The sequence below is a fragment of the Poromitra crassiceps genome (assembly GCF_964638095.1).
Source record: "Poromitra crassiceps genome assembly, chromosome: 22".
Lineage (NCBI taxonomy): Eukaryota > Metazoa > Chordata > Actinopteri > Beryciformes > Melamphaidae > Poromitra > Poromitra crassiceps.
Window position 1 is genome coordinate 20,326,521 of NC_139647.1, and position 71,499 is coordinate 20,398,019.

Sequence of the window (71,499 nt, forward strand, 5' to 3'; positions counted from 1 at the left end):
GGAAGGGGGTGGGCTTGCCCACTGGTTGCAAATAAATAAAGAATGAGGTGCGGTGAGGTCCCTCCTATGGACATGTATCCTGATACGTTTTTTATCCAGTATATTATAATTTGCTTACTGTCAGAGAATAACCAGAAATATTCACATTTAAAGAGCGTGGTGCAGGTTAAAAAAATATGAATTTACATTTAGAGCTCAAGATTTCTATGAGGGGGAAAAACATGGCCCCAGGGCAGAAATATGGACAGGGTATATGCAGCAATCCTGAAGTTAAATTCAAGACTTTTTCAAGACTTTTTCCAAGACCCTTCCAATAAATTTCAAGACCCCATCGCCACCTCGAGCTGTGACCGATTACATCAACGACACACCTTCAACTAACACAATTACTATACATTTTGAGTTTGAGATTGCAAACTAAACGGTCTTAGTTTGCCATAACTTCTATTCACTGTATCAATACAACAGAATTCAGATAGGCTGGGAAGGAATAAAGCTCAAGAGAATAAATTGTGTGACTAACCCAAAGGCAAGGTTTATTTAAACTAAAAAAAAAGTATATTTATAACAATAACATGGCTCGCTCACTCACTCACTCACTCACACATGCACACAACAGTGTTTCCCTGAGGATGTGGAGAGATCATGGTGGCATCATAGTTTCAATGTTTATGCACACACACAGCCTCATAGCACAAAGATACGTGGTGCTAATTAGCGTTAGCCATATTAGCCTATGAAAGTGTTTAGCTGACATTAATCCTGCTGTGGGTGGGAAATGGTCTGTGTCCGATACGACGTATGATGACGCAAGACAACGTTTTAACCATTGATAGTATAGTTTTAACGTACCTTGAATTTGGCAAATAAGGATGGCGGCCCCGCATGTTTAATCCTCCCTGGATTAAACATGGAGGACTAATTGATTAATCGACTAACCATTGCAGCTCTACTTTGTGTGTATTAAAGCTGCAATATCACTTTTTTTTTATTAAAATACTAGGGATGTCACAATATATCGTCCCGCAATATATCGCGATATCAAAACGTGACAATATGTATCGTTGAGATGAAATCTCATATCGCGAGAAAAAGAAGCTGAACATGGTGGCACTGATCTGCATCTGATTGCATGCTCGCTCTCCTTCTCATTGCTTTGTTTGAACAGACGAGGGACGTTACGGACACGGAGGATGAAAATGGTGAAATGACTCAAATTAGCGTGGAGGATGCCCCCTCAACTTACAAATCGATCGCAAAAAATATATATATATATCGTATCGTATCGTTATCGTGAACCCGATATCGTGTATCGTATCGTATCGTGAACTGAGTGTATCGTGACACCCCTATAAAATACCAATAAACACGATACATTACATACTGTCTGTGTGTCCCTGTGTATTCACGCCGGATCCCCTTTGATGTGATTTTTGCATGCCATTTGCTGTGGGTGTGTGTCATAAGGATGTGGCCAGCATTGAGCCAGCTTGTGGCTACCAAGATAGCAGCCTCAGAGAAAAAAGGAAGGTACGTACAACAGACAAGACTGTAGCATTTCATTATGTAATAAATCAAAACCAAATATCCCTTTAAATGGGTTGAAAATGGAATAAAACCTGTTTGTGTGATTCCCAGATAATGTCATATAAGAGCACATCATTATATGAACTTGCCATTATGACTTCATACAGTAAGTAACACATTTTTAACTGATGGTGAAATAATGTGATAGCAAGTAAAATAAGAAGACTGTAATAACTTTAAGTTATTAAACAATATTATTTTTACAACTAACATCAGTTAAAAAATATGCTGCCTACTACACCCCTATCGTGGAATGTAATAATGTGATGTTATTACATTATCTGGCAGCTTTTACACCAACAGGTTTGATGAATTATTACATTTCCAAAGTGTAATTTCATTACATTTTAATGAGTTATTATTACATAATATCCGGCAGTTTGTACTGCATCAGCTGGTGCTACACTTCTAGGTCGTAGACAGAGAGGTCACAGGTCATCCAAAGCTCTTCACCTCAGCATAGCCTGTACCTAGCTAAGATCAAGAGCTGCTAAGTGGACATGGCTCATTGATCAGAGAGGCGTTCACACATCAGTGTCCAACAGGTGACGTCTGATCTGATCAACATCGTTGGGACTCAATATTGTCACTTAACGATGATGAGGTTTCCTGGGAGTTCATTGTTCTCACTCAGTAAAGTATACACAGTATAATACATGTGACTTGACTTAATGGATCAGGTTTTTAATCTTTAGGAGTTTATCATGGGATTACCATTAGCATATATATAGCCTACACTCACAGCATCTGATGATCTGATCTGACCCCCTCACCCCATACATACACTAATAAGGATGATACTTATGCTGCAGTAGCCTATATCATGTGTTTTGGGAGTCATCAAAGTTGTCCGCCCGACAATACAACAACAAATAGCCAATAGGTCAATCAAATTCAGACCAAAAAAGCAACGCTGGCACCCCAATGCATTATGGGATAAATATCAGCCCTGTGGGTTACAGTGTGGGTGACAGACCTTGTGACATGTGGGTTACAGTGTGGGTGACAGACCTTGTTGTGACAGACCTCATACAGACTGGTGTGTGTGTGTGTGTGTGTGTGTGTGTGTGTGTGTGTGTGTGTGTGTGTGTGTGTGTGTGTGTGTGTGTGTGTGTGTGTGTGTGTGTGTGTGTGTGTGTGTGTGTGTGTGTGTGTGTGTGTGTGTGGGGCAACATGTTGGCAAGCATTACATCCTTCACTTCCTTTGAGCCTCTAGTCACTAGAAGTCTAGTGTCATGTGCCCTAACAAGAGAACACTGCTCCCTCTCTCTCTCTCTCTCTCTCTCACACACACACACACACACACACACACACACTCTCTCTCTCACACCCACAAATATCCATCTTTTACCAACAGAAAGCCTCCAATGTGGCACCCATGGGGGTGGATAGAGACCTTTATCTTTGTGTGTGTGTGTGTGTGTGTGTGTGTGTGAGAGAGAGAGAGAGAGAGAGAGAGAGAGAGAGAGAGAGAGAGAGAGAGAGAGAGAGAGAGAGAGAGAGAGAGAGAGAGAGAGAGAGAATCTACCCTTCCCTTTTCCACCTGCCACCAGCAGGCAAGAGTCCGATGATCTGATTTGTCTGTGGCCTTACAGATCAGTCATGTGACTATGAGTGTTGGAATCTGCATTTTGCCATTTCATATTTGAAGACCATGTCATCATGTCATGTAATATAATGGAATGCAATGTGAAACCATTAAAGCAACTGTGTAATGGATGAAACTAAGTGGAGTGGCGAGTTTTGAAAAGCCAAAACTGAAACGTGCATATTTCAACCATTTTTCTCCATGCAGAGAGATGATAATACAGCATGGTAGAGAGTCTAGAGGCAGATCTATGGTCAGCTTTCTGAGAGTGAGGCAGAAAGTGGGCTCGTCCAGGGACTACCAGTGGGGACCCTGGGACTACCAGTGGAGACCCTGGGACTACCAGTGGGGACCCTGGGACTACCAGTGGAGACCCTGGGACTACCAGTGGGGACCCTGGGACAAGATCTTATCAATTGGGGGCCCATGGTCTAATAATTTGTGTCAGTTTAGGGGTCCTTGACAACCAGTGAACTACACTAACTAACATTATAAGAATGATTACTTTCCCTACTTGTTAGGCTACCTACAGAATAATTAGGTTATTCTTTTATATTGTAGTTCCTAGTTAAAGTTATACCCTAAAAGAACAGTAGGGGAAACAGTTTTAAGATTATGCATCATGGGAAGTGAATGCTGCCACCACGCTGCTACATTTTGGCGGTTGATGCGAAGTAGCCTAGTGTCCCCCAACGTGCCCCTCGCACCCCAAACTGCATTAAAAATCTGTCCGTTTCGGTTTCCTCGCTTATGGCCAAACGCAATCTTGGTAGAACATAACTTAATACCTCTAAAGAATCGGGAGGAGCCCCACTTCAATTCGGCTGACACCGCATGAACTTTAAATGTTGCTTTCCCCCCGTTATTCCCACAATCTTCTTCCAGCAGAATAACATTGGGCGGCGAGCAGTGTGAAGCAACTCTGAAACATTGCGATGTTAAACGATAAGAGCTGCATGGTTCATTAGCCCATTTATGCCGAATTTACCAGAAAAGCATAGTGATGAGAAAATGGTCTTAAACGTGTATGTACGAAGTATGCACATTTGCCGATAAGCAGGCAAACATTAAATTGACCGATTTTTTCAGAGGAATTTGGAGTGTCGCTGTCGCAGTACAAGAGAGAGAGCGACGTTGTACCGGGCACGCTGTCACTAGAGAAATGCTGGTAAACTTGTTGCTGTTGATGTGAAGTTGGATCACAGTTTCCCCGGCAACAGTCACTTTGGCAGTTAACCAACCATTGTTCAATGGTAAACGTCACTTAAAATCGTGGTAGCATTAGCGAGTCTTGCTTGTGAATATCTATGCGTTGTGTGTCAGAAAGAGTTGTTTTGCTAGCAGCTGGTTAAAAGTTTCTTGTGAAGAACGTACCTGCTAACAGCACGGAGGGCAGCAGAAAGCAGTAGAGCAGCCAGACAACCACCTGAAGATCCATCGCTGATGATCAACACTGTCTAAAATCCCAGCTGGCTCCAATAGATCAATAAACTCTCATAAATCCGCACGGAAAACACATTTACTACCGTTAACGTTACATGGTTCCATCAGAAACTGTCGATAAAATGTTCTAAAGAGGTGAAAAGTCCATTGACGTTATTCCGATATGCGGCCATAATCACCCTTCATTAAAAAAAAAACTTGGGGTGGAAAGTGACAAAGTGTTCAAAACTAGTACAAGTGAAAGGTTCCGTTCCGATCGGATCGATTGTATTGATCCTCCAGTCGGCGTGTGTCACGCTCAGCTCACCATGTTAAAACCCAAACACAGACTTTCAGAAGCAACGTGTATCGATCCGTTTCGGTAGCTGCTTCGAGCTGCGGGTGAGAGAGAGAGAATTCCGGTTGCATGTGTCCCTCGCTTTAGACAGAGAGGCCCAGGCTGAAGTAACAGTGTTTATGGAAAATGTGATTCACTCACTCACACAGGCAACAAGTCAGTCTGAACGGCGCTCAGTCATAGTGGAGCTATTCTCCACCACTCTGCTGCTGCTGGTCACCTCCCTGCTGCTGCTGTGCACAGGCTATATGCTGCTGCACAATTACTGCAGTGCACACAACAACACTACTCACTCACTAGTGCTGGAAAGTACTAAGTGTAACTAAGTACTTTTTTTTCTCCATATTTTATTTTAGATTTTTCACAACAATAACAAGACAAAGACACATGCTCAGACACACACATATACACACAAAAACAAACCAACAAAACAAAAAACATAAGGTACATATAGCTACCAGCCGCATAATGTGCTTATGTGCTCATGAGAAATGTGCCTGAGATCCCAGGCAAGGGGTCCATGAGAGAGCAGTCAGGCAAGTCACCTCTAACCTCATCAAGGTAGGCTAGGAACGGGTCCCAAATGGTGGAAAACTTATGAAGTGAATTGGTCCTCAGGAACCTAAGTCTCTATTAAGGACCACAATGGAAACAAGCCCTTGGGCTTTATTGTGTTTTATTCCTTTTGATCAATATTGTTGTGTTGTACTGTATTGCACAATTCTGCTTTTATTGAATCAATAAAGATATCAATCAAAACTCTCCATCCTTATAACAGAGGTCATGTCCGCCAACCACAATTGGAAAGAAGGTGAAGAGGAGGACTTCCATTCCTTCAAAATAAGTTTTTTTTTGCAACAATTGTCCCCTGTGACAGAGACTGCTGCACAGCTGTAGGGAAGTTCAGAGAGGACTCCGAGCAGCCGAAGATGGCGAGTTCTGCCTCCGGCTGAAGGGTTATTTTGTAGGCCTTGGAGTACCAGTCAAATATTTTGGCCCAAAATTCTGTTAGTGAAGGGCAGAACCAGAAGGCATGGGACGTAATTAAGTACATTTTACTCTAATACTGTACCAACAAAGCCTTGTTGATATAATAACAGGCTTTACTCTGTTTATTGATTATATTTTGAATTGTTAATCTGACTGCAATGTAAGTAACTAGTAACTAATGATGTCAGATAAATGTAGTGGAGTAGGCCTAGAAAGTTACAATATTTGCCTCTGAGATGTAGTGAAGTAGAAGTATCTTAGGAAGTAGAAGTCACTACTTTATTTGAATATTTCTATTTTCTGCTATAATTAATACCAGGCAACATATATATAATAGTATAATTAATACCAGGCACATAGACTGTATAAGACCAGGCAATAAAATAGCAGAACATAGAAATACTCAAATAAAGTACACGTATCTCAAATTTGTATTATTTATTCTACTTCCTATTAGCTACTTCTACCTCACTGCATCTCAGAGGCAAATATTGTAACTTTCTATTTCACTACATTTATGTGACAGCTTTACTAGTTACATTGCAGATTCAGATTAACAATACAAAATACAGTATAATCAATAAACAGATTGGTCCCCTAGGAGAAATTCACAAACTACCCAGCAGTATGTAAAGTAATAGCCTATGTAAAATACATGTGAATACATTTAAATTAGCTCCACATTTACAAGTTGCAACATTAAAGTGATGAACACAACACATCAATAATTATAATCCAATAATATATTAGGCTATATTATTCTGAAATGGGCCATTCTGCACAAGTAGGCTACTTTTACTTTTGGTACTGTGTATTTTGATGCTAATACTGTTGTAATTTTTAACTAACATTTTCAATGCAGCACTGACTTGTAACAAAGTATTTCTACAATGTGGTATTACTTCTGTACTTCTAAAATATCTGAGTACTTGCAACTTCAAAATGATTAGGCTACTGCAGTTTCAGAAATGGTGCCAGAGCCTATTATAGGCTACTGCTTAAAAACATGAATTACATTGCATCCGTATGTTTGTCAATGGCGCCCTCTAGGGGCCAAATTAAGTGATGCCATCAACTGAATTTCTACATTCAATACTTTATACAATACAATACTTTTTGGTCTTATTGTTTGCTTTTATATTATTGTTCAAGCAATTTTCGGATAAATAAAGTTGTCACGAGTTGTTTGTTTAATTGTAATTGTTTACGTGATGACGTAAGGTTAATAAAGACCGCCCCCTTTGCCTTCTGACCAATCACAGCCCGCAATGACCATCTGGAGCGTGGTATGGAGGCGGGGTTTACCGGATTCCGCGGGAACTTGTACTACTTTTTATTGTGTTGATGAAGAATGTGTTGATCAATCAGATTAGATACTATTTATGTCTTTACCGTCTTTCTGGTGGTAGAAGTTTGGGGACTCTTCACGCTGTTCCTGCAGTCTAGTTCGGCCACCAGGATCATGTCTCAGGCTCGAGTTACCGATTTCTTTTCGCAGAGGAAGAAAGGCGACGTCGGTCAGAAACTAGCAAAGCAACCTAGCGGTGTTGTGAGCAACAAACATGGCTGCACCGAGGCGAGGACAAGATCCACCCGGTCTAAAAACAAAGAAGCGAGCTCGAAAACAACCGCTGTGTCCCTTTGTTCAAGCTCCGTGCACGAAGAGTTCCTCCGAGTTATCGACGAGGCAGCAGCCGGGTTCAGTGGAGAGGAGTCGGCTACCAGCCAGGCAGAGCCGACGGTCCCCTCCGGCCCCGCCAGTCCCCGGACACCGAAGCGGACCTCCGCCGACGCAGAGTTCGACCTCGGAGCTGCATTGTTTTCAGCCACTGCCGAGCACAGCACGGCCAAGAAGAGACGGCAGCTGGAGCTGGCCCGGACCGGCCACACCAAGACCAAAGTCCCGGAGAAAGCTGCGAGGAAGTCGGCCAGGAAGAAGCTGGTCCTCACCAAAGACACACAACAGGTAACTTGCTATTTAGAACCCCGATTCTCTCACATGAACGTAGCGCATAATCCCCCAAATGTTACCTTGTCGTGTAACAATCTATTTGAGATTCAATGAAGTCCTCTAATTTTTATTTTACCAGGACCACTTGTAAGTTCCGCGTTCAAGTGATTGAATGACCAAACATTCCTTTTCAATACGATAAGGGAACAAATATGTGTTATTGATTTTATGCCGAATCGAAGATTGTATAATGATTTAGAAGATGTCATGTTATAATAACTTATGATGTAACGTTACTGTTTGTTGTTGGCAAGAAAGGCAGCAGACAGATTTTTGAATGTGATTTGGTGTGATAATTTTCTTTGCACTGTCAAGAGGCTTATTGTTTAAAATGTTGCGTGTGTGAGATATTGGCAATTAAAATAGACATTATTCATGATAATGACATTGCATTTTTTTCCATGCATTTCTAACAATCAGGTTAATTTTCAACCTTCATAAAGGGAAGACAAAACGAATACTGATCAGGGTTATGTGACCGTTTAACTTTGGAGTGAGCCATTCACATAGCCTACTAATCATGGTCATGTGACCGTTTTAACCATTAACATAGTCCCATTGGTGGCCGTTGTTTAGTTTATCCTGTTTTGAGACATTAGATTTGATCACTATCATGTCTTTTATTTATATGCCTTTGTTTTTATTCTCTTGCTTTGTCTGTGCAGACTGCAGACCAGCCAGTGGTCAGTGATGTGGCCAGGCCTCCAACCCCGCCGCCTGCTGTAGCTGAGAATGAGACGAAGAAGCCAGTCAACCATGGCAAAGTCACCAGCAAACAGATTGGAGAACAGGCCAGCAAGGGCAAGGTAGTGGGAAATCAGCATTTTGATACTGATACAGTGCAGTTTTTTTTAAAGAGCCCCAAATTTAACACAGCACACCTTGTCCCCCTCTTTCTCTCTCAGACACTCTCTAAAGAGGATGTTGCGGCCCTCAAGTCACGCCTGCAGAAGATCAAGAGACAGGCAGAGAAACTGTCCGGTGCTGCCTCTCCTTCCCCACTCCCCCCATCCTCTTCCTCCTCCTCTTCAGCTGTCCCAGCACCAGAGAGCACCCCTGCCCCCACGCCCATCTTCAAAACCCCCACCTCCATCTCCAAGACCACCACAACCATCTGCAAGACCCCCACCTCCATCTCCAATACCACCACATCCATCTCCAAGACCCCCACCTCCGATGCCACAGCCCCGAAGGCCACTGTCGCACGAGCCAAAGAGCTAGCGGCTAAAGCCCAGAGGAGGAAGGAGGACAGAGAGGCAGAGGAGAGCGGTCAGACTGACACACAAGCCCAAGACAGGTGAACACACAACCACAATCAGAAAAGAAGTGAACACGTTTTGCTCAATGTTAATAAATGCAAGCCGATGAATGTGGAAAACGGATCTGTTTTGCCAAGTATCAAAGTACCGGCAATCACCTTTATTATACAAACAGGTCTCAAAGGGCTTTACATACCATCATATGCATACATGTACATCACTAAAGTATATACCATACTACATGATATACGTAATTTACATCATGCTATATCAGTTGTTCTATTTGGGGGTTCAACCAAAGAATGATCTTCCCTTTTCGGGTCGTTTTGTTCGAGTCAAAATACAATTCATTGTCCTCTATTCACCTTATGTAGCCACGCCCATTTGACCCGGTTGTGTGGCCGTATCAAAACTTCCGGCTAAAAATAAAATGACTGGCTGCTCCAATATCATCTAACTCTGAATTAACTAATAATTTAGCCAATTGTATGTAACATACCAAATAAAAGCAAACGGCAAATGTCTAAGAATGCAACGCCATGTAACTGGCTCGTTAAGTCTCGCATTCCAGGGAATTACGCTAACGTCTGCGGGTCTTATAGACGTAAGTGGCTCGAGCGCAACTCGGAGGAGAGAAAACTATCTGAAGCTTTCTTTGTTGGAGTCCAGGTATGTTTTACAAGAAAGTGCTCGTCATTGTCGATGATAACGTTATCTGACCTGGCTAACAGTGGAGACTCGCTTGCTTGCTGTGTACCGAGCTCAAAGTAGTAGGCTACGTTCTTTATTTTACAAACACAACTTTTCAAAAACAACTCTTATTTTGCGCCGTGACCGCCGGAAGTGTTAAAAGGACCCGGAAGAATTTGGCCCACTGTAAGGTGTGAACATAAGGTGAATAGAGAAATTTGTCTGACCATAAACAGAGTTGCTGTTGTTCCATTCCATTGCACACAGTCACTACATAAAGCAACATATTAGACTCACAAAAGGCAAACCGTTGAGGGAACGAAACAAAACATTTTCCAGGAGCTGTGATGCTAACAGTTCCCACCCCTTGTCTCAGTGCTACCCTGCCAGCCTACCAGCGCTACCATACCCTCGCCCAGCCGGGACTCCCGGGCCTGTCCCTGCCCTACCCGTACAAGCTGCTGGCAGAGATGTTCAGGAGCATGGACACCATCGTCGGCATACTGTACAACCGATCAGAGACGGCCACCTTTGTCAAGATCAAGCAGGGCGTCCAGGACATGATGCACAAGTAGGTGGAAGGAGTTTTGTCTCCATCGACGGGGTGTATTTACTGTGCCTTCGGACCTAAAACATTTTATTTTCAATTAATAATTTGTCAAACTTTGCACATTAAAATTCCACTTTGGCATTGTGGGCTATTTTGTGGTAGATCAATGATAAAGAAAAGAAAAGCCGGATCCATTTTGAATTCAGGTTGTAACAATGTGGACAAAGACGAGAGGTTTGAATACTTTCTGAAGGCATTGTATGTTTATATGGTTTGTCCTTTGGTGTGTCTGCATCTCCAGTTATTTAAATATAATTTATTGCAGCCTTTACGTCCTTTACGTTAGTTACAGTTGCAGAGGTCTCATGTATTGTCTTTTCTTGGTGTAGGCTAAATGATCCTGCTTATGCAGACTCCAATTTTGACGAGGGTTCAGACTTTTCTCTTTTACTTAATTTGAATGTGAAATTGGTCTTAGATTTGATTCTGGTCTTTAAAGGCCGGCTTTACCGTGGGGAATATGAATATATATTAATTCTTAAAAAATCTTAAATTTCGAATCCGTTGAAATTTTTGAAATTGCTTGTTCACAGCCAGAGAAAAAAAAAAAAAAAAAAAAAATTGGGCCAGGTGACGCGTTTCGCGTCGAAACGCGTCACCTGGCCCATTTTTTTTTTTTTTTTTTTTTTTCATTTTTTTTTTTCTCTGGCTGTGAACAAGCAATTTCAAAAATTTCAACGGATTCGAAATTTAAGATTTTTTAAGAATTAATATATATTCATATTCCCCACGGTAAAGCCGGCCTTTAAGTGTTAGCCTAAATCTGAATAAACCCTGCAGATACCTTGCTAGGAGGTTCCACAGCCTCTCTAAACCCATCAAACGAATGAGAAAAGCTGTCTTGTCATTTCTGTCAGTAACTGATGTTTGTCTCTTGTCGTTTTCTCTCCGCAGGCGTTTTGAGGAGAGCCACGTCGGCCAGATAAAGATGGTGTTTCCCGACGCCTACACCTTCAGGCAAGAGAAGAACATCCCCACCTTCAGCAACAACATCAAGAAGGGCAGCTACCAGCTCACTGTGGAGCCTGTCATTCATTCTGGTCAGAACACACACACACACACACACACACACACACACACACACACACACACCACCAGTGTCACAGTGGGAACCCTGCTATAACTTCCAGTCGAAGAAGAAAAAACGATTCATATATTCAGATTAACGTCTTGCTCGCTGCAGTTTTGCCGACTGCTCCTAGTGAAGTTTTTTTTTATTGCAGACCAGAATGAAGCTCGCCCCGTCCTGTCGGCCTCGTGTCTCGTGGAGAGGAGACAGATCTTCCACCTCAATCTGGTTTCTATTGTCAAGCAGCATCACAAGGTCAGTGGCCTCCTGAGTCCTGTGGCCTGTTCACTTTGCTTTCTTAACACTAATAGAATGTCTGTTGCTAAAGTGTTGTGACAACACTGAAGAAGGCCTGCGCGCCAAAAACTGTTTGTTGCTGTGCTGCTGCCCTACCCAGACTAAGGTATTAAACCTCTAAAATGACTGTTTTGTGCGCTGGCCTTTCTGCTGTCACTTGATATTGTATGTGCCCTGCACCGAAGTTGTATATCTTTTTTGGAGTGTGCTCGCTGTTCACTTTTTCCCCTGGTTGGAATTGAATAGAAGACCAATGAACGTGAAAAAGAAAAACAGCAAAAGTCATATCACAATATGGTTTTGCTTGCATGACTTCTATACTTGATGATGATAATAATAATAATCTGTCCGTCTCCAGGCCTTCCTGTCCTCATTGGTTAATAATCTGTCCGTCTCCAGGCCTTCCTGTCTCATTGGTTAATAATCTGTCCGTCTCCAGGCCTTCCTGTCCTCATTGGTTCCTCCGCTGTCGGTGCCAGAAGACAAAGTGACCCGCTGGCACCCTCGTTTCAACGTGGACACGGTGCCCACGGTGTCTCTCAGCCCGCTGCCTCAGCCGCCCCACACAGAGAAGCTCACCACCGCCCAGCAGGTTCTGGACAAGGCCCGTGCGCTCATGACACCCAAGGTACAATATCACTAAGCAACAGTGTTGGGGGGGTAACTCATTACAAAAGTAACATATTACATGTAATATATTACTTTTAGCAGTAACTCAGTAATATAACTTATTACTTAGGAAATAGCATTTCAGTAATATTATACCAGTTACTTTGTCAAGTAACTCATGTTAAAAATTGGGTTAATTTTTTTTTTTTTAAATCAAAGCACATATTTAAAAAAGATACAATCATTTCCTAATCAAACTGTGTGTTTTTATGTAAATAACCACTATAGATGACGATAACAAAGGAAAAGGATAACATTTAGAATTTTGGATTGTTTACACTGACTTCGAGGCGGTTGAAATTATTTTTCGGGGATGGTTTCCGGGGCGGCGATGTCATTCTGCTGCTGCTGTTGTTTTGGTAAAAGTAATACAAAAGTAGTGTAATAAGTAACGAGTTACTCTACACAGACCGTAATATTGTAAAGTAACTTATTACTTTCAAATGGAAGTAACTAGTAATATGTAGTATATTACATTTTGAAAGTAACTTGCCCAACACTGCTAAGCAATACAATACAATATCCATCTTTGTCTTTTCTCTGTTTGACTATCAAGGTGATTCCAGCAAATCTAACAGCTTTCATGAACTGGGTATAGGTTGAATTAATGTTGTTATATTAATTGGAAATGAGAGTAGCAAAACAAATGTAATGATGTGGAAGCGTTGCAAATTACTTGTAAAAAATAACGTGTTTTTCTTTCTTTCCTGTGTTTTTAGATGGAGAAGGCTCTGGCTTCCATGGCTCTGAAGACGGCAGATCAAGCAGTGGAGGGTAAAGAGGCGGCATCTCCCCGGGTCCCTGCAACCGCTGCCCCGACCTTTAACCCCTCACCCGCTCCTGCAGCCCAAACCCCCGGTGCCCTCAAAGGAGTGTCCCAGTCCCTGCTGGATAGGGTAGGTAGTACACTCGAGATAAGGACAGGTCTGCCAGGGTTCAGTCCCTGCTGGATAGGGTAGGTAGTACACTCAAGATAAGGACAGGTCTGCCAGGGTTCAGTCCCTGCTGGATAGGGTAGGTAGTACACTCAAGATAAGGACAGGTCTTCCAGGGTTCTTTGGTTACGGTAGTTCAAAATGGTAAATCAGAATAAAGAATCCTGTCTGATTCTTAAAGAAACGTTTCATACTTTCTCGAGCACCCTAAATGTTTTTCATAAGACTACTTCATAAACAGTGAATGGAGTGAAAATGTTATTTTACAGCATTTGGTGAGTTTCAGGACTTTGTAGTCAAACTCCAAAACGCCTGGCCTAGAGTTTGCGGAAGGCCCGCCCATTCGCACGTCAAGTTTATTATTATACATCCTGTATTGTCCGTGAAAACCAGTGCACGCGACCTTTTTGTGCGTGCGCGCAACATTTATACATGAGGTCCAGCGGCTCCTTTCCTCCTCGTGACATGGACATTATCGGCGTGTTTGGAGTGACGTTGACCAATCGGAGGTAATCCTGCTCGTCATGTGGCCTAAGTGCCGTAGTGTTACGAGTTGATTTGCTGACCGCTTTTGTGGCGTTTGATGTGATCAGATTCGGGCGAAGGAGGCCCAGAAGCTCCAGGCGGCGATGACCCGAAACCCCGCCCAGGAGGAACGCCTGCTGATGATGTCACGGCTCGCCGAGCTCGCCAGGATCCTGCGAAACGTCTTTGTGGCCGAGAAGAAACCGGCGCTGGTTCTGGAGCTGGCCTGCAACAGGATGGTGGCTAGCTACAGATCTGCTCTCAGCACAGGTTGGCATCGTCTTATTATAACACTGTAGATTCCCGGGTATTTTTCCCCTCGTACTCCATCCCAGCAACTGACTGGTTCTTTCCTCTCCAACGAGCAGGTGCCATGGAGAAGCACCTCCGGCTGCTGGCGGAGCTGGCCCCCGATTGGCTGACGATCCATCCAATCAGGAAAGACTTCTACCTGAAGCTGAGCAAGAGCACGGAGTTGAACATTGTTCTGGACAAACTCAGCGCCGAGCTCCGAGAGGAGGAGAAACGCTGAGAAACGTCTTCGATTCAACCTCAAGAAAGACGAGTATTCATCAGTTGATCGTTCTGGTCTGGTCGTATTTCTGGGGACCCTTTTTTCCCCCGTCCGTGTTTTACAAACTTCAGGCGTGAGTTTTGGTTTCGTCCTCCGGGGTTGACAGACACACGCGTCTGTCACCAAACGGACCAATCTGATTTCCTCATCCGCGCAGACACAACTGGTCAGAGAGGAGTAATGATCAGAGGAAAAGGCTAAATGAAGAAGCTCTGGGTGTTTTTTAAGGCGATGTCGTTCATCTGTGCCAAGTCTCTCTGTGGAGATGTGAAGTTGCCATTGCTTCAACTGGGATTCTAGAGCACGTCACTGAATATGACTTGAATTACAAGCCTTGGGGGCAAGTAGCTGTGTCTCCGACGACGCTCAGTCAGCTGAGCTTTGTGGTTTGAGCAGGCGAAAATAGACCCCCCGTTTCATCCAAGTGTAAAAGAGAAAGACAGGGTTTCCACGGGTCCTTGAGATCCAGTAATTAACCTTGGTCCATGCCTCAAACGATGCTGTTGGCTCCTTGAATTTGGGGGAATTGGGCCTTGAAAGTCATTGAAAAGTCTTGAAATTTGATGTTGAAGGTGTGGGAACCCTGGAAAGAGAAAAAGATCACACAGGAGATCGGTCGACCAAAGAGACAAATTGTATCACGCAGGACTAATTTGCGCCCAAACATCCTCAAAATGGTCCGACCCGTTTCCTCTACTGGGTCAAGAGAGACTAGCCAGATGCTTTAGTCCTAACTTATTTTAATGTTCCTGTGTTCTAAACGGAGTTGATTAGCTGTGGCTAATGTGGATTTTTTTCTTCCTTTTTTTGAGACTACATTTGGTGTGTGTGTGTTTACTGGCTTCCAGTCTTTTTAGGGGTGGACATTCTACAATGTAGAAGTTATGTTTACTGTTTTTACTGTTCAGATATGTTGAAATCAGTGGACTGATCAACCTGTGTGTGGATGTTAATGCAGAAATAGTGCGTGTTCAAGCCCTAATGTGTTCTCCTGGATTCTGCTACTGGAGGATTGTTCAGAGGGTGATGTTGATGTGTTTGTTTGTATGGCTATTTTATTTCCATCATGGACAAGAATTCATTTTATTCACCAGGTTAACAGTCAATTCACTTTGTCAGACTGGAAGAAGAAAGATATGTGCCTTATGTGATATCTAATTCCATCTGTCATTACAAATAATGCTAGTAAATGTGTTTAATGTGTTTCTTTCAAGATGTCAAAAACAAGTTTATTATGGAGTTTAGTGGCCAAAATAAAAGTGGCATTGGCATAAGACAACTTATTTGAAAGAAACCATATTTGTGGACCAGAGAGAAATGGATTCCCAGCTTGCATCTCTGACCTCACAACACACTCACTTCTACTGATCCCTGGGGCCAAATGTATGAACCATGTGTGCACGAAAAGAGCGCCGCACCACTTTCCACACCGCTTTCTGACTAAACAAATCCACGGGCTGTGAGAAGTGCCTACATCGTAAACTATGGCTTGGTAAAAAAAATAGATTCTCCGATTTTTTTTATTTTATTTTAATCCTTTGATATCGATTCATATGTCGAGATCGATTTTTTTTATTAAAAAAAACATAGGCTATATTATAGGCTGTGTGGTAGTTGAAACATAGTTTCAAGTTGACGTTTATTTATGTTTGTAGTTGAAACAAAAACAAATACTGTAGGCTACATAAATGGAAATGTTTGATCATTAATATCTACTTTTAGAAATTATATAGGCTGAAATCAAATCACTGTGGATAATTGTGAAAGTGTCTTTATTGACAGATGAAAAGGCTGTTATTTACCTTTTGTCACCACCTGGTGAGTACCGTCCTTGGCACAAAAAAGGTTGGGAACCCCTGTGTTACATAACTGGACAACCATGTCATTCAGGTTACAGCTCAAAAAACATGTTTTAGTATCACTAACCAAATCCATATTGAAATTAATCCAATCGGGATTCATCGATTCGGAACCTTGTGAGTCGGAATCTAATCGATTCTTGACATTTGAACCAATACCCAGCCCTATCAAACACCACGCATACTGTCTTCTCAGACCCACTAGTGTGATATGGCAAAAGGATAATGTACACATGTGAATTTGGGTGAGCTTTTTTTGGGGCATACAGATTTCTACAGTTTTAAAAAATACAGGTATACATTTAATCACTTGGAGTTATATATAGCGTTTGCTCTTTGTGTTCCTTCTCACTAAATGTAGAAGAAAACAAAAGCAGCAGCAGTTAGAAAAACAAGCTACCGTACCAGCCTGCTGTTGGTTATTTTTACCCCAAGAACAAGTACACATTTTTGAAAGCATCATCTTAGGCCACGTTCAGATTTGTTAACTTTAGTGACCTATTAATGATTCTATCCAGATTGGTTTTATGAGTCTGGATGCTCCAAGTCTGATTTGTGTCACTTGTCCCAAACCACATATGGAGGTAGTTTCCAATCTGCTTTCGACTGATGTGACTTCACTGTGGACGCGCTGATGATCACAAAATCAGATTTGAGCGTGTCTTTTGCAGGGGGCGGGGACTTGAAGAGCAGAGAGCAGACATGCAAACACTGCCAGAAACATTGTATATTGGCTCATTGTATCTGATCTGGACACACAGATCCGACTTGAACACTTGCCCAAATCAGATTTGTGGCAGTGCGGACACACTCCCAAATCAGATTTGGGAAACCAATCAAGATGATTGTTGGTATAGATTATTAGTCATAAGACAGGCTCATATAGACAGACGTGGACTGCACTATGCAGAGACACATAACTAGCTAATCAAGCAGGAGATTTCTCCCCTTTGCTCTGGCCTTCAGAAACTCAGCATGACAATGACCATGAGACAGGAACGCTGTAACAATGATGATTAATGACTTTAGCAGCAAATCGGATTTGCCTGTAATCAGCCATCCAGTTCTATGTGTCGGCAGGGCTTCCTCCCGACACTGCAGCAGCTCAGTACCAACTGATGCAGTACTAAATTGTAATGGTGAAATAAAATCTCCCTCTAAATAGATCAAATGTAAATAAACTTGATGTGATGTTTTTCCCTAAGCAGTATAAAAGCTTCCATCCGTGAAAATCTGCTGTCTGAAAAAAAAAGCATAATTTCCGATTGGTGGTCCGATTATGGTCCCTGATGTAAATGATAAATCTGGGTGAACCTCAGTCAGCACCTAACGCACAATGTTCAACTGAAGGACAGAGGTTTGGCCGGTGTGTGACGGTGGCGATCCAGTCTTCAGTAGTGGACCAGGGAGAAGACTGCATGTGGTTTGATCCAGTCTTCAGTAGTGGACCAGGGAGAAGACTGCATGTGGTTTGATCTTGGCAGCGCCGTTCAGCTCTTTCAGTTCGATGACGACCAGGCAGCCGAGGATCTCGGCCTGCAGCTTCTTCATCAGCTCACAACCTGCGAACAGGGTCCCTGAAACACGCACGCACGCGCACACGCGCGCGCACACACACACACACACACACACACACACACACACACACACACACACACACACACACACACACACACACACACACACACACACACACACACACACACACACCTGATTACATCCAAAAGCAACTCAGCAAATTTAAATTTTTAGAATCAGCATGATTATTTACACAGGTGTGCCTTGGGCTGGTTGCAATAAAAGTCTGCTCTAAAATGTGCAGTTTGTGCAGAAATCCGTAGTTTTTTTTGCAAAGCAACTGTTGCATCAGCTGTCTGGGTGACTGGTCTCAGACGATCTCGCATGTGGAGGTCCTGGGCTGCCGTGGTTACTCGTAGTCTGCGGTCGTGAGGCCGTCTGGAGGTACTGCCATTATTAAATGATCTAAAATCTGTCTAATGTATTGCTGCTGTGTTACAATGTTGTCTGTCTGATGTATCTGTGATTGAAGCATATTGCACCTTAGCGCCGCCATGCTGTGAGCTTAACACATTGCACTTTAGTGACTCTACTCTACTTTTAACATCAGGTATGATGTAATGCAATCAGGCCCTTTTGGCCACCTGTCTATATGTTTTATTATATTGTAAGTTATGTTAAGTCCGGCTCTGCGTGCATTGGTGCATCGTTCAAAATGTACCACCCACGAGTTGCCTCACACAAATAAGGAGGTCTGTGGTTGGTCAATTCATGTCTGTCACTCATTTTTGGTTTAGTCTTAGGGGGCGGTCCTTAACCACCTTTCAACAGTTGTGCGCCAGACGTAGATATCTATCTACAGCTGGCTAACTGTGAGACTAGCGCTGAGGCAGCTATGGATTTAGGTGTGTGCGTGTGATGACAGCAAGAAGCGAGACAAACACGTATTTTATGAAAGCGTTAAATAGGCTAGGTTCACAGTTCAGCCCTTTTCTTAACAGTTTCCAAATACCTTGTCCCGGTTGGTTGTGTGTAACAAACCACCTGGCCCGTCAGGTTACAGGAGAGGACCCTTTGGGAGAGACAACAACCAATACGACCAAAGGGTGCTGTGTCGGGGCAAAGGGGTAGGTCCGATCTCAGCAGGTTATTTCTCACCTCCAGTGGCCAAAAGGTCGTCGATGAGCAGGACCGTCTGTCCAGGAGTCACCGAGTCTTCCTGGACCTCCGCCTCTGCCTGGAACAACAGCAATAACACTGCTAGACAAACACATCCTCTGCTCTGAAGGCCTGGAATATGATGCTGCTAGACCAGGGGTGGGCAACTATTTTTCATGGGGGGCCACATGAGAAACCCAGACTGTTGCCGGGGGCCGAACAAATATTGTCATGCCGTAACCCATGGATGGGCAACTTTGATGGTAGAGAGGGCCACAAAAAAATTTCCTCGCTACCAGATTTTGCTGAGGGCTGAATGGCGCCAGCGTGAAAAATTTGGGGCATTTGAAGCCAGGTTTAGAGGAATAACTCATTTTAAATGAACAATTGTGATGTCATTATTCAGTCTTAACCACCAATATTTGATCCTTTTCCTCACTCACTCCTATGTCACCACCTGCTCTCCCTGCAGGGTTTGAAATTAACTTTTTTCACCACCTGCCAATATGGCTGCTAGATTTTAAAGTTACCAGCCAATTAGAATTTCCACTAGCCGAAATGTTTTTCTTGAAATAAACCAGAATATGAGTGGGTTAATTTAAGCATAAGTATCAGTAAGTGGCCCGGGATTCTCAAAGCCTGTGTTGAGGGTCACACAAGAACAAAAATGCACTCTTGAAGCTGAAAAAATCCAAAACCAACAAGTTAATTATTTAAATTTCTACTTCAAATTGAGAGATTACTTTGAGCCTTTTAGTCATAAATATTATTGAAAGATATTCCATATTCCAGACTGAAATGCTATAACAGAAGAGTATTGCCCAGAATGACATGAACATTTGGACACTTATTCAGCGGGTATATTGCATGTTGCGTTCAAGTTCACTGTAAAAAAAAAAAAAAAAAATTGCAATTCCATTGCCCGCGGGCCGTATGTTGCCCATGTATGTGCTAGACAAACATATCTTCTGCTCTGAAGGCCTGGAATATGATGCGATCACTGGGAGGCTAGAGCTTTGTATTACATGTCATACAAAATGTGTGTTTGCGCGCGTGTGTCACCTCACCATGCCATATTCCAGATCATATGCCACAGACACAGTAGGTCCAGGCAGTTTGCCTTTCTTCCTGATCAGGATGAAGCCCACTCCCAATCTCTGGGCTAGCAGAGGACCAAACAAGAAGCCACGAGCATCCATACCTATACACACACGCACACGCACGCACGCGCACACGCGCACACACACACACACACACACACACACACACACACACACACACACACACACACACACATTTATATATATATATATATATAACTACCAAATGCGATTCATAGGGGCTGGATACCAGCCTAATATTTATCAGCCGATACCTCATGACAGCTTTTACTGTAAATAAGTACAAGTAATACAAGTACTGCAAATCAAAATGAAGTGTATTAAAAATGTGGATTGTTTCATTTTGACACATGTAATCCAAATAATTTACCATTATACGTGTGACCAAGTCAACTGTGCTCGAGTCCCATGTCAGACAGTCTCAAGTTTAAATGTACAACAGCAAGTCAAGTCAAGAAGAGTCCAGTATCAATTCAATATATTAAAGAAAACTAAATTGACTTTTCCATGCGATATGGTTTTAATTGGATACAAAACTTGGTAAGAGCATTATGAGTTTGATTTCTATAATCATTTTCAACTTCAATCATTCCATACAAATTCAGAAAACAATTTAAATTCAGTCGTCTGCTGGAACAAATCTCATCACTTTCAATCGAAGTAATTTACACAAACACAAGATCTCAAACCTTTTCAAGTTGTCAAAGTCCAAGTCCCAAATAGACCCAAGTCAAGTCTCAAGTCTTTGGGTGAACTATACCTTTAAAGCTCTGCACACCATCAGGTATGTGGTAAACTAGTTTACACTACCAGTATGCTTGCTTTCCATTCTTCTTACCAACTATGAGATCAACCTGCGGGTGATTCTTCCTCACGTGTTCTTCAAAAAGGTCGATCACTGCTGTCAGCGCCGCTGGATCTTTCAAGATGGGACAGATGTCTCTGTACGGGCACAAACACATTGCATTATACATACATTATACATACATTATACATGACATTTATACACAGAAGTTTTCAGTACATCACACAAACTTCAATAACACGCTTAGAAACAATAAATAGATTGCACTATGAAGAGGATATCAAACTCCAGTAGGTGGCGGTAATGCACATACATATGTTTGCCAACCGCCATAAAACTCGAAGAAGAAGAAGAAGAAGAAGAAGAAGAAGAAGAAGAAGAAGAAGAAGAAGAAGAAGAAGAAGAAGAAGAAGAAGAAGAAGAAGAAGAAGAAGAAGAAGAAGAAGAAGAAGAAGAAGAAGAAGAAGAAGAAGAAGAAGAAGAAGAAGAAACCATTCCTGCATACTCCGGTACAGTAGGTGGCGGTATGCACCTTCAAAGTCAAAGATTGCAATCCGCCATTAGAACAAAAAGAAGGAGAAGCCAGAGCCTCCCATGTGAGCATGTAGCCTACAGATATTGCTTTCCTAGTTTTGATTTTCAATTCAAATCCTCAACATTTTGATCTTCAAAATACAGTTTCGGCTTTAATCTTGCGACCACGAAATGTATACCCCATTCTACAATCAATAAAATCGCACATGATATAGTCCACACACCTAGGGTGCATGTCGGCTGCTAGCCGTGACACGAGATGAAATTACCTAAACGTTACCTGAACAGAATGCCCTTCTTTGGGAAGTCTGGAAAAGGTTTAATGTGCCTGGAAACCAGCTGGAGCTTCTCCTCTGATGTCCCTGCCATAGTGCCAGGCCAGTGCCACAGTTAGCTGGACTGGACTCTTCCTCTACTTTCTCCTTCTTGGGTTTTGGGTTGACAGTTCGCAGCTAGATAACGTTCGAGGTGTAATTCTGCCACCTACTGTACCAGAGTGTAGTTTCTTTCTGCAGATCCATTTATTCTCTTATCTTCTCATAAAAAGTCATCGTCAGCCCAAACTTTGAGATGTTTGACCTGTTCAATCGGTTTCTCTTCTCTAACTAAACTTCATAAAAAAAGCCAATTTTAGGGGAATATGGGACTTTAGGCATGTAAAGTTACACACATGTGGTCACAGACACACACAGACTGATCATGTAGAGTATATCCTATGTATTTCCAAGTTTATGTCGAAAAAAATATATAATGTGTAGACTAGTTGTGCAAAAAAACAAAAAAAAACATGTTTTCTAATGAATGGTTGTAGCCAACAGGGGGCGCTCGTTTTGTTTACAGGGAAGAAAGGGGTGGAGTCTTGTAAGCTGCAGAGTGCAGAGAGACCACCAGCTGCCAAGTAGCCCTGACTGCAGTATGCAGATCGGGGAGTGGCTCAACGTGGGCACAACGTTTGACTCCGCCCACCTCCCCCCACATGAACCGCTAGAAGAAGAATGCACACACACACACACACACACACAGACAGACAGACATATTTGTGGTTGGTCCCGGGGCGGCGTGAGCGGTATTCCCAAGTTTGTTTTGGAATATTTACTCGAGGTTCAACGATGTTTGAGAGGTTCAAGAACTTCAATATCCATTTCAATGCCTTGAACGAGAGGAATACTTTCTCCAGCGGCGACGTGATGACAGGCCAGATCTCCTTCGACCTGGCGAAGCCAACGAATATCAGTTCAATAACGCTGGTTCTCAAAGGCAAGGCGCACGTCGAGTGGTCCGACTCCACTGGAGGAAGACGAAAACACACACGACGATACTCTGAAAAGCTAGAGTTCTTCAAAATCAAAAGCGACATCGTGCCAGAAAACCGTGGTATGCAACGTGTTATGCAGAATTCTGCACCCCCGCCGAGAATATGTTTAAAAACGATTATAATCTTCTTTGTGGGTGTTCAATGATGAGAAATTATCTCACGTTTTAATTGATCTGATATTCACACTGGCCTTATATGTTTGAACCAAAGTGGCACAACAAATATGCTGATAAAACCATTTAGAATAAGAGAGAAATAGATTTGCACTGTTATTCGGCAGATGCCATTTAGTTGCCGAGATTTGTACCCCCCTGGCCCCCTATACTTTCACAGACCTGAGTAGATGCAGGCTATGGAAATCTAACCTGACGCTGCCAGATGGATGTAGGTTGGTTCACATTAATTTTGTTTAGGGATTGTGAATTTGTGAACAATACCGCCCCCATCTGGCGCAGTCAGGTTAATGGAAATCTCGATGTCATGTCAAAATTAGCCCATAACATGAAACCATGTTTGACCCCTAAGTGTCTGAAAACAAACTTAAGATGGAGATGCATTTCGGCATAACAGCGCAAAGGTGTGGATGCAGAATTTGGCACAACAGTCTCTGCCCCCAGTACGCCACACGATATCGGGTGCATGATGATAACATTGCAAGCAATCAAATCGTCTCCATTCAGTGTTACAGTCACTCACTCTCTCCCAGCAGCACGTGGAGCCATCAAACTTCCGCCTGGGACGCATGTGTATCCATTTACACATCAAATCCCCCAAGGGTGCGTATCAAGTGTTTCCATGGTGGGCGGGCTTGATCGATTGATCTTTTGTTTTCTATCAGCACTCATATCTTCCACCTTCACTTATTTTCTGTCTGTGTGTATCACTGTAACCATGCAGAAACTTCCCATCATCCTTCCGAGGGGTTCATGGTCAAATCGTGTACTTATTGACTGTGGCTATCAACAGGCCGTGGCATCTGTCCAAGGACTTTGTGACCCAACTGAACTTCGCAACCCGCTTGGATGCCAACCGGCCAGAGCTGCTGGTAAGTGACAGTCTCCTTCCACTGTGTTGTGACTCATTTTGCCTTTGGATCTCATCGCAAGGCAGCTTTTATTTGTATAGCACATTATATAGATTGTTGTTATATAGATTATTTGTATAGCACATTATATAGATGGAGGCCATGCGGTGCGGTGACACTTTATTTGGATAGTCCGCCTGCAGAGTCTACAGTATCTGTAACAACAGCTTATTAGTTATAATGACTATGTACTATGTACATACATATATGTGTATAATAAGCTTATTATACACATATATGTATGTACTATGTACATACGTATGTACTATGTACTATGTACATACATATATGTGTATAATAAGCTATGGTAAATGGTAAATGGACTGTATTTATAGAGCGCATTTTATATAGTCTATTGACTACCCAAAGCGCTTTTACATGAATACCTCACATTCACCCATTCACACACCGACGGCGTCTGCAGCCATGCAAGGAGCTAACTGCTCGTCGGGAGCAGTTAGGGGTTCAGTGTCTTGCTCAAGGACGCTTCGGCACGCTGCCGGGAGGAGCCAGCCTCGAACCGGGAACCTTCCGATTCCCAGGCGACAGCTCTACCTCCTGATCTAATGGCCACCCCATATATGTACATACATATATGTATAATAAGCCTATTATACAATTGAACTGTTGAACAGATGAGTATACAGTATGCATACCTACATATGACACTAGGTGCAGGTGTGTGGAAGCAAACAGAATCTGTTTGCTGAATCTCTTCTCAACTAATAAGCTGTTGAAATGTTACAAATACTCACCCAGCGGTCTTTACAGAGTAATACAAGAAATACTGTAAACGATTTACAATTAAAACGTGCAAAAGCACAGACAAGAGATACAAATGATAAAAGCCTTATAAAATGATCAAATTCATATAAAAGAAGAGGCAAAATGCATTGCATTTAAATAATCAAATCAAGTAAAATATCAAGCAGCATTACTTCTTGGTATTGAGTAGTCACACTCACACTGGTGACATGGTCAGTGATCCTCACAAGTCCATGTTGACGTACCCTGAGCAGCTGTAGGGATGAAGAAGATAAGGCAAAAATTGATTAACCCATTGATACCCGATGCAGCATTTGTGTGTGTATCCCTTTAAAGGAACACTCTGCCCATTTTCAACCAGCTTTGTATCATTAGAACATCAGTAGTATATCAGAAAACTGTAAACTGTTTTGAAGTCTGTCATTTAATTTGACAGTTATTGAGTGTTAAAGTGTGGACCAGTGACATCACTGGTCCACACTAACTCAAATGAATAACTCATTAACTCAAATCAACTCTCAATAACTGTCAAACTAGATGAATGACAGAATGTTTGACAGTTATTGAGAGTTGATTTGAGTTAATGAGTTATTCATTTGAGTTAGTGTGGACCAGTGACGTCACTGGTCCACACTTTAACACTCAATAACTGTCAAATTAAATGACAGACTTCAAAACAGTTTACAGTTTTCTGATATACTATTGATGTTCTAATGATACAAAGCTGGTTGAAAATGGGCGGAGTGTTCCTTTAAGACCACGAACCGCCTGAGGGATATACACGCAAATGCTGCATCAGGTATCAATGCGTTAAATTAAACACAGATTTCTCCCTGTTGCCCACTTGTTCCGCTGCAGATCTGTGTCACTTTCTCTTTGAGTGCCTCTCGGTGGTTTCTGTGCAGGCCCCTCTAGCAGGCTCCAACAGCATGGCACTGTGCAGTCTGTGGTGCACCTCAGATTCCATCTCCATGACCGTCCGCCTGGACAAGAAAGCCTTCACCCCCGGTACTGTAATGTGAATCCATTTATTTACTGTGTTTGTGAGTGTGTCTGCACTGCACATTTGTCATTTGTCTAGTGATATACACTAAAGCTGCGTTCACACCGACCTATTAAAGTTTTTCGCTGGCATCGAGTTTACATACAAAGTCAATGCAAACGAGCGATTGAGCGTATATTCGCCCGGGAGAAAAAACGCTGGGCGTCCGAGCGACAGAGACAGAGCGATAGGGAGAAAATTCGCTCGTCGCCCGAGATGAAATATCCCAACTCGAGCGAAATTACACTGGCATCAGTCGCTCGCTGTTCAACGCTGATTGGCTGCCGTGTGAGAGTGAGTCAAAGATCACACTGGCTTGGAACAAACCGCTGGTTTATTGTGTGGCAACAAACCGCATTGACAGCTGATTGACAGGCTGACAGCTGACATGAAGTGAAGTCTGTACTACCGGTATAGAGCTCGCGTTAGGAGCACGCTGATAGGCTTAGCTTGTAAACAACTACGGTGGCTCGTAGTGGACAAACATCATGACATTGCGTAACGTTATAGCCCCCACATGTCCGTCAATTATTGTGCCTGTTGATGAGCGATTTAAACAAAGCGACATACCGATTCCAAAGGGTTGAATCGAGCGCGGAGAGAAAAATAAATATCTCGGTGTGAACACAGCTTAAGAGTGAAACGTTTGGACACATCTGATTGAATGTAGTCTACTACTGGATGTTTTTCATCATCTTAACCCATTGATACCTGATGCAGCATTTGTGTGTGTATCCCTTTAAGGTCTTAAATGGATACACACACAAATGAGGGATATACACACAAATGCTGCATCAGGTATCAATGGGTTAAAGGGAAACGCCAACATTTTGGGAGATTCGCCTATTTGCCATATTGCCGACAGTAAATGGAGAATGTGGATGCCTTTATCGTCACTGTGCGTGCCCTACAAACAGCGGTACAGCCCTCGCTGCTACTTAGCTTAGCGCTACAATGCTAGTGAACGGTACAGCTGCCTACTGCCATTCAGTCGCCCAAAATACACAGTCCAACAGCGCCAGAAACACTCACATGTACATGTTGTGACTCGTGTACTCAACACGCGATGAAATCATAATCTAAAATGACTGGAAACGGCCATTTTCGAAGTAAATCCACACATCCAGAACTAACAAAGATTAACCAAACTAACCAAGAGTAACTGAAGTTACTTACTAGGATTGCTTCATGAGAGGACACGAGTCACAACATGTACATGTGAGTGGTTTTGGAGCTGTTGGAATGTGTGTTTTGGGGCGACAGAACGGGAGTAGACAATAACTGTCTGCAAATCTGTTGACCGTTTTTGGATATACTAATGATTTTGTAATGATACAAAAATCGAGGGAGTGTTCCTTTAACAATTCTTTTGTCACTCCATAATAATTCTATCTGTGTTATTTCATAGTTTTGATGTCTCACTAGTACTACTTATTTACTTATCTAAAATGTGGAGGGGGGGGGAAAGGAAAGAAAAAGAAAAGAAAAACTCTTGTGCAAACCTTTGACTGGTAGAGTAAGCATGGAGTTTAGGAGCGTTAAACTAAACGCAGCCAAACACGGTGTGCCCCCATCCCTTCCCCGGTAGGTGAAACGGCCAGAATAACGTGCGAGTTCAGCAACGCTTCGTCCCGAACAGCCACACCGAAGGCTCGCCTCGTCCAGAAGCAGGTGTTCTACGCCCTCGACAGGGCAGCCGTCACACAGAGTATCATGAAGTTTGCGTGGGAGACGGGCCTGCAGGTCAGCCCTCACACCTCCAACGTGTTCACAGAGATGACGCTCGCTGTCCCCGGTGATGTCCCGCTCACCATCTCTAACTTCACCCTCATCGAGGTCACTTACACTATCGAGGTAGGTGCCAATGACACAATGATGCCCTACTAGTGCAACATATATACCGCCGATAGTGCTGCTGTTCATGCTTTTAGTGATGTCAGCTGTTTCTCACCTTTAATATGAAGGGTTCTTGCAAATTGTATCCTATAGTGCCATCATGATACTTTAGGGATATATATATATATATATATGTATGTATGTATATACATATCGTCGCTGTCACGACAGGACCTCGAATCTCCAAAACAGCAACTTTTCAGGAAGTAAAAAAAACCCGTTTGCTCTTAAAATACTGAACCAAATGTTGTCAAAGTTGGCACATGTCTTAATTATAGTTAGTTTCCCGCTGAATGTGTCATTACCTTATTAATATCTTACCTGGATAAGCTCAAATGATGTTGTTTATATTATCAGTCCGACTTGGAAGCACTCTCTCCCGGCCAGTCAGGCGCTGATGGCCGCCTCCCCTCTGGTATGCACATGCACGAGCCGCAAGCTCCGGGCCGCGGGGCCGCGCGCAGCCATGCTCCTCAGCCTCTCATGGCCGAGGCGAAGGCTTTGCCATGGGGATGAGAACAGTCTGACATAACGTAACGTTAACGTTACTTTATTCTCGTCAGAAACCACTCCGATTTGCATGTTAAAACAAGTTTGCAGCCTAGGAATAACTGGAAAACATTTTATTGATCTATTCACGTCAGAGGAAGCCAGGATTAAAGAAAACGCTATCAGAAATACACAGCACGTCTGCCGTGTGTCTTTTCCGGGTTTAGTGTCCTGCGTGGGGGGGTACAGACGGAGGGCGAATGGCGTTACGAGATTTACTCACAAGCTCGTTTTAATGCTTTTCCATTGGTTGCATTTGGTAAAACCCACACAGAGACGTGAAGGGTGACCAATGGCATTGATTCATGACAAATATATATATATATATATATATATGACTGAGAGGCTGTTGCAGGGAGGCAGTCAAACTAAAATTAATTGGGATATTTCGTAACTTCCGGGGCTAGGAAAAAAACATCCGGGGCTGTAGCCCCGGAAGCCCAGGGCTGACGACGCCGATGGCTACGGGCCTGGTTCACACACAGGGGTCCTGTTTTGACACTGTTGCCTGTCTGTCTCTTTGATTCCTTCCCCCTCGTAGGTGCGCCTTTGTGCGAGAGCTTCCTGCGCTGACCTCATAGTGCTGTGTCCCATCGTCCTGTGTGATCTCCCTGCATACGCTGCTCCCCTGCCTTATCAGTGAATACCTCAAGCTGTCATTCCACATTTTGCTAACTTTGTATCCTTTTTGAGGTGTCCGTACAACACGTACGTACAACTTCATGTGAAACCTGTTTGGTGAAGCTTTTGGTCTATTGAAAGTATCGTTTGAGGAAATGTTCCTTTACATTGTCTGTATTATTTGACACACAAAACGTTTGATGCCATCTACCTCTAAATACATCTGGCAGCATGCTGCCCTCTTATTGATGGAGCTGTATCTAGAGTGCTGCAGGGATGATGTATTTTTGTAGGCTTACCCAGAAGTCCATAAACTTCCTTGGGGTTTTTATAATGGGAATTTCGATTCAATGCATGAAATAAGGTTTGTGGTTCACAAAAGTGATTCAAACAACAGCGAACTTTGTGTTCATCAACGTAATCTACACAAACGAGGATGAACCTTTATGACTTTTTATGCATTTTCTGAAAGTCGAAAATCATAAAAGTGCTCCTCATTTGTGAAGATGATCTTGCTGAACACAAAGTTCGCTGTTTCGTAAACTTTTGTGAACACCACAGACCTTATTTCATGCATTTAACCAAAATCCCCAAACAAAAATCCTACTTTTACACATAAAAGTTCTAACATCCAGGTCTTCCGGTCCGGACCCATTCCTCTGGTACTCTACTATTTCTCAGGGTCTACGTATCCGCCTTGCCCTTTTGTCACTTAGCAGAACCTCACGTTTGCTATCCGACGCACACTTTATGTCGACAAATCACTGTGACATTTTACGGCATGGCCTGAAGGCCGAGCAGTTTACAACAGGGTTTGTCTTGTCTGTCCCCCGCAAAAGTAGACCGATCAAAACTCAACGCCGTGACGTCATAAAACAGAAACTTTAGCAACAACACGCGCCTCAGAAAAAAGGCTGAAGTGTGAGCCAGTGTTACAGCTTCCAGCCTGGAGGCAGCCAGCCAGCCAGGCAGGTAGGCAGCAAGCGCTTCCCCACCAGGAAGTGCTTGCTGTCTGCCGGGCAAGGGGCACGCTGTCCCCCCGGTGAGAGACCATCCCCTGGCTACTGCGGCTATATTGACATTGTGAATAGTGTTCCCGCCGACATGCATAAACTACATCTTCATATGACTTGAGTGAACTACATATTGCCCACATCTACATTGCATCCAACAATGGCCATTATTAGTCAAGTCAAGTTTATTTGTATAGCACATTTCATACACAGATGCAGTTCAAAGTGCTTCACATAAAATGGATGACATAAGAAAATAAAAAAAGAGGCTAAAATAGATATTTCATAACAGCTTTGTCTTTATACTGTAGTTTGGATGCCAAGCATACCCTCTTATGGTACCTTGCGTCTTCTGTTGCCCGTACATGTCACAGCAATTCAAAGTGCTTCACATAAGATGGTCGACACAAGAAAATAAGAGAATAAAAGAAGAGGATAAAATAGACATTTAAAAGCATCACAACAGAGTAGTTGCAAAAATAGTTAAAAACTTACAGAGGAATAAAACAAATTTTCTATCTATCTGTCAGCAGTTAAAAGCGACAGTAAACATAAAAGACTTTAGTCTATTTTTAAAAGTAAGTAAAGTTGGGGCAAATCTGAGGTCTTCAGGCAGATTGTTCCAGCTAGCAGAAGCATAGTGGGTGAATGCGGCTTTCCCATGATTTGATTTGATCCTAGGGACAGTTAGTAAGCCAGACCCTGCTGACCTGAGAGGTCTAGACGGTTCATAGTGTGGGAGCAATTCAGCGATGTATTTTGGGCCTAGGCCGTTAAGTGATTTGTAGACTAGTAACAGTATTTTAAAATCTATTCTATGACACACTGGCAACCAGTGTAAGGACTTATTAGACTATTAGAATAAGGAGTATTAGACTCTATCTTGTTTGTATGTCATGCAAAACCAATTTATAGATGTGCCTTTAGTCCTTGGTTGATTTGACCCTCTTCAACTGCTACCACTAGTCTTCTGAAGGTCCAAGTCCATCTTACATAATGATTCTTTTCTAATATAAATGTGTATGGTACTACTTGATGTTTTGCCATTCTTTCTGTGGTTTAGTGCTCAATGCAACAGCAGGCAGCTCCCTCTCTGGCCGTGTTTTTGAGGGAGGCGTTTCAATTTGTATTGCATTAATTCATTACAACAACATTACAAATAATAGAACTGTAACTCAGGATAATAACGCCTCATCGTTTTACTGTCATTCTGCAACACCTTCCTCCATGTTTTCAAACGGTCAGCTTAGCCTTTTATGTTCTCAGGGCCCCGAATATATATGCAAAATGTGATGTTACCTTTTTATACTGACATGCAAAAAATAATTTATACCTGCTGATAGAAGTATAGAATAACAAACTGCATATATGCCACAATGCAATTGTATTTACACTATTTATTTATTTATTTATGGATGACATGCCAATTTTAACACTCATGTGGACACCAGAGTGCTTCGTTTATACAGCTGAACTTCAATGTATTGTTCAGCACATCAGCCTGTGGACTGTGGAAACTGCCTTATAGCAACATGCTGCCATTGTATTTTAACTGCCATTAACAGTATTTTCAGTGTGTCTGTTATTGTCACTGTACTGCACAGTTGATTAATCTCATGTCCTATGAAAACATGATTATGCCTTGTGCGCTGTAGAAGTGTGATTTTGAAATTTGAAATTCTATAGAGGAAATTAAACTTGCAGAGAACTCCTCCATCTCATTTCAGTTTTGTGTCTCCTCTTCTATAATATGTTTTACATGAGTGTTGTACCATGCCATAATGTTTGTAGAGAAGGGGAGGGGGGGCGGCTCGTCTGCGTCAAGCTCACGATCAAGTTATGTCAGTAATTTAAGACCGGAAAATGATGATTTCACCTTCAAAATAAGAGCACAATCCTGCACGCCTAAAAAAATATCGCGTGGGGGGAGGGCGGTACACGGACTACACGCTGTTGACGCGAGTCAAAATGACAAAATTACACATTGATTTAGTTTTAAGAATAATTGTTAGTTATACGGACAAACCTTTCGCCTGTGTATTTTACTAAAATATATGGTCGTTGATAATGGCTTTATTTTGAAGTTTGGATAATTTTTTTCGGACTTGACACCAATGTTAATCCCTGTCTGTTTCCGGTTTCTTTCCTGTTTCATTTGTTTGACACATTTGCTGCGAGATGTCAGTGGCCAGGGATAGCGGAACGCATCTGAACTTGGGGGGGCCGGGGGGCGTGTCGGGGGGGCGTGTCCCCCATCGGGGGGGCGTGTCCCCCCCGAATCTCGGCAGCGCCGAAGAAAATTTTGTTTTTTGGACTTTTATCCATATTTAGAAGAATATTTAATTTTAAATTAACATTAGGATTATACTGTTGTGATGTCATTATTCGGTATCTTCTCCTTTTCTATTATTAGTATTAGTATTAATATTAAATACTGAGTATCTCATGAAAAACTATTAATATTGCATCTTTTGTGTTTAGCTCCGTCTCACAGCAGGCCCGGCTCCAGAACCAAATTACAGAGGGGGCCTGCCCCTAGCTTGGGGGGGCCAAGGGGGGTCCGGGGGGATTCTCCCCCGGAAGAAGATTTTGTACATTTTAAAGTAAAATTCGTCAAACTGGTGCATTTGAGAGCAAAAGAAAGAGGCTAAATCTATGAGGAACTACACACATCTCTAATGTGTTGTGACTTTACAAATAGGCCTAAACAATTAATATTAAATGTATTTACACATTGTGCACAAATTGCATTCATTGTGACAAATTTACAATAGTTAATTAATATCCAGCCAGAATCATTGCAAATGGAGGTTCAAAGTAACAGTTAGCAATAGCATTCAGTTAATCAATGCCTAATGACAGCCAGATTCCGTTTTAAACTTTAAAACAGAAAAACGGAAAAACGTTTTTAGCACACACAAAAAAAAAAAAAAAAAAAATGAATGGGGGGGCCAGTTTAGGGAATGGGGGGGCCCGGCCCGGTCAGGCCCCCCTCCAACGCCGGGCCTGTCTCACAGCATTGTAACATTGTAGTGCAGCAAGAAAGGAAAACTACTGTAAACATTTGAACCACATTTCTTGTTTAGAACCTATAGCTAGCAACATCGCCATCTCCTGAAAAACATTAATATTGCACCTTTCTTGTGGCTACATCACAGCATCTACTGAAAAACATTTATAGTGGATCTGACTTGTTTAGTTCACTTTCGATTCACATCACATCTGAAAAACAACCAGTCGAGTGTAATAAGTAAATGAGGTTTAATTGTAAAAAAAAAAAAAAAAAAATCTAAAAAAAAAAAAAAAAAAAAAAAATTTTTTTTTTTTTTTTTGGGAACTGAAAAGTACCCGGGCCGCGGCCCGGGTGGCCCGGGCGGTTCCGCGATCCCTGTCAGTGGCTGCTAGTTGTTTGAGGATATTATTGTGTAGTTCTGTTCGACGCATATCTGCTCACTCTCCTGTGGGCACCGCTGGATGTGGTGTAACGTTACTGTTTAAATCATCGTGTCGGAGCGGAGGGCTGGTCCCAAGAAGAGCACACAGCAACACACACAGGCGGCTCAATCCAGGTCAGTGACGTGTTTCTATTGGTATATATCTATAGTATAGCAATGTGCCACTGTTCACTTTAGACCATGGTTGAGAGAGACCATTTATATGTCGATGGTTGAGAAATGTCCAGACAGAGCCTGTTTCGGATGTCGCTTCGCGTGCTGGTGAAACTTGAAGGGTTCAACATCCGGGACTAGCTCGCGTTCACGTGCTATTTTGTAATAGCTCAATCAAACCAGAAACAAACGGTGTCACCGGCGAAAAGGCTGACGTGAATTTTTAGGTAAGAAGCTCGTTTTAAGTAACCTTGGATTTGTCTTCGGTCCATTTACCAAGTGTCATCACACCACAACACTTGTCATTGTTTGTCAATCTAAATAGGAAATTCGCTGCCTTCAAGTGCTGTGGGAATCTGGGCAATATCAAGACAGACAAGTCTGTCAAGTTTGTGATATTTCGCATTCACATTGCCAATTGTATTTATCACATTCATGTCATCAACTCCCTTTCATGTCATCAACTCTCTCTCTCTCTCTCTCTCTCTCTCTCTCTCTCTCTCTCTCTCTCAATCTCTCTCTCTCTCTCTCTCTCTCTCTCTCTCTCTCTCTCTCTCTCTCTCTCTCTCTCTCTCCCTCCCTGCCCTTCCTGTCTTATCTACTGTCCTAAAGGCAACATGCAAAAAGAAAAAGACTCGAGTCCAAGTCATGTGACTCGAGTCTCCACCTCTGGAATGAAAGCATCCCACTTGTCTTGTCCTGTCATCAGTGTGTCCGTGATCATTTAGGACAGGTGTCATGCAGAGGTTTGCACCCCCGCCGAGAATTGCATCCCCCACCTTCCGGGAGCATATTATTGTAATGATTTATATGGAAACTTAACTGTTTAAAAATCATAATAATTGTCTGGGTAGACGTGATCTCCAAGCCAGGGGGTCTGTCCTGGCTCATGGAGACCGACTTTGATGCATTAGATCCGCGTGGAGGTGACTTCCATGCTTGGGGCTCTCTTCTGGCTCATGGAAGCCGACTTTGGGGCTTAAAATCCGGGTACAGAGGACTTCGAGACCTGGGGGTCTCTCCTGGCTTTATGGAGAGGGGTGCAAATCTCGGCAGTTTGTACCTGCCGAGATTTGCATCCCTGTTTTTAAGTTAAAACAGTCCCAAAAGTGGTGGGGGTGCAATTCTCTCGGCATGACACCGGCCCGGGACTGGGCTGTTGAATGGATTAGATGAGATGGACCTTGAATTGTGAATATTCCCACTGTTTCCTACCTCATCCCAGCTCTGTCCTCTCTACACCTGCAGTTGTTTTAATACTGTACCTACTAGGCCTGGGCCTATATTCCATAATATGGAATATATTCCATCATATGGAATATCGCAATATTTTTTCCGTGGTATGACAGCTGTGGATTGTAGGGATACACAATATTGGATTATTATGATTGCGGTTTGTATTAGTTTTCCGATATCTGCAACTTCTTTTGGCCGATTGCTGATACTGATATAGCGGTATGTGCAACAACAACAACAACAAAAACCACCCATTAAAAAAAAAAATCAAGTCTCTCCTGTAGTGGAATTAACACATTATGCCCACTCTTATCGGGATGGCCCACTGGAAGATGCAGACATAGACACCATGTGTTCCCAAATTGTACACATTCACTGGGCAAAATAAGAAATGTTAGTCAAACATTGAACAGTTGGGCATAATCATTTTACCAGCCTGTCATATCGGCAGACATGTTTGTTTCGGGCCAATATTTAATTTCAAAGCTTTTATCAGCTGATTCCAATGACATGCCGATATCATTGTGCGTCCTTAATTGATTGGATTGTAGATCACAATTGTGCAAATTTATAAACCTCATCCTATAATCTGATAGGTAGTAAAAAAAAAAAAAATAATAATAATAATAATAATAATCATAGTGGTGGTGCCATATATAATGAACCGCGATATCATATGATCGTGATATTTTGGTGGGACAGCATTGCAATATTAAATTCTGCATATCGCCCAACCCTAACTGTACCATAGCCTTCCCGAACCTGCTTCTGCACCTGTTAACCCCTTTTTCTGTCCCTCTGGCCTTGCTGCTGCAGCTTACTGACCCGAGTGAGGCCAGCGCTGGGAGTTGTGGGAAGTGAAGTCTTTTCTCACTATGTTGTCTTCCTTCCAAGGGAAGCTGGTGCGAAATGGAGAGGAGAAGAAAGCAGTGGTAAGTCTGCTCTCTGTTTTGAGGTTGGGATTTATTTCTTCTTCTTACACGAGAGAGAGAGAGAGAGAGAGAGAGAGAGAGAGAGAGAGAGAGAGAGAGAGAGAGAGAGAGAGAGAGAGAGAGAGAGAGAGAGAGAGAGAGAGAGAGAGAGAGAGAGAGAGAGAGAGAGAGAGAGAGAGAGAGAATTCATTTATGATGGCGATTTTCAGCGACAGTGCTGTTAATGTCTATTTTTCTGCTCCTGTTTTCAGATCTGTATAGAGGGGAACATCGCCAGTGGGAAGACGACATGTTTGGAGTACTTCAGTAAAACTAGTAATATAGAGGTAAGACGGGCAAATCCTTGTGACAAAAAGGTTGTGCTATTCATAGCTTTCAAGGGGCGTTACGTGCTGCCGGGAACGCCCACCTGGCGGTCAAAAAACAACCTGTTCATTCCGTTGCCTGCGAGTCGACTCACGCTGTTTGTTCAGCCAAAGTGCCGCATAGCCTACCTGTTGTGCTATCGGTTGCACTAAACCGACGAGGAGACACGCCTGGCTTGTGCTTTTACAGAATGCCGTCGGAGAAAGAAAACTCAGACAGGAGGAGGTTGTGGATTTGTGCGATTAGACGTGGTTCAGTCGCTGGGGAGGGCAAATGGCTACCATCAAAGTACACACGTCTTTGCGGCCAACATTTCATCAAAGGTAAGCTCAAGTAACGTTAACGTGGTATTTTAATCATTATTGTAACGTTACTTGAGCTTACCTTTGAGGAAATGTTGGCCGCAAAGACGTGTGTACAAACGGCTGAACAAACACTGCGTGAGAACCTAGTCGACTTGGCTGGCAGCGAATGAACAAGTTTGTTTTTTGACCGCCAGGTGGGCGTTCCCGGCAGCACGTAACGCCCCTTGAAAGCTATGAATAGGACGAATCAGTGCGACATCACAACAACAAAAAAGTACTTTCGGGGTGCCACTGTGGCAGAAACTGTATGAAATAAAGCTGAAAAACTGCCAAACACGTGTAATATCTCAAAAACTATACAACACATCACATATATATTGACATTCTGAGTGAGAGCAGAAGTAAGGTGGTACGTGGTAGAGTCCTAAAGATGGTGACTGGTTTAAAGTTTAAATGGAGTGTCGAGCTTAAGGGGGTCTGACCCCCCCAGATTTCTTGCAAAACGGTATTCTACTTGATTTGAAAAACTCTGCAGGCAAGATGGCCGCCTATACTCCCTTCTGTACCATGGCAGAATAAACATCATAACTTGGCCAATAAGTATGTAAGAGACAAAATAAAACAAATTGTAATGTCTTTATTTGCTGTAGAATGCAGAGGACATGTAACTGTTTAGTTAACTCGCATTCCAGGAATATTGTATTTACTGCGCTGCTCTAAAATAACGTTGTTGGCTCGAGACTGTTTCGTCCTGAAACCCACTCGCTTTGCGCCAGAACACAATCGATTTGGGGGTGGAACACGCCAGGATTGGCCAACGCCAACGCCAGTGCACAGAACTGTCAAATCAAATCATCGACCAGTATTTTCAATGTATCAGAGTTAGAGAACGATAACGATAAATGATCAATATAGCCACGTTATAAACAACAAACTAACGCTGGTGATCCGTATGGAAACAGTGTTACGTCACGATGTACCAAATCTCCCATTCATTTGACACAAAAAAAAAGCAGGTTTGAACCCATAGAGGGAACTTATGCTGCTGAAAATGATACAAATGGCACAATGGTAACAGTTTGGTCTCAAATGTGGAAATTGTGACCAGAATTCTTCACACACCACCCCCAAAGTCATATATATTGGTTAAAAGCTGAAAAAAAGTGTTTTGGGGGTAAGTTACACTTTAAAGTATGAAGGAGTCGTTAGAGTTCAAAGAGGGTGATGGTTTCACCATGAACTGCGGTTTAAAATGAATCACAATTGCATCCGGAAGTAGAGCCAATCTGTAATTGTTTACAGACATGCTGATTGGTCCTCTTGTGTGCAGCATTATGTATTCATGCACTGGGGGGGTTTATTGGATTATGACTTTCCCACCAAGAAGTGAGCACTTGAATGTCTCCCTAAGTCGAATACTGAAGTCAGTGAAATGTGGAGTGATAGAGACACTGCATGAAATACATTTCCCCCATCACGGGGGAAAAGCTCCGTTCATTTCCACACACCAGTGTCATTTTCCTTGAATTAAACATAGATAATGTTTAACAGTCTATTATGATTGACTCGACATGAGCATGACATGACTCGGCTTGAGAACCCATACCATGTATGGGTTCTTTGCATTAGAACCCATACCATGTATGGGTTCTTTGCATTATAACAAAGAACAAGTATGAGTGAGATGAAAACAAACGTTTGCAACATTCATTAATTTCTCCTTTGTGTTTGTGTGTTGGCAGGTCCTAACAGAACCGGTTTCTAAATGGAGGAACGTCCGTGGACACAACCCTCTGGTATGGCACATGGCCATATTGACAGCATTTTATCATCCCATCATAGATTGTGTTCACATTTGTTTGTTCACACAATCATCATAATTGTTGTGACTTTGTACCTACCTATGTCTTGTAATGGAGCCCCCCAGCACAATAATTTCACACGTGCATAATTGTACAACGGAGTGACAATATCTTGAATCTTGAAAGAGAGAGACCGCTAAAGCTCCGTTCATGACCAAATAATAAGAGTTCCGGTTTGGACGTTTAGCCTTCAAAACAAAAGCTGCCGCTATGCAACCACATACTATTTTTTTTGTAATTTCAGCTAAAATAAGCCCATACGGTACGAGTGAATTGACATTCACCTCGTTTTTGTAAAATATCGCCACTATGCAACCACACAACGTTACTATTTTTTTGCCATTTCGGATAAAATAAGCCCACACAGTTGAAATTCAGTTGGTGATGCAAATTAATGCAACCCATGGTCAGAACTTTTGGCTTTGGTGCAGTTCTGCAGGTCCTAGCCCACTCCGTTTTTTTACGTCAGGCAAGGTTCCCACTGGTCATTGAAATCCTGGAATATCATGGGATTTTGAGAGATGTATTCACCTGTCGGACAGGGAAAGTCAAGGAATTTGATCAATTCTCTGCAGAGTTGAAAGAATATCGGGGACTTTTACCAACTCGTTTCACACATTTCGGACATTCGATGGTTTTCAGCCCAACAGGAATGGAACCCGGAGAGAAAAACAATATTAAGCTCATGAAAATGCTCCAACTTATGTCAAGTCAAAGAGCCATGGTGGGTCAGTGTTACCTCCGCAGTCCATAACTCATCTTTTTTTATCTCCAAACTGAGTAGGTGTGTTGGTTTTCTATCTCAGTTATTTGCTATACAGTAGGTGTAACGTGGGAGGTGTGCTTGTTTTCTGTCTCTTTGTACTATTGCAGGCTCTGATGTACCAGGATCCTTTACGTTGGGGCATCACTCTGCAGACTTACATACAACTCACCATGCTGGATAGACATCTATCAACCGTAGTAAGTGTACTCAGAAACACAATCGACAATGCTGATATGGGTGTTTTAATGCCATTACTAGTGTTTTTGGTTTGAAGCTGTCGATGGACGATATTTTGAATGGATTGTTTTGAAATTTGACCATTTTCACCTGGCATGCAAAAGTAAATGGAATGTACTGTACAGTAGGTTCCCACTATATACTGTAAACTAGTTATCTTTGTAGTTATCATAGATGTGTCTGGGCCTTAATCCTACAAGAGTAATGATGATGCTAACAGTATTGCTGTGACTCTGCTCGGTTCCAGGCAGCTCCTGTCAGGATGATGGAGAGGTCTATCTTCAGCGCCAAGTACATCTTTGTGGAGAATCTCTTCAGAAGGTACTGTGATCAGCGGTTCTCAACGTGGGGTCCGGGGCCCACTGGGGCTCCTTGAGGGCATTCTAGGGGGCCCCCAGCAAACTGATGAAATGTTAAGCCCAATTTATGCTTTGTCTGCCGACACTTTTGAAACGGTCGCCGACAGAAATGAGGACTTGAGTCGACACTTTCACGTGTCGGCGAGCAGCAGTGTCTGCTACCTAGTGAAATGTCTAGTGTCGCTGACTACCTAATAGTATCGCACAAGTCTGATTGGCTATATAGACGGCACATGTGCTTGACTTCCTTGTTTTGGTTTTCGCTTGATTGAAATGAATGAACGTGTCCCCGCTATTTTTATCAGCCTGTCCTTGATGTATGACTTCGTGAAAATCACAAAGAACATCGTGACCAATTTCCCAGAGAGAGAGGAGGTGAGTTGTGTGGTTGTGTGTCGTTATATTATATGCGGCTGCAGCCAAGTATGTTATATCTTGCCTCCGAGGTGGTTTCACTGTGCATTCCATTCCCTCTCTTGCCTTGGCTGTCTGCTTATAGCGTTTCCGACATCCGACACCGCTGATTAGATTCTCATGCGACTTGAGGGGGAGTGATGCTTCTCACCGCTGTCTTGCAGCATGTTCTAAATTCCAATTTTGATTGGACTGGGGGAGAGTGCATAACCTGATGCTGCCAGATGGACGGTATAGCTCCACATACGTTTCACTAAACCAGTCGATCTGGGAATGCAGTAACCAGACCCGCTGACGGAGGCGGGCACTTTTTCCAAGCTACTTGGCAGGTGATTGGATGACCCATCTGTCTATCACCGCTGGTGGGTGTTAACTTCAACCAATCAGATCGCCGAAGGTGCCTGTGCCTGATCTCCGTGGTATTCATTGATTGAGTCCTCACCGTCGTAAAAGTCACCTTCGAAGCATGAAGTTAGATTATAACGAACTAGTTGTGTGGCTTAGCCTTCCCAAATGTTGCTGTTAATTTTTTAGAATTTAATACATAGAATTGGGAACGTTACATTCAATTTCATTCAGACTGCCTGTCACTTCCGCGGCGCAGCCATGTTGACGAGTGAAAAGAACTACAAAGACCATGTACCCACTACTTGCCCAGACGAGCCTGAGCCCGCCTAAGGCTGCCGCTGATTCGTCGGGCCATGGTTCGGCCAATCATCTTAACTGCCTGTGCATGACAAGATGGATTACGTCGAGATAATCTCTTTTGATCTCGCGAGGTTATCCATCTTGCAAGCAAGGTTAGAGAGTGCAGGCATTCATTACAAATGAGGGGGCTTAATTTGTATTTATTGGCTCAGAGTAGGGTTGCCAACTTCTTGAAATGGAAATAAGGAACGGGGGCGGTCCCGGTCTGGCGGGGGGCTAACTGTACTGGCATCGGCTTCAACCATTTACCCATTAGTACAAGCAAACACACAAACCTGGTTTTGATCCGTTTTTGCGGGGGTTTTTGCGCTATGGATAAATTTCAACATTTTAAGAAAAACAACAAACAGTAGTGCTAATGACATTTTGATATAATTCATCTTCACATTGGCATGTAGCCTACTCGTTAAAGAAATTTCTTTCAACAGTGCAAACAGCAATTTTACATAGCTATTCTTTTGAATAGAACAGACCTGCAAGAGTTTACATCATTAGTGCAAAAACATTTTAGATTTCAGATGAAATCTTCTGAATAAAAGGACAATTAGCCTATTTAAAAGTATGGATTTAGACTGAGGATATCTCTGATTACTGTAGCCTATAACAAGTCTTACACCTGCAACAATAGCCTACTGTTGTAAGCAGGGTTTGTACAGCTTTTAAGAGTCAAATTCAAGCACTTTCAAGGTACCTAAACCAGGCTGTCGAAGCCTTTATTATCACATCTAAATATATTGACAATGTGAAAAAACAAATGTATTTGTGATGCCTGGTGAGTGAGGAACTTTGAGTGCTCCCTGTGTCCTGCGCACTGTCCACAGACTCTCGCTCAGGCTGCTGTAAGATGACACCGGCTATTGGCCAGGGGAGGGGCAGCGCTACCGGTACCAGTACCAGCGGACTGAGTGGAGACTCGCTCACTCGGAGAGTTTACTCGCTCATACAAATAGTTTTGTACTGCAGTGTCTCTCGAATACGGGACAAAGTGCGTCCCGTATCAGTTCAATACGGAACACGTCTTTTTGTTTACAAATACGGGACGATTCCGTATTTTAAGGGACGGTTGGCAACTAGGGATGCACCGATATGAAAATTTTGGCCGATGCCGATAACCGATATTAACATTGCTGTTATGGCCAATAACCGATATTTACCGATGTCGATATGATCTGTATAAAACCACATTTTTATGATCATCACATTTTGTACATACTGAAAAACACATGTTAACACTGAATTTGAAAAAGTTATGCATTTCTTTATTTGCAAAGCCTTTGGAAAAGCCCATACATCATAGATTTACTGCATTATTTCATATCAATGTGAAGAATTTGGCTGATAATGATAACCGATATTAACATTGCAACATCTGACCGATACCGATATGACCGATATGTTAAAAAATGACTAACATCGGCCGATACCGATATGATTGCCGATATATTGGCAACCCTAGCTCAGAGGGGGACTGCATCATTGATGGAGAAGGAGGTGTTTACTCTTCTCTTGTTCATTGTTTTTCAGTGGGAAGATGCCAGAGGTGGACCATGCCGTTCTCACCGAGTGGTTTGATTGGATCACAGCGAACATATCCGTTCCTGTCGATCTGATTGGTGAGAAGCTGAATCACTTGATGATAATGATAAACTTGTTTTTTATTTTTATGGCACATTTTTGCAGATATCCATCCTGCATATACAGTATATAGTATATACCAGAGGTTCTCAAATGCTTTTCAGCCAAGGACCCCTTACAAGATAGAAAATATACTGGGGACCCCCTCATTCTGATTTGTGATTTTGAGCTAAGCTTAATTGTTTCCACGGTAATGTGCTTGACTTTTAAATTGATAGGTTTGTTAGATTAGAATGTAATCCATGAACCATTTTAGATTTAAAGCATAACATATTTTCTTGGACTAGCAACCACTGTTGTGGAAGCTAATGGGGATCTGAATAAAGAAAGGAATAAAGAAAGAACTATGAAGCTTTTGCAAAAGATTTTTTTAAATTTTCCTCAAAAGTCTGGGGGTTTTTTTCCGGGTCCGGTTTTTTTTTTTAAACCACTGGTATATACAGTATGTGCTGTAATTTTCCTCTCCTTTTTGATATATTGCATATGTTCTCTCTTTCTCTCTGGCTCCAGTCTACCTGCAGACATCTCCTCAGACCTGCTATGAGAGGCTGAAGCAGAGATGCAGAGAGGAGGAGAAGGTCATTCCTCTGGTAAGACTTGGAATCCACACATGTGCTGTTAGGTCAGAATGACGGCACGGTGGCTCAGTGGTTAGCACTGTTGCCTCACAGCAAGAAGGTCCCGGGTTCGAACCCCGGTCCGTCCCAGGTCCTTTCTGTGTGGAGTTTGCATGTTCTCCCCGTGTTCGTGTGGGTGCTCCGGTTTCCTCCTGTGAGTGAAATTTATTTGCAGTTTTCTGCCATTACACTCCCACCACCTAAAGACATGTATGTTAGGGTTAATACTCCTGTCAGTGCCCCTGACCAAGGTACTGGCAAAAGAAGTGGAGTTGGTCCCCGGGCGCTGCACAGTGGCTGCCCACTGCTCCTAGTTCTAGGAAGGCTCCTTGTAGAGGATGGGTCAAATGCAGAGGATGAATTTCCCCATGGGGATAAATAAAGGATAACTTAACATGGAATAGACATAAACTGTCAATGATTAAATTGCTGTTTTAAGAGAACAGCGATGAATGACATTTTCCCATATGCCAGATTGTCATAGATGGTAAAATGATATCATAGTATTTGTTTGCTCAATATCATTCAGTTGTCATTACATGGTGATCTGAACACATTGTTTTCCTCAGCACTATCATATTCATTCCATAGATACCAGTTAAATTGTGTTGCTCTGATGCAAATCTGACCAATTCGTTTACATTTGGTCCAGGCTATTAATCCATTTCAATCCTTTGCTCAATGATTCCTACCTGCGTCCTGTTTGTGTTCTGTCAGGAGTATCTGGAGTCCATACACCAACTATATGAGGATTGGCTGATCAAGCAGACCTCCTTCCCTCTTCCTGCTCCAGTCTTAGTAAGTCACCAATCAGATCCAGGGACAAACTTCCAACTAAATTAGCTGACTTTTCTTTGCTGCATGTACTAGGGAGGGTCACAGTCATTTATTTGAGGCGCCTTTCTCTGTCCAGGTGATCCCTGCCGACCACGACCTCCAGAAAATGCTTCACCAGTACGAGGAAAACCGAGACAAGATCCTCGCCGCCAGCCACCTCTGATGCCCAGAGACAAACACACGCTAATACACACAGGACTCCCCTTGCCTCTGTGGTGGTTATAAGGAGTTCAATGATCTCTCTAAACATGGTGAAAGTATGAAAACGCTTCCTGGTGTCCAACTAAATCTGCACAATCCACATTAGGAAAAGCCAGCCTCTTAAACGAGCCGTTTGGACTTCCGGAACTTTGTGGCATCACAAAGCTTCACTCATTATAGAGAGGCAAAGTGAACGTCACTTCCTGCTTCAGCACTGTACCAGAGATTTTCTTCCACAATTTATTTTCCCGTAGACATTTCGTAAAATGCTTATAATGAGTTTTACTTGTTCAAACCAAACGGTACAGATATATTTAGAAACAGGAGAAATCGCATAACATTTCACTCAGACCAAAACGGCCTAAAAGAAAATATTTTCTTTGTTTTAGTTTTAGTCTAGTTTTTAGTAGAGTGAAATGTTATGCGATTTCTCCTGTTTCTAAATATATCCGTACCGTTTGGTTTGAACAAGTAAAACTATTTTTATAATTTATTTTATTTCACGAAATGTCTATGGGAAAATAAATGGCGGATGAAAATCTCTGGTACAGTGCTGAAGCGGGAAGTGACGTTCCACTTTGCCTCTATAGTTTTTGTAAAAAATAACAGACTTAACAAAGTTTTTTCTTTTTTCAAGGCAGTTGAGCGGTTGTCATTGTTTAATGCCACAGAGATTTCCCTGCCTGTAGCAGCCAGGCTGTGGTGTCTCACATTTCACTCTTGAAACAGCTAGCCAATCAGAACAGAGGGGTCATTAATATTGATGAGCCTGCTCTTGGTAAGGCTCGGAGAGATGCTGGAAAACGAATGTGTCAAAATGGATTGAGAGTGTTTTTAGGTACATGACAACACACACGGCTTTGAATGGACCTCGACAAAACACTTGCAAGTGTCGAATATTATTAATTATTATTATTAAAATGATGAACATTATATAATAGGACCTTTAAACTACTGAAGTCAAAGTATACACACGCACATCTATTTTCCAGGTGCTGAGTCAAAATAGTTACCTCATGAGATTCAGGAAGACTCGCAACACTGTTGGTAGCTCCCAATATTTTTCGGATTCATTTTACATAAAAAATTTGGTTTCGAGCCCTCACAGGTTGTTCGTCAGGTCAGAACCTGTGAGAGCCTGTGTTGGGTGAAGAACCTGTGAGAGCCTGTGTTGGGTGAAGAACCTATGTGCTACATTACCTTATGCTACGTAACTGGTAGTGGTAGCTACGTCGTGCTACCAACAGAAGAACCTGTGAGAGCCTGTGTTGAGAGCTACCAACAGTGAGCGAGTCTTCCTGAATCACCTTTAAACTACTAGAAATCCTAGGCTAGAAATCCTAGACTTTGCTTGGGAGATGATTCACTTGAGCACTCGATGAGCACTTGATGAGGTATCTCGAAACAGAGGTCGTTGTCTAACATGGGTGCCTATTTCATGGCCAAACACATCTAGCCTGGGTTAGATGCTGGACTGCTGGCTTACAATTCTAGAAGCAGATTACTTGACACCTCCAGATAACTGTAGAAAAGCATTTTTCTTTGTTTTGAATAATTGTCAAATTCACCATGAACATTAGTTAAGCAGTCACGCTTAAAAATTGTTATACAGATGTCATTAGACAATTATGTTTAATATTGAATTTCATAATAGTATATCCTGTAGTATATTTCAGTTACAGTATCTGTTAGCTTTACTAATGATGTTCACATGTTACATAGAGTTAAAATGGTTTGATATGTTGTACCAATATACCAATGGTTTGATATGTTGTAACTTAATGTAAGGTATGTTTTAGAAAAAATCACGTTTATTCATGTCATTTTATATTGGTTGAATAAAGTCACTAAACTATTATTTGGTTGATCTCAGTTTTAAAATGATGTGACTCGACAAGATGTAGCACAATGTCTGATTTTACACAGAATTGCTTGGTTTCTCCCAATAGATCATGATATAGTGCATTCAGAAAGTATTCATAGCGCTTCACTTTCCCCACATTTTGTTATGTAGCCTTATGCCAAAATTGATTAAATTAATTTGCTACAAAAAGCTCAAAATATAAACAAGGCTATATGAGGAACCAAGATTGTCTCTATTTCAATTAATGCAAAATAAGAAACCTAGACTATTTTGGTCAGGAGATGATGCTAAGTTGGAATGGTTATTCAGAGATGAAGTCTTCAGTTTGGCCAGGTTTATTGGGAGTGCTTGGAAACTCAGAATGGAGAAGTTGTTCATCTGAATATACAACTCTGTCTTGTCTTGTCTTGTTTATGTTTTGAGCTTTTTGTAGCTTGTTTGTTGAACTTGAATGATTTGTGTCTTGTAAGCCCAGGTAGGTTGGGCACCATGAATATGGTGCATGACACAGAAATAACATTTATCTACTATTTGGGAGATAATGTGCCTCTCTCGTTCATCAGATTAAGCTTTATATTTGCTTTTTAAGTCCCTCAACAGTGCAGAATGGAATTTGAGGGTTTTCCGTACTTGTGACCATCCAGCAGGGGGTGCTCAGTTGATGCTTGACTTAAGAAGATGGGGATGCCTTTTTATTCTTTAGGCGGAAGAACCTGGTTTTGTACTTATTCTTTTTCCAGTCTTTGCTTCAATTTCTCCAGGTCATGGTGAAGCTTCTTTCTCTCCCTCTTTGACCTGGTTCACGTTGCCTTGAGGGCCCTGGATTGGGGCTTGGATCAGGCTCTTCATCATGCCCTGGATTTTGTTCTGGATCTGGACTTATAGGTGGCATCATGCACTGATCTATGGCTGCTGCACTTGCTGCTTTGGCTGTTCTGCATTTCACTTGTGCTGCTCCCCATTTCCGCCGCTTGGCTCTCCTTTCTCTGTCACTAGTTCACTAACGGACAGCCTTTTTCCCGTGTCTCTGTCCTTTCTCCATTTTGCCCTCTCTTTTCCTAAATAGTCTTCTCGTCTCTCGGGATCAGCATCTCTGCGTTCTCTGTATTGCCGCTGTTTGTCAGCTGCAGAAAGGGGCATCCTAATAAAATAATAAAACACAAATACATAAATCAATCTATCGTTAACAGTAACCTTCCTACAATTAAAAATAATAATTAATTTGATTTACAAAGCACATTTCTAAAAGCCAATGCACTGATAGTGTATTAATATAGATTAGTAGACCTATAGTCAGTAACATCAACACACTTTAGCCTACCTAACAGTTTAATAAATAGAAAACCATAATATTTAGGGATGAAACTGACAGAAAAATGTCGTTGCCAGCCATTACTAGCCATCTGGTAAAGGTGCTAATACCACATGGTGTGCATTCATGAGAGGCCGAAATTATCTTATATATCTACATTTAAAATTCCAAACAAATAACTTTTTAATGTATGCTTTTCTGGTAACAGGGCTGACACAGCGTGCTCGTCCCCCTCTGTCAGACATTACAAAACTTGAAGAAAATTAATTAAAAGCAGATGTCACTTACTTATCTTTCCACCATCATCTTTAGAAAAGGCAGGTGATGTCACTTCCTGGAAATGCTACAACTTTTGGAACGGTCCATTATGTCTGAAGGGGTGTTTTCGTTAAAAGTAACAGGCTTGACGACAACATGGATACAAGACTATATTGTTCTTTTTCTCATCATTTTACACATATTAAGAATAAAACTAATTCATGAGTAATAATGTAATATTTTTTATAATATGTTTTTTTTATGATAGTTTGATGTTTTTTGGCCTTAATAGCTAGCCAAAGTAGAAGGATCAGACTGAGATACAGGTCACTTTCTCATTTTTTGCAAGATGCTTCATACAAAAAAGTGTTTAAAACTCTTTAAAAACAAAATGAAGAAATCATTCATTTGTTTTTATTAAGAGCATGCTCTCAAGGGCACACCCTGTATAAATAAAGGTTAAATAAATAAAATAAATAAAAATTAAGAGACATATCTGGGGAAGTAAATTATAAAATATTTTATTGCTTATTTGTTGTTTATTCAGATTTACAGAGGAATGTTGTTCCAGATACATAAAATGGCAAGTTTTCCGATAATCACCCAATAGGTGTTTACACTTTTACATGCTATCCCTTGGATCTTTTATTGTCTCTATATCCATGAATAAAGTGAATCAATCAATAATCAATCAATCAATCAAAAGGCTTATTTCCATTGTGGACTTTTTTCTTACCCTGATATTAAGCTAACCAATCATCACTCCTCATGTCTAAACCTATAACCAGTCATCAAAGCATGCTCATTTTAGTTGAATCCCAATATGAAGTATGATTGAATGTGGCAGCTCTTAATATTTTGACCACTAGACAAATATATCGATTTTATATTGATATTGTGATATGAGACTAGATACAGTATCATCTTCTTAGCTTTTGGATATCGTTATATCGTAATATGGCATACGTGTTTTTTCCTGGTTTTAAAGGCTGCATTACAGTAAAGTGATGTGGTTTTCTGACCGTTCTAGCTGTAAACTACATTTATTTTGAATGTGCTAATGTGCTGTGTGCCCTATCTGGTTTCACATGCGTGAAAGCTGAGAGCATGATACGAGAGAGAGAGAGAGAGAGAGAGAGAGAAACAGACAAACAACGTGGGTTCCTCAAGCCTCAGTCAGTTTTGAATGGCAATAGGCAGAGGAAAGAGTGAAAACCGCTGGGGAAACCCAAAAATTAAGAACTCTGACCTGGTGGCACAGAGAGTTGTTTGGCTGCCCAGCAGTATTGAGGCATCAGTCAGAAAAAAAGTAGGGAAAAAAAGTATTGAGGCCTCAGTCACTTTTGAGGTCGTGGGTTCAAGTCTCAGACAGTTTTGAATGTCGACACAAAAGGACGCACAGTATCCTGCAGTCTTTGATATGTCACCTGGACCAGATCTTAGTCAGGCACTTCAAAAGTCATACAGAGAGAAATACAGTATTAGTGGCTGTGCTTTTGTGGTTCACTGTGTATGTCAGCTACCTTCAGAGGGAGAGGTTGTGAGTTCTAACCAGGGATGTGCACAGATTGAATTTTCATCTGTTTTTTTAGGCAGCAAAGTTATTTTTATTTGAATAAAAGTGGAAATAGGCATAACAATCTTGTTTTAGAATTCTACTAGAATTCTCCACCACCACAGTCAGTACATTTTGAAAGTCGACAGCCAGAGGGAAAAACTGATAAGCTCTGAGAAAAACCTGCATTATGGCCCAGTAGCTCAGCGAGTTGAATTGTTGTTTAGCAGTTTGGAGCTTGTGGGTTTGAACCTCAGTGTCTTTTGAGGCCGTGGGTTTGATCCTCAGTCCGTTTTGAATGTTGACAGCCAGGAGAAAGAGTGATTTAAAGTCCTGAGAAAACCTCTCTTAAGAAGTCTGACCTGGTGGTGCAGTGAGTTGGCATGCTGCCCAGCATTATTGAGGTCTCAAATGCTCTTGAGGTCGTGGGTTCGAGCCTCAGTCAGTCTTGAGTGGTGAAAGTCAGACAAAAGGGTGCGATGGACTTTTCGACCACAGAAAGGCGGGAACATACGCGTCGCAGGTTTGATTCCCGCTCCACCACCACAGTCAGTACATTTAGAAAGTTGACAGCCAGAGGAAAAACTGATAAGCTCTGAGAAAAACCCATCTCTGGCACACACACACACACACACACACACACACTCTCTCTCTCTCACACACACACACATGCATAACTCTTCTAGATTTTGACCTATAGCCAGGCACTTGAAAATCATACAGAGAGAAATACAGTCATACAGAGAGAAATACGGCATCAGTGGCAGTGCCTTTGTGCTTCACTGTGTATGTCAGCTGCCTTCAGAGAGAGAGGTTGTGAGTTCTAACCTGTGATGTCCACATAGTGAATTCTATTTTTTGAGGCAGCAGTTATTTGTATTTGAATAAAAGTGGAAATAGGCGCAACAATGTTCTTTTAGTTTTTATTACACTTCTAATTAATTTGAGGATATTAAAGTGTTAACATAAATGTTCTTCAATAAACTATACTGCAAAGGAGGGTTCCAACAGTGGGTTTTGAACCCTCGTCTACCAGAACAGAAGCAACTACTGACCACTCAGCCACACAGACAGCTCAGGCTTACACATCCATGACACACAGACAGAGGCAGACGAAACAAATAATTTTATAAATATTTGTAGTAAATAAATAACATTTGTAAAAACCCACGTATATGACGTATATACTTTTCTGAATACAGGGTTCGGCTCCACCCCTAGTTCAAACCTCTAACAGGTTGTTGGAGGACACTGATTGGCTGCTCAATAAAGTAATTACTACTTAACACCAGAAGGTTGAGTGGCACACTGAGTTGAGTGTGTAGTTTGCCATGTAAGCCTCAGTCCTCCCACATTGACCCTGGTTCAAGTCTAGCCTGTGGGCTTTTGTTCCATGTTCTTCTCTCTTCCTCTCTCTCTCTCTCTCTCTCTCTCTCTCTCTCTCTCTCTCTCACACACACTCTCTCTCTCTCTCTCTCTCTCTCTCCCTCTCACACTCTCTCTCTCTCTCTCTCTCTCTCACCCTCTCTCTCTCTCTGTCTCTCTCTCCCACACCTCTGTGTCCTTATCTCACGATACATCTGTCAATAAAGCGTAACATGTCTGAAATAAACAACATAAAGGAAGAGTTCTTATCTTTGTTTTTTACCATTAAATATTTCAGAGAATGTATGACCCCCCCCCCCCCCCACACACACACACACACACACCAGCTTTATGTTGATTGACAGCTGAAATGTAACATTTTTAAAACCAGACAGGTCAAACTTTTTGCAGCGGGATTTTGGCCGAACTCTCTTAGTCTCGCTCTCTCTCACTGTCTCTCTATGTCTCTCGATCACATGAAAGTGAGGCTTCCTTCAGGTACAATCAGGACGGTCAGCTTGGGTGGTGGTGGTGTTGGTGGTGGTGTTGGTTGCTTAAACCTGTGGTAAAACTCTGGTGTCACTCCACATTTACTCTTTAGGCTTTAGGGCAAGGTGTCACAATAGTCTACTTAAACCCCCCCCCCCCCCCCCCCCCACCCACCCACCCACCCCACACACACACACACACACACACACCAGCTTTATGTTGATTGACAGCTGAAATGTAACATTTTAAAAACCAGACAGGTCAAACTTTTTGCAGTGGGATTTTGGCCGAACTCTCTTAGTCTCGCTCTCTCTCATTGTCTCTCTATGTCTCTCGATCACATGAAAGTGAGGCTTCCTTCAGGTGCAATCAGGACGTTCAGCTTGGGTGGTGGTGGTGTTGGTTGCTTAAACCTGTGGTAAAACTCTGGTGTCACTCCACATTTACTCTTTAGGCTTTAGCGCAAGGTGTCACAATAGTCTACTTGAAACCCCGAACCCCCCCCCTACACACACACACACACACACACACACACACACACACACACACCAGCTTTATGTTGATTGACAGGTGAAATGTAACATTTAAAAAACCAGACAGGTCAAACCTTTTGCAGCGGGATTTTGGCCGAACTCTCTTAGTCTCGCTCTCTCTCTCTGTCTCTCTATGTCTCTCGATCACATGAAAGTGAGGCTTCCTTCAGGTGCAATCAGGACGTTCAGCTTGGGTGGTGGTGGTGGTTGCTTAAACCTGTGCTAAAACTGTATTGTTGCTTTTAATCCATTTAGAACGGTGATCTAGAGTCTAAATTGATGTTTGGATGTCCAGAAATTAATCTCTTGTCATAACCGAGTCTATTTAACTATTTCTAAATTGACTAAAAGCTCAAATATACAGTAGCCTTTTCCAGATTTTGACCTATAGCCAGGCACTTCAAAAGTCATGCAGAGATAAATACAGTCATATAGAGAGAAATACAATGTGAGTGGCTGTGCCTTTGTGGTTCACTGTGTATGTCAGAGGGAGAGGTCAGAGGGAGAGGTTCTGAGTTCTAACCTGGAATGTGCACAGATTGAACAGATTTTCATTTGTTTTTTAGGCAGCAAAGTTATTTTTATTTGAATAAAAGTAGAAATAGGCATATAGGCATAACAATCTTCTTTTAGTTTTTATTAGACTTCTAATTAATTTGAGGATATTAAAGCCGGCCGTAAACAGCTGGTAACATTAAAGACAGGGCGGTGCTATAATATGTCTCTTCCATCTGGAATCGAACCAATTCTGCGCCTTTCAGGTACCAACACAGACACAGCGACTTATCCTGCTGAGCTATGAGCTGTTTGAAGATCACCTTCTGAATTCTACACACTGTAGGTTGGAATTGAATGAGTGAGCAGCTGTTTATCTGACTGAGCTAGAACCAGAGACTGACTAGACTCCTACATCAGCTTATTTCTATCAGTGTTCAAACTACTGATGATTTAAAAAAAAATATCACAGGTGCTGCCTGAGGCAGGGATTGAACCAACAACCTTCGAACATCGCACAACATCCACATGTTTATCTGAGTTAGCTATAGCCCACTTGCTTTTGCAATGTTTTCATATTGTAGCTTTAAACCTTGATCTGTGACTGTTGAAGTAGGTCTGACACGAAGGAGATAAGAGAGGAATATGAGCGTGTGATATGAAAAAGAAAGTTGCGCTTCACAATTAGGAACTTGTGAGAATGAACATTTTCAGGAAAGTATTCTGCAGTCTTTTTTAAACCTGCGCTAAACCTCTGGTGTCACTCCACATTTACTCTTTAGGCTTTAGGGCAAGGTGTCACAATAGTCTACTGGAACCCCCCCCCCCCACACACACACCAGCTTTATGTTGATTGACAGCTGAAATGTAACATTTTTAAAACCAGACAGGTCAAACTTTTTGAGCTTGATGAGCAGTCTCCGTCCGAATGCATGGGTGGGCGTGGCTCGTCCCCTATAGACCAATTATACGCCTACGTCACAATGACGACAAAGCAAGCTGCGTGCGCAACGTGTAGGCAGAAAACCGTCAGCCCAGCATTCACAGACAGTGAAAAAGCCCCGCTGTCAGGACTGCTCTATGCCCATCTGCAACACACAGTTATATTTTAGTTTTAAAATGCAGTTCTCGGCTTACTACCACAGCTTATCGCCTAGTGATAAGCAATGTTATGCATCGAAATTAACGTTGTTTAATGGGATATGTCTTACAGACCCATACGCACTGGCGCTGTCAATTGGCCAAGCCTAGTCATACATATCGTGCATTCCTTTATAACTGGGGATAGCGTAGATAATTATTCTGTAACTTGCAAAGATATATTGTTATGTTGATAATGCACACAACTCAATAATGACATTATGTAACGTTACTTGGTCGTTAACTAACCGAGCGATGTGGCTGAGCAGCCTACAGTTTCAGGCAGCTTACCTGATTATGAAGAGCACTGCAAAGTCGGGCATTTTTAATGTGTGTTGCAGATGGGCATAGAGCAGTCCTGACAGCGGGGCTTTTTCACTGTCTGTGAATGCTGGGCTGACGGTTTTCTGCCTACACGTTGCGCACGCAGCTTGCTTTGTCGTCATTGTGACGTAGGCGTATAATTGGTCTATAGGGGACGAGCCACGCCCACCCATGCATTGCGTTGCTCAATGTTGACAAGCTGTATAAGGGGTCTATCCAGTTCTTTTAATAGAGGGAATGCACCGACGCCACGCCCCCTCCCGAACACGCCCCCTCAGCCGGACTGAGCAGCACTGAGTGTCAAATTTCCAAAACAAACGTGGCTTCAGACAGGGGTAGTAGCGAAACCACGGCTAATATAAACGATTATCTGCTTAAATTAAAGGCAGTTGGACTCGAATGTGACCCGTACAGCTTGCCAAAGAACCAGTGGTCCATGGACGTAGACATGTGGCCAGGAATAGGGTTTCCTGACATTTATATGTACTTAATATCGACGCCGGGGAAATACACAAACCAAAGCATGAAAGCATGAAAGCATACAAGAGCCTGGACGCGTGGTCGTACTTCAAGGCTGGATTTGTTGGCGACATTAAAGTAACGAGGACAGCAATGGATATTCTGGTTGTATGTGGAGAGGTAAATATTTATTTTATTACAACTTTTATTAAGAAAAATATAGCATACGCTGTCACTAACACACGCTAGCTTTGTTCATAGTGAACACTGTCACTCATGTAACGTTATATCTGTGCAGGTAAAACACAGCCAGAGAATGACTGAGCCCTCATTGAAACCCTGGATAGCTGCAGAGAATACCGGGACCGTTTCATTAGCTTTCGGCAGCCTGTAAAAAGATACCTCCGACGCCTTGTTGAATCTATTTTTACAGTCAATGGCACAACAGCACTTTCCCATTTTCGTTGTTTTCTCGCGGAAGCTGAACGCTAAACACCGTGACCCGGCGGCGCCACCTGGCTTGTTTAGACGTTTTGACACTCACGGCAGCTGAGTGGGCGTACCCGCACTGACTGTCGCGTCCGTGACGTCACGTGCATTCCCTCTATACATCCATGGTTTTCTTCCTGGTTTTACTTCCTGACCATGCGGCCCAAGGCGAAGTGCGCATGTGTACAAAAGAGAGTAGAGCGCGCACATCCAGTCAAAATTGCAGGTGCAGGACAAGGGGTCAAACAATGTAGAAAAAGAGTAGAGTCCGCACACTGCTGAACAAGATGTCTCCCAGACGGATAGATTTATTTCTTGACGTTTCGGTCTCACACGACCTTCTTCAGAATGAAGCAGGAAATGACAGAGTACTCATATATATAGGTTACACCTCTCCACCAATTGGCAGAGAGAAAATAAGTCAGGTGAAGACAATCAACCAGAGTACATCATGTTCCATACAAAAATAAATCATCATAGTAAGACAATCCCACTATAAAAGTACAATATGAAATAAGTAAGTCATATAATAGAAGTCATATAATAGAAGAGTATATAAAGTTATACAATATAAGGACTCAGTGTAGAAATAGTCAAATAGAAATACATACACTCACATGTGTATACAGATTGGTGCCAAGTGTAATAAGTTGTACAAGGTACACATAGGCTACACATCGCAATCAATAGATAATCTGGGGTAAAAATAAATAAAGGCCCCAATCAACTACACTGGTTAAAAACACTGAAATCGAATAGGAGTAAAAGGTTAGGTCACATAAGAAATAATTGAGTAATTAATTTAGAAAAAAAGGGGGGGGGGCCTTAAGACTTAAGGCATACAACTCTGATAACAGACAGGATGCAGGCAATACTAAATGTATAGAGTGGTCAAATACCCCACAAATAAAAGCGAAAAGGACTAAAATAGATAAATTCTCATAAAGTGGCTACAGGAAAGGTCTCAGGTCAAAAGATTCATTGAGCAGGAAGTGCGCATGTGTGCCATGACGTGTTCCATGACGTCTCCCACCCCTCCCATCCATGGATTGTATTACAAGAAGAAAATACACCCGTATACGGCTCTTAGTGGCTTCTGAAGAAAAAATGCCCCATAAAAAATTTGTTGATAATTTAAAGAGTCGTTTTATACTTTGAGTGACACCCGGAAAAAAATTCCCCTGGGTTTAACAGCTGCCGGGGTCCCCATGCAAGTGGATGGGAATTTTCCTTTCTGGGCTGCATGGCTTCACGTGACTTGCAATACAGAGCACAGGCCTCTCTGGTTCCTGTAGGATCGACCATTACTGCCACCAGTGATCTGATGCTCTGCTGGAGAGAGAGAGAGAGGGGGGGCGAGAGAGAGAGAGAGAGAGAGAGAGAGAGAGAGAGAGAGAGAGAGAGAGAGAGAGAGAGAGAGAGAGAGAGAGAGAGAGAGAGAGAGAGAGAGAGAGAGAGAGAGAGAGAGAGAGAGAGAGAGAGAGAGAGACACACACACACACTAGAACACCTGAGAGTGGCGTGGCAGGATGATTTGGGTGGGGAAATTGAGGAGTGGCAGTGGCAGATTGCTTTAGAACAGGTTCATGCTTCCTCAGTATGTGCAAGACATGGTCTTATACAATTCAAGATAATTCATAGGTTACATTGGTCTAAACAAAAGCTTAGTAAGATATTCCCAGATATTGACCCTTCATGTGATCGTTGTGGGCTTGCTCCAGCATCTTTAGCTCATATGTTCTGGATCTGCCCAGGGTTATCGAACTACTGGAATAACATATTTCAAACTTTTTCAAACATTCTGCACAGACCTATTGAGTTAGACCCTTTAACGGCAGTTCTGGGAATTATTGATCCTGAAAAAATGAGTGGCGACCAACATTATTATAGGGTATCATTTGTCTGTATACTGGCACGGAGGCTCATCTTACTGAACTGCAAACAGAAATCTGCACCAACCCATTTAAACCTAATGAACGATGTAATGAAGCATTTGGAACTGGAAAAAATAAAGTTCTCTCTGAGGAAGCAGGAACACAAGTTTGATAAGATTTGGCAACCTTTTGTAGATCATTTCAGGAGTATGAATGTGTCGGGCAGGAGTGGAGAAGGTCTCCTTTGAATACTGGTGTCAAGGAGGAACACATAGTATTTTTTTTTTATTGTGCATCCAATTATGTGTTATAGTTTTGTTTTTTGTCAGGTGTTTTTGTTTGTGTTGTCTGTTTTAATATGTTTTTAAGCCTGTGCGTATGTCTGCGATTTGTACTGTTCTGTCTTATGTGCAAAAAATAATAAACACAGTTAAAAAAAAAAAGAAAGAATTAAAACATCCACAACCATCGAAATATTGCAGTCTTTATTTCAACGACATGTTTAATATCAATGTCTAGATCAACTTTGAAGTTGCTAGACTCTAGTTTTGCTCTATAGATCAGCTGAACAATATCCAGCAGCTGGACCAACTCCCGCCCAGCCCGAAAAAGTTGCTGCCCTCTGCTGGTCCTGCGAGCACAGACATTTTTCCATCATCACCCAAAACATTTCCTCTCTGTGTTTTAGAAAAGTTGGGTCTCATCACCACACACAGCACAACTCTCCCACATGACACTTAACACATGCACAAGGCCTTGTAGAACATAGAAACAAAAGAACTGAACCAGTGACATACAGAAGTCATGTCAATTTGAGCTGTCAAATCGCAGCTTCGATATCTTAAATCAACGCTTCAATATTTGACATGGGTGGGTCGCATAGATGTTTCTGCTGCTTGGACCACCAAATCCTTCAAAGTCTGATTCTCACGGATTTGTTTTCCGAGTCTTCACAACTGGAGTGATCATCATTAGGAACCTTTTTACGAAGGAAATCTCACATGAGCTTAGATTAGAATAAACCTGACATTCAAATCCAAACAAGAGGCACAAAGGTTGTGAGCAAACTTAACATCCCAACAATAGCCAATTCTTTTAGACCTGCAGACAAACCCCCCCCCCATCCCCCCAAATCTGATACCGGTACATATAAACCAGTTATTTTATCAAATTATTAATATTTATCATGTAAATTATGTATACAAATACATTCTGAATACTGTATTTTGGAGATACTTTTGTCAGTTCCAGAAGCATGTCTGCAAAAGCATGATCTCCCTCCCCGCCTCTCTCCTCGTCCCGTATCAGCTCAATACCGAACACGTCTTTTAGTTTCCAACTACGGGGCGATTCCGTATATTAAGTGACGGTTGGCAACCCTACTCACGACGTACTGTGAGTGTTGCTCATGTGAGTGTGCTTCAGTTGGACAGAGACACACTTTAACAGGTAGGTGTTATCGGGGGGTAGTGTCCCACTCCCCACGCTCTCCCACGTGTCCGTCTCGTCACTGTACCACTGTACCATGGGCTCATCCGCCCCAGAGGACTTGCCCAGTATGTAGATCATTCCATCCACCACAGCAGCATCATTAACAGAGTACCAATATTCTTTCAGGGGACAACACATGGTCCACTGATCGCTCTTGGGGTTGTAACACTCCACCGTATTCAAGTTGTTGCCTGTGGTGAGGTCAAACCCACCTATAACATAGATCTTTCCTTTGAGTGCACAGGCAGCTGCGCCATAGCGAGCGATCTGCATAGGTGCCACCTCTGCCAAGACAGCGGTTTTAGGGTCGTACACCTGGACTCGATTTGTTTGAGAGCCGTCCAGCAAACCACCAGCAAGATAGAGCAGTCCGTCGAGGGACACCACAGAAGAACGGTGGACGTCTGCCATTTTGGTAGACTCTATAAAAAGCCAGGAGTTGGTGATGGGGTTGTAGCACTCCACAGAGTCTATTTCATTGCCATTGCACCCGCCCACCGCAAACACGTAGCCATTCAGCATCACCAGGTGGCAATGTGCACGAGCTACATTCATGGGAGCCAGCTCCAACCATGAGTCCAAGCAGGAGTCGTAGCGCCACATCTTCCTGCTGAATGAACCATCACGTAATTGCCCTCCAGCCAAATACACAGTAGAGCCTGACGCCACCAGACTGTGACCGTATACATCGAGGGGCAGGCAGCCCAGGTGCTTCCATTGATTAGTCACAGGATCAAAGCTATCCACGCTATGATCCACTGTCAGGATCACTGTGGACCACGCCCTGCGGCAGGAGAGCTCTTCACGGTAGTCCTTCAGCAGCAGGTAGTCCTGGTACTCTTTCTCCACATCCAGAGACTGCATCACGTCGTGGAGGTAGGAGGAGCTGATGAGAGGCAGACGGATATGCTCCAAGACCTTTCCAAAGCTCTGTTTGCGGGTAGAGCATTTGTTCAGCCATAACATGGCGGCCTCTAACACCATCTCCTCATTGGGCACGTTGACATCGTCACCAATGATCTCCGTCAGTTGGTCCACAGAGAGAGACAGGAACTCCTCCTGCTGGTAAACAGTGCTGAAGTGCCGGAGGATGTAGTCCATGCTGAGTTTCTCCAGCTCCTTAAAGGAGTGGGCCTTGGCAAAGAAGTGGATCCCCACACAGTTCATTACAGACATCTGATGCTCCATGAACTGACAGCAGGCCTCTCGAACCACCATAAAGTCCAGCAGGTTAGCCGCTGCTAGCAGGGCCTGCACATTTGCTTTGGAGATGACCACCTGTGATGTGTAGCAATAGCTCACCAGCAAGCCGATCATCTGAGGTTCAACTCCACTGATGGGAACCCGTTCCTGTCTGGACTCTCTGAAGCCCGTGGAAAACATTGCCTGGAAGTAAGAGCTACATGAGGCCAGTACAGCACGGTGGCAGGGGAACTCCTGCCCCCCACAGCACAGGGTGACATCACAGAGAGCGTTGTTGAGCCGCAGGCTGTTCAGGCCCTGTAATCACCAAGACAAAGCAGAAAGAAACAGGGGGTGGTTTTTACACGGCGCACTGCACATTTCGACAAGACTTTTCAAACTCACGAAAATTAAAAACTGACTTCACATCGTTCTAGAGGACAAGTTGGCGGACAATTTCATGTGTTTACATAAATGTTTCCTCAAAGTTGAATCGAGTAGCGAAGCGAATGAAGGGAAATTACGCGATTTACGTCAGTATAACTCAAACCAATCACAAGGAAACATTCACCGTGTACACAGGGGTTGGCTATAATTTAAGTGACAGACCAAAGGACAAATCAAATAGTCCAGTTGGGAATCCACTCTTAAAGTCGAACTGAACCCGTTCGTCACGTGCATATGAGTCCGTTTCAGACTGAAAACATAGTTTGTCTAAGATGACAGGTTGAGAGGCGGGTCATAGTATCATGTTGATGATTTTATTTGACAATTCTGGGGACTGGATTGGGCTTTGGCCAATCCTGGCGTGTTCCGCCTGCAAAATCGAGTGGGATTCAGTGTGTTGTAGCGCTCCCCCCGGGAAGAGCCTTTTGATGGGAGGAGTGGAGCTCAGTGAGCCGCAAGCAGCCAGCTGCCTTCGTGTTGCCGAGCGGAGAGTGCAGCACGTCGCCCTGGAATCTCCGAAGTGCGACCCCTGACAACCAAGCTCTCGGATGCGCGCGCCATTATCACTGCTGTAAATACGATATCCCTGGAATGCGCGTTTTAATGAGCCAGTTACATTTCTTTGCATTCTTAGAGATTATAGTTTTTGTTTTTTGTTCATGTTTCTAACAATTGGCCAAGTTAGTAGTTAGTTTATGGGATAGGAATTCTGCCAGATGACAGGCACTAGGCGCCATTTTCTCTTTCTTTTGGAAGAGAAAATTATCCTGCAATGAAGATTTGATTGACAGCTGCATGTCGTGATATGATTGGTTGAAATGGGGTAGAAATTTGATAGTACTGGGTGACGTCAGCAAATTACTGTTATCAATGAAATCTTGAAAAATGAACTTTTGATGTGAAAAAGTGTGAAAAACGAAAGAAATTATATTGTTGTGATTTTCTTTGCATACATTATTAAATAGGTGCACTGCATACCCAGGTATTTGACCTAAAAGAAAAGAAAAGTCATTTTTGGGTTCAGCTCGACTTTAAAGGCGAGGAGTGACGATTTTTTGTTGTGCTGTTTTTTTCAGGCGGGCTGAAACGCTGAATTTGCTCCTCTACAGAGCTTGATTTAACTTATTATTTCGGCCTTTTTCCAAATATATTTTTTCATTTTGTAGTAGCAATGGTGCATATTTGTCGATACTGTAACGATCCTCTCCCGGGACCGTTAATGAAGGAGGAGAGGAGGCGAATACTTGGCTTGCAATTCTGTGCGTTTATTCCATTACACCGGGTCACTATCGGCTATGACCATTGACAGTAAATATATGGACCACCTTAGCTATATGTTTTTGAAATTAGACTGTTGTGATTTTCTTTGCATACATTATTAAATAGGTGCACTGCATACCCAGGTATTTGAACTAAAAGAAAAGAAAGGTCATTTTTGGGTTCAGCTCGACTTTAAAGGCGAGGAGTGACGATTTTTTGTTGTGCCGTTTTTTTTTCAGGCGGGCTGAAACGCTGAATTTGCTCCTCTACAGAGCTTGATTTAACTTATTATTTCGGTCTTTTTCCAAATATATTTTTTCATTTTGTAGTAGTAATGGTGCATATTTGTCGATACTGTAACGATCCGCTCCCGGGACCGTTAATGAAAGAGGAGAGGAGGCGAATACTTGGCTTGCAAATCTGTGCGTTACGGTTTATTCCATTACACCGGGTCACTATCGGCTATGACCACCAGCCTCCATCCACCCGCACGCTCTCAGCAGACTCACGTTCCCTCTTCCTTACACACACCTCCAAAATGGCTTCCCTCCCCTCCACCAATCCCCGAAGAGAATACCACCCCACCTGTCTCTCTGGTGCGTTCATGTGCCGTAGGAAACTAGCAATCTAGCACACAACATAAACCCTGTAATACAACACAATCCCACATTTACCCCAAAACCCACATCGCTACAATACAACCAGTGTTTTTATTCCAACATGACCCAATAGTAGACCCATTAGAGCGTGTTTAGAGCGGGAGGTTCGTCCTGCCTACCTGTAGCACGGCGTTGGGGTGGCTCGCATTCACACACAGGTAGTCCTCGCTGCCTGGATGCCGAGAAGCTGGATGAGCAGCGGTGTGGACTGCAATCATTTCAGCCATATCTCTCTCTGTTTTCAAAGAAGATGCACGTGAGACAAACTGTGAACTATATCATCAACTCTATTAGCGTAGCAACTCCGTGTCTGTAGCTAGGCTATAATAAAGTGCTCAAGTCAACAACAACCCACCTCAGTCTCGTGAGTCGTTCCACATGGGTGTGTGTGAGAAAGTGTGAACTATGTCAACTCTGTCTCTATTAGTGCAGCAACTGCGTGTCTGTATGCCATCATGTGCTCAACAACAACCGTCCCAGCCTACCTCTTTCCCGCTAGCAACAAATGTAACACTTGCCCAATGGCTTTTCCAGAAAGGAAGACGCAGAGTAAATTCACTTTTCTCAGTTCACTGTGGTTTATTTTGACACAGGTCTGGTTGGCAAATCAGCTTTAAAACACTAGTTTATTACATTAACAACTCTAAAAAACAGTGACATCATAGATCTCCTACACAAAAACAGAAAACAAAGCAAAGCACAGCATTATAAAACAATGTCATTTCTCAAACTGCATTTCCACATAGTATTGAGCATGAGACCAGCGGATCTTAATGTATGACAGACTAACACATACCGCATGTATTGCCTCCGTTGTGCAATGCCAGGAACCAACGCAACTAAAAACAGCATTCACATACACAGTTGAAATATCTACTTACATCTTGTCACGGGCTTCTCGCCAAACAGACTGGGAAGGCGCTCTGTGCTTTGAACACTTCCTGGCTGCGTAACCCATACGTGCTGACGCAGTACCGTAATGTACGCCCCGCGGGGCCTCAAGACGAGCAACAATAAGCATTTCCGGTCGCCGTTTTTCAAAGTAAAATGACTTTTCAGCCATTGAAAAATGATAAATGTGCACATAAAAACTATCAATTAACCATTTAAACGAAGCTATACAATACGAATTATGCCAGCCTCGCGTTGAGTTTGAGAGTGAGACTGTTGAGTTTATCAGTTTATCAGCAATGGAACACAACACTCAAAAGTCTGTTACAATAGAATACAGTGTATTCACCACCCCATTTTGCAACAATTGTATTATGTGGCAAAAGGGGGTGGTCTCACCCTGTGTGTGTGGAGTCCACACATACACAACCACAAATACATATCCCACGTTATTATACATGACCCAGCCCATTCTACTAGCCTAGGTAAACCCAGCCACCACGTGACCTGCTCTCTCAGTTCCCAGTCACTACACATAGTGACTGAGAACAGGTCTGAGAGCAGGTCACGTGGGGGATGGGTTTACCCAGGCTACCATTCTACATGCAGTTAACGCTGATAAACTGGTTTATAAAAATAAACTCAACCCTCAAAGTGGCCGGTGAGTCACAAAAGAAACATTTTCATATTCATATTTCATATTCATGTTTGATGTCCTGTGGAGCCTCCCGGCCTAATTTGTACAATCAGAGTGACAATAAACATTGTGAATCATATCTTCTTCAAGTAATAGAAAGTTGTTTCAGAAAAAACATCACGTCGAAGGTTGCATACGCCCTCCACTGTAATTATTCATTTAAGAAGGTTGATACTAGAATGGATCGGCCGGAGGGACCGCCTCTGACCCTAACCATAACCAATTATCACTCCCCATGGTTAAACCCAACCAGAGCCCCAACCAATCGTCACTCCTCGTGTCCCCCCGGTCGATCCATTCCGGCATCGACTGTTGGAATGGTTGGGGGGGCGCTGCACTGAGCTGTGAGAAGGCAAGAGCTGTAAAAACGGAAGCCTCGCTCCTGGCCAATCACCGAGCAGCTTGCGGCGCTTCCTGTCCTGGGGCTGCACTGAGCTCACCTTTTAATACATCCATGCCAATTTCAGCTCTCTCAACCAATTTCAGCTGTAAAGCAACATACATCTGTCAATAAAGTATACAATGGCTGAAAATATATTTTATAAATTATGGATGTATTAAAGGTCCCAATTCGTGCAGCTGTAACCTCTTAAAAACGTGTTTCTCTGGTCCATAAAACATGATTCTGGATTAATTTGTCGAAAATATAGCAACCCCGTTTGTTGTGACGGAGTTGTCACTTCCTCATCTCGTTGCATCCCAAGAATGGTCTGTTTCTATTCAGAACTAACAGTTCCCATTGGCCGCTGAGGGAGAGCCCGCCCCAGGTGCCAATCAGATTAGCGTCTGTGGACGTGCATGCTGGGTTGTGTCCACAACTAACGCTATCGCTAACTTAACGTTGCTACGCTAAAGAGGACATCTCAAAATGCCTAGATTTACCGAATGCACCTCCGCAGTTGCTGGATCACGTACAGTTGGCGTCGCTCCAGCTAGAAGTGTTAATTTTGTGGCTATAGACAAAATGGTGCAGGTAGCTTGTGTGAGAGAGACCCGCGCAGTATGCGTGAGGAAGCTCGTGACGTCCCAATCCCGCGTGATTTCGAATCGCACATAGGTTACGCAAAAACCACGCCCCTGTGCCCGCCTACGCAGCAGTCAAGCGCCGGGATTGGCCAGGTAGCAAGTCTTTTGTCTTCTTTTGATTTAAGAGAGACATAAACATTTTCCCAAACCTAATAAATGTGAAAACTACTGACAGATGTTTCTGAAGACTTTTTGCATGTCAAAGAATAAACAAAATAAAACCAAAATCAGATTAAAAATGTCTCATTTAAACCATTCCTCTTGTTTTCCAGGGTTTAACACAGCCACTTGCTCATCAAATGTATGGATTTTTCATTTCCCAACCTCTGCTGCGGTGCCTGCTGGTCTCTCTCCTGCTCCTGTGGTGGAGAAACTGCTCTCTCTTCTTCTACGATGGATCTCTCTCTGTGTGATTGTTGAACGTCTCTTGGTGCAAAATGGCGGCTCCAGAAATAAGCCCCTTGCTCTTTGACTGTGAGGGACTGACACCAAAACCTGACGTTTACCAAACATGTTTGACATCCTGAAACATCTTCTCATATCAAACTCCACCGGAGCTGCTGGAAACATCTGGAGGTGACCTCACCTCATCTACGATTGACCGTTCATCCACCAAGAAGAAAAGCACAACTAACTACTGGAGCCAGAACCGCCTTTTTTTATTTTCTCTTCTTTTAAGTGTTTATTTTAGGTGGATTTTCCCTTTAAAAACAGACAATCATGCATTTTATGTTTCTATCATGTAGAGGATTAAAGACATTGGCTAGGTGAGCTGTTTTAAATGAACCTTTATTAATACATAATTTTTACTTTACAGTTAAAAAAACAAAAACAAAGCAGTTCTACTTGAGAATAGCGAGCTTCACGCAGCAATAATCCAAAAAAACAACACTCAACATCAAAATCAAATTCAATATCCCAACCAACAACCTTCCAACCAACCATTGATCCACTTTGCCTATAAATGAAAGTGATTGTTTACGGTTTGAATGGTTAATTAATGAAAATGTATATTTTGATTAGCATGGATATTTGTTAATATGCCTGATTCCTGTTAGATGCTCTAAACTGGTGTTTAGATGTCAGCTGTAATCCAGATATGGCAGTTGATATTTTTAGTTAGTTTATAGTCTAATCAGTATATTTGTAGGTAAGTGACAGTTCAACTTGATTCAATATTAATAATTCCTCACGTACACTACCAAACACCAGTTTAGAGCATCTAACAGGAATCAGGCACATTAACAAATATCCATGCTAATCAAAATATACTTTTTCATTAATTAACCATTCAAACAGTAAACAATCACTTTCATTTATAGGCAAAGTGGATCAATGGTTGGTTGGAAGGTTGTTGGGAGAAACACAGTTGTTAGACAAAGTGAGTACATCAGTCCTAATCACACACAGCTGGCAAGTGAGGCGGAGCGGCAGGTGAAAGGTCAAGAAGGAGGGAGTAGAGGATCATGGGAAACTGTGTTCTAAGGTGAGTAACTCTTCTACACCTTCACTGGTAAAATCTTTAGAGGGAGTTCTTCATCATCAGTGCAAAAGTATGGAAACAGCCGTTCAAAGAAGGTGTGTGTGAAGGTGTGTATGTGTGTGTTAGTATCAGGATCATTGAATGACAGTGCTCCTCTGTCCCAGTCCAGATGCACTCTGATCCTCTGGGGGTTATTCTCCACTGGGAGAACAGTGCATTTATATAATGGTGGGAAGCATGCTGCATATTCATCCTCATGGAATTGTATCCTCCATGATGCACCATCGTCTCCCTTCCTCTGGTCAGACTCTGCTAACACACCCAGCGACCAGTCTGTATTGTCTCCAACCTCAACATCCCAGCTGTGAGTTCCTGAGATAAATCCCTCAGAGCCCAGGACAGAGCAGCTGTCTTCAAACCTCTCTGGATCGCTCTGGATTTCAGGAAGCTGCTGGCACTCTTCTCCACGTCTCACACTAGTCAGATCTTCAGACAGGATGAGTAATGTACCAGCAGTGTTTGGGTCCAGAATCACAGGAGTGTAGGAGACCATCTCCTTCATCTTCTCCCAGACTGTGAAGCTCAGGTTGCCCAGGTGTTTGGCCTCGTCTATGAAGGCTCCTGAGACCAGCTGTTGACCCTCCAGCCGGGGGCGCTGGACTCTTCCCCCTGTAGCCTTGTAGTTCAGCTCCTCCTCTATGGCTCTGACTGTGTCTGAAAGAGCTGGTATCTCTCTGCTCAGAAACTTTATCTTCTCCTTCATCATCTGACTCTTCTGCTCCTCTTCCTCCCTCAGTGCAGTGATCCTGGCCTCCTCTTCCTCTTGGAGAAACTGGTGAAGCTTCTTAAACTCCTCATTAATGTGCCTCTCTGTGCGTCGGCCCTGGACCTTAATGTGATTTGCTGCTTCAACACAGTGTCCTTTAGCTTCCTTAAAGAGCTCCAGTGTCTTCTGGAAGATCTCCAGATCCTGAAGATCCTTCTTGTGATCTCGTGCAGCTTCATCGATGGGTCTGATTCTGTGTTTGGTGTGCAGACAGACGAAACACACTGGCTGCTGATGTTCACAGTGCAGACTGCAGAGAAGCTCCGATCCTGCTGAAGCTCTCTGATCTCTCTCCAGTAAGAAAGCCTCACACAGGTTCTTTATCACCAAGCTAACGGGTGGTTCACCTTGTGAAGATATTTTCTTACAAATTGGGCACTCGTGCATTTGTTCCTCTGTCCACCAGCTCTGCAGACAGGCTTTACAGAAGCTGTGGCCGCATGACAGGACGACAGGATCTTTAAAGATGGCATGGCAGATGGAACAGGAGAAATCCTTCTCTGATGAGGAAGCCATTTTCTTTCTGAGTGAAGCTGAACTCACCAGGCAGAACCAGTCCAAAACACTCAACGTGAGTCAGTCAGTCACGTACGAAAGTTCACTGGAAGTTTGAGCCATGTTCAAACTTTTTTGCCGCGGGATTTTGGCCGAACTCGCTCTCTCTCTCTCACTGTCTCTCTTAAATCAAAAGAAGACAAAAGACTTGCTCCTGGCCAATCCCGGCGCTTGACTGCTGCGTAGGCGGGCACAGGGGCGTGGTTTCTGCGTAACCTATGTGCGATTCGAAATCACGCTGCACTGAGCTGTAAAAACGGAAGCCTCGCTCCTGACCAATCACCGAGCAGTATGCGTGTGCGTGCGTGCGTGCACTCAAAATCGAATCTTATGTGGGTAAAACATGCAGACTGCCTGAATCTATTGAATAAGAATATACATGTTTAAAAAAAAATCTTATCTAGTTTTTTTTAATATTTTCTATTTTAATTAATTTTCAATCTGTTACACCTGTCAGACTATTGTCGGGGTCATGTGACTGTCACTGCCTCCAGGGATGGGTGAGGCCTGTTACATCTGTATTCTAATCTAGACCATCTGATGAAGTCCTCTGTGGTTGAAACATGTTGGTGTTTTTAATTAATTAGCCACTACATACAGTCTATGGCCACTACAATAAAGGCTTTTAAATTTGATCTAGTTCCTTTTTCCAAGTGGAGTGACTGGATTGTCCCTCTGTTTCCACTAAATTGACATTCTCAAAAGCTTTTTTGCACAAAATGCCATTAATGCTCTTCTGGCACCAAGCGTTCGATAAATCCTTGTTTGCCATTTTAGTGTCTGTTGAAGTCATCAATGGAAACAAAAGGATTCAGAAACGTGTTTAAAACAATCAAATGTAAGGCATGGGCACCATCTTGTGGTGAAAGTCATTCTCACACACTTAACCTGATGGGTTTCCTTACAAGTGAATCCATAATTCACTCCAGTGCAGGAATATATACACACAGAAAATCATCCAGGTGTAACTTCATTGGCAAAGTTTATTAAGTGCAAAATAATATTTATATATCATTCAATGACAAATGACAGAAGAAAGACATGTCTCATGGATGCAAACACCACTTTGATTCTATTTCAAATAGTCCAGACATGGGAGAAGCAATCTGTGAAACATCCCCGCACAGATACATATAAATACTCACTTTGCATAAACAAAATGGTTAGGTTACCAATAGCATGGATGGCAGTACAAGTCAACTCCTACAAATATTCACTTGGCCCCCCCAATAATATATATGGTGAGCTAAACATACAGGCTGATACATAGTGTGTCTAACAGAAATGCTACTTGATTTGCCGTCCAAAAGCCTCTGCCACCGCATTTCCTCTTTCACTTTTCGGTTTCCCCTCTACAAACACAGAGCAGCTCTTTTCCATTTCGTGTCAAGAATGAAGTCTTACAGTTCAAACGATTCAGAAAATAGACGGCGGCGTCTTAAATCGAATGAAAACATTTCAAACTGGCCCAGATTTTGGACCGACAGTACTCAATACTGATGTAGACTTCGCTGCTAACCCACTGCAGAGCCGATCTGGGAACCCAGAGTCTAGACTCTGGGACAGCCCTATCGTTTCCCCCGGCTTCCTGTACACAGCGCGCCTCTCCTGCCACTGTCACTTCCTTTTCCGCGTCCGTGCTCCACTGTTTACAGTCTAAATAGCAACTTGCACCCCGACTTTCCAGTCATTTTCCACTGTTGTTGTGAGACGAGTTGGCGTCTTCTATGCAGCGTGTTTTTGCGTTAACGTTATTAGCGGAAATAGCGGAAAAGGAAAGCGGAAGTGACGGAAAAGCCACCGTCACTTCCTTTTCCACGTCCGTTTCGGCTATTCGCTAATAACGTTAACGCATAAACACTCTGCACAGAAGACGCCAACTCGTCTCACAACAACAGAGGAAAATGACTGGAAAGTCGGGGTGCAAGTTGCTATTCAGACTGTAAACAGTGGAGCACGGACGCGGAAAAAGGAAGTGGCGGTGGCAGGAGAGGCGCGCTGTGTACAGGAAGCCGGCGGGAAACGCTAGGGCTGTCCCAGAGTCGTCTATTTTTCAAATAGAAATAGACTCTGGGTTCCCAGATTGCTGCAGAGCTAACCCACCTTACTTTATTATTCTTTGTCACTTTGCTTACATCTTTCTCTTTCCAAATCTCTACCTTCACAAGAGCCTCGCTATACTAGATGTTAGCGTGTGCAACCTCAGACCAGCTTAGAAAGTCCACACGCCCATTTCATAATTTCGCTAATTCTTTTCATCTGGACAAAAATCGTCCATCCTTTAAAATTGTCAGTAGTACGGTATTTCATGACCTTGTTAAAATTGTAACGTGGCAGCCACACGCGTGGATCCAGCAGATCCTCGGCCATCACGTCATTGTTCTTTGCCATCGTGTCAAACAGAATGAGGAAAAAATGCCCTACGTCAAGCAAATAGCTATGAAGGAGTTACAGTATCTTTCATATCTCCAGGATAATCAGTAAAATATATATAAAATGACCGCTGCCTTTCTCAACACTGGCAGACATGCCTGTTTCTAACATGATGACACTTGAACAAATAAAACGACATGCAATAATATATTTTTTACTACTTTTTAAAAATACAAACCGCAAATAAAAACACAGTTTACCAGCAACTGCAACAACACGTAAATCATCGCTACTATCACCTATATATAAAGTATCTGCTGTATATTTATTTACTGTGATGGATCTATGATTAGTCGCTATCTGCATGTGAGATTAGGTTCCCCGCTACGTACCCGAAAAACGACAACAACAAGAACAGCTGACCCTGAATCTGCAGCGAGAGCATCCGCATTAAGGCAGGAGTGTGAGCGGATTTAAAAAAAAAACGGCCTGATTTGTGATCTGTAATAACACTCGGCAACGGTTCCGACATCTCTATTCAAGTGTGTGTGTGTGTGCTGTGTGGGGGGGTAAGGGCTTTGAGAGTTGCGTTCACACCCCACCGCACGTGCGGCTCTCGTGCCGCCTCCACCAGGGGTTACAAACAGATGCACGGAATTTAAAAACTCAAAAACTCCCATCTGTCTCACTTCCTTCCCCCTTCCTTTCTTCTTTTCCTCTTTCGCGCTGGCTCCTCAGACAAAACGTTCCAGAGAGGGGATGTTGACAGAGACAGAAGTGTCGTCCGAAAGGAGAAGTCAGGCTTTGTAAAAGACTGGGCAACAACAGCACGCCGTTGTTGCCCAGTTGGACCCAAACACAGTGTGGTGGCTCTTTTTGAGACGCGAGCCCATTTAGGCCCTGCTGCAGAACCCTATCTGTTACAGATGATGGGAGGATGCTGCAGAACCCTATCTGTTACAGATGATGGGAGGATGCTGCAGAACCCTATCTGTTACAGATGATGGGAGGATGCTGCTGCAGAACCCTATCTGTTACAGATGATGGGCGGATGCTGCTGCAGAACCCTATCTGTTACAGATGATGGGCGGATGCTGCTGCAGAACCCTATCTGTTACAGATGATGGGCGGATGCTGCTGCAGAACCCTATCTGTTACAGATGATGGGAGGATGCTGCTGCAGAACCCTATCTGTTACAGATGATGGGAGGATGCTGCTACAGAACCCTATCTGTTACAGATGATGGGAGGATGCTGCTGCAGAACCCTATCTGTTACAGATGATGGGAGGATGCTGCTGCAGAACCCTATCTGTTACAGATGATGGGAGGATGCTGCTGCAGAACCCTATCTGTTACAGATGATGGGAGGATGCTGCAGAACCCTATCTGTTACAGATGATGGGAGGATGCTGCTGCAGAACCATATCTGTTACAGATGATGGGAGGATGCTGCTGCAGAACCCTATTTGTTACAGATGATGTGAGGATGCTGTCAGAGTCGGGACACAAAGACCCGGTTTCAAACTATCCAGTCAGACGGATATGGAGTTGCCGTTGAGGCGGCTGGGCGGCAGGCTGAGGCTCAGGTTGGGGCTGAGGCCCTGGCCGAGGGCGGGCTGGGGGGCGGAGCCGAGGTCGCCGAGGTCGGCCCGCGGCTCAGAGGTCACAGTGAGGTCGTTGAGGTTGGCCGTAGGATTGAGAGGAGCAGACGACGACGACGACGAGGGGTTGGCCAGGCGCCGGAAGACAAAGTGGAAGGGAGCGGCTTGCGTTCGGCTGTGGAGCTCCGCCTTGATCTTCTGAGGGTGGGTGTCGGGCGCCAGCTGCTGACTGGTGCCCTCGGACAGCAGGAACAGGCCGTAGTTCTCGGGGTCCGACACTTTGAACTTGTGGGCGCACAGCTGGCATACTTCCTCCACGGTGGCGTACGGTCGCACCTGCAGCGTCTTGGCGGTGCAGCCGCTGTCCAGCTCCTGCAGCGCCACCCGTAGGTAGTTCTGAGGGATGGAAAGAAATACACACTCAGTATATACTACTTTTTTTTTTAATATATTTTATTTACAGTTTTGTGTTAATACATAGACAGTGTGAGACAAAGAGGGAAATAAAGAAGAAGAAGAAAAAATCATAAAAAGTATATATACTCAGTATACTACTAATACTAAACTACTACTACTACTATAATACTCCTACTAAACTGACTGAAATGGGTTCATCTTACTAATAATAAGACTTTTTATTTATTATTATTACCGTATTATTATTATTATGATTATTATTATTATATCAAAAACCAAACATGAATTGAAAAGTGAAAGTCATAAAAGGGTGTGTGTGTGTGTGTGCTTACCTGAAAGTCATCGACGGAGGGTGCGGAGCGCTGGGTGGTGCGTCTGCGGTGCCACTGGTGGAGTGTGTCCCTGGTCTCAGAGCTCAGCACCCTGGCCGCCTGCTCCTCCTGGAAGTTCCTGATCAGCGACATGGCTCCATAGGCGCTGGTCAG

At 42.9% G+C, this 71,499-nt stretch overlaps 7 protein-coding genes across 7 annotated transcripts in view; 3 read left to right on the forward strand and 4 right to left on the reverse strand.

Annotated features, from left to right (window-relative positions):
• The window catches only part of piezo1 (piezo type mechanosensitive ion channel component 1 (Er blood group)), a 110,792-nt gene extending 106,107 nt beyond the window's left edge, over positions 1-4,685 (reverse strand). The window contains exon 1 of the mRNA XM_083658589.1: positions 4,550-4,685. Within this exon, the coding sequence (XP_083514715.1) occupies positions 4,550-4,613 (64 nt within the window). The 5' untranslated portion in view covers positions 4,614-4,685. The remainder of the gene's footprint in view (positions 1-4,549) is intronic.
• A 2,722-nt stretch (positions 4,686-7,407) lies between these two features.
• cdt1 (chromatin licensing and DNA replication factor 1) lies at positions 7,408-15,761 on the forward strand (the record flags this gene model as incomplete). The annotated part of the gene is made up of 10 exons (XM_083658591.1): positions 7,408-7,911; positions 8,622-8,762; positions 8,862-9,253; positions 10,282-10,476; positions 11,410-11,555; positions 11,739-11,839; positions 12,321-12,509; positions 13,270-13,446; positions 14,079-14,280; positions 14,379-15,761. 10 exons carry the CDS (start codon positions 7,408-7,410, stop codon positions 14,540-14,542), a joined length of 2,211 nt encoding a protein of 736 aa, XP_083514717.1. The 3' UTR covers positions 14,543-15,761.
• A 605-nt stretch (positions 15,762-16,366) lies between these two features.
• aprt (adenine phosphoribosyltransferase) lies at positions 16,367-21,992 on the reverse strand. The gene is made up of 5 exons (XM_083658686.1): positions 21,860-21,992; positions 21,079-21,182; positions 20,187-20,320; positions 19,120-19,198; positions 16,367-18,020 (listed from the first exon to the last, which is right to left on the reverse strand). Exons 1-5 carry the CDS (start codon positions 21,946-21,948, stop codon positions 17,881-17,883), a joined length of 546 nt encoding a protein of 181 aa, XP_083514812.1. The 5' UTR covers positions 21,949-21,992; the 3' UTR covers positions 16,367-17,880.
• Positions 21,993-22,688: 696 nt separating this feature from the next.
• Positions 22,689-28,873, forward strand: LOC310796404 (arrestin domain-containing protein 3-like; the record flags this gene model as incomplete). The annotated part of the gene is made up of 6 exons (XM_083658592.1): positions 22,689-22,953; positions 23,604-23,670; positions 23,792-23,939; positions 25,649-25,751; positions 27,374-27,639; positions 28,772-28,873. 6 exons carry the CDS (start codon positions 22,689-22,691, stop codon positions 28,871-28,873), a joined length of 951 nt encoding a protein of 316 aa, XP_083514718.1.
• Positions 28,874-33,406: 4,533 nt separating this feature from the next.
• On the forward strand, positions 33,407-44,221 carry tk2 (thymidine kinase 2). Its single transcript, XM_083658005.1, has 10 exons — positions 33,407-33,433; positions 35,525-35,640; positions 35,892-35,966; positions 38,054-38,107; positions 39,047-39,136; positions 39,424-39,497; positions 42,182-42,270; positions 42,803-42,882; positions 43,627-43,707; positions 43,823-44,221. The coding sequence occupies exons 2-10, from the start codon at positions 35,584-35,586 to the stop codon at positions 43,907-43,909; spliced, it is 687 nt and encodes a 228-aa protein (XP_083514131.1). The 5' UTR covers positions 33,407-33,433; positions 35,525-35,583; the 3' UTR covers positions 43,910-44,221.
• A 13,266-nt stretch (positions 44,222-57,487) lies between these two features.
• LOC310796405 (kelch-like protein 24) lies at positions 57,488-61,361 on the reverse strand (the record flags this gene model as incomplete). The annotated part of the gene is made up of 2 exons (XM_083658593.1): positions 57,488-59,095; positions 61,263-61,361. The coding sequence occupies 2 exons, from the start codon at positions 61,359-61,361 to the stop codon at positions 57,488-57,490; spliced, it is 1,707 nt and encodes a 568-aa protein (XP_083514719.1).
• Positions 61,362-68,300: 6,939 nt separating this feature from the next.
• LOC310796467 (ras and Rab interactor 2-like) overlaps positions 68,301-71,499 on the reverse strand; it is a 71,350-nt gene continuing 68,151 nt past the window's right edge. Inside the window, 2 exon segments of the mRNA XM_083658653.1 lie at positions 68,301-70,993; positions 71,347-71,499. The exon segment at positions 71,347-71,499 is cut by the window's right edge and continues 11 nt beyond it. Coding sequence (XP_083514779.1) covers positions 70,529-70,993; positions 71,347-71,499 — 618 coding nt within the window. The 3' untranslated portion in view covers positions 68,301-70,528.

Bases quoted from the DNA above. Each gene is read 5' to 3' on its own strand.
- aprt (XM_083658686.1), bottom strand. From the start codon at position 21,948: ATGGCAGGGACATCAGAGGAGAAGCTCCAGCTGGTTTCCAGGCACATT. The intron at 20,321-21,078 runs GTAAGAAGAATG...GTGTGTGTATAG, and splicing joins GCAGGTTGATCTCATAGTTG to GTATGGATGCTCGTGGCTTC. The intron at 18,021-19,119 runs GTGAGAAATAAC...TGCGTGTTTCAG, and splicing joins CGACCTTTTGGCCACTGGAG to GGACCCTGTTCGCAGGTTGT.
- tk2 (XM_083658005.1), top strand. From the start codon at position 35,584: ATGTTGTCTTCCTTCCAAGGGAAGCTGGTGCGAAATGGAGAGGAGAAG. The intron at 39,498-42,181 runs GTACTGTGATCA...ATTGTTTTTCAG, and splicing joins GTGGAGAATCTCTTCAGAAG to TGGGAAGATGCCAGAGGTGG. The intron at 43,708-43,822 runs GTAAGTCACCAA...TTCTCTGTCCAG, and splicing joins CTCTTCCTGCTCCAGTCTTA to GTGATCCCTGCCGACCACGA.